The 72,089-nt window shown below is 37.8% G+C and overlaps 2 protein-coding genes across 2 annotated transcripts; one reads left to right on the top strand and one right to left on the bottom strand.

Moving 5' to 3' along the window:
- Positions 1-41,775: 41,775 nt before the first annotated feature.
- Positions 41,776-43,448, bottom strand: LOC145138458 (uncharacterized). Its single transcript, XM_079072540.1, has one exon. It carries the CDS (start codon positions 43,410-43,412, stop codon positions 41,892-41,894), a length of 1,521 nt encoding a protein of 506 aa, XP_078928666.1. The 5' UTR covers positions 43,413-43,448; the 3' UTR covers positions 41,776-41,891.
- Positions 43,449-44,654: 1,206 nt separating this feature from the next.
- Positions 44,655-45,272, top strand: LOC145139789 (uncharacterized). The gene has a single exon (XM_079073491.1). The coding sequence runs from the start codon at positions 44,655-44,657 to the stop codon at positions 45,270-45,272; it is 618 nt and encodes a 205-aa protein (XP_078929617.1).
- The last annotated feature ends 26,817 nt before the right edge of the window (positions 45,273-72,089 follow it).

The raw sequence follows: 72,089 nt of genomic DNA, 5'->3' as shown, positions 1-72,089 counted from the left end.
CACATTAAACAAAATCTAATAATGACCCCAATCAATAACTAGGGTTTAAACCCATAAACAATGGCTCAATCCATCCTTCATCATATTAATGGCAAAAGACCATTTTGCCCTTTCCATACATAAATCAACTAACCAAAGCCCAAAACCCCTAATGGCCCAAGGCCCAAAAATCAATCTAATTGGGCTGTTGAGAGAATGCCTGATGTTCCAACGCCTACCATTCTCAGGGTTACGCCTGGCGTAAACCCCATAATTCCAACTTCTAAACTAAGGTATTAATGGTGTAAGACCAAACGTCTAAACTTCAGATCTAAGACTAAATGAACATCTAAAGCCATAAAGTTGCAACCTTTATGCTTTTGCATGGCAACAAGGTGCCTAAAACCAAGATCCTAACCCATCAAGCCATCTAAAACTCCATAGCTCTTGCATGGAAAATTACCAAAGGTCCAAGCTTGCATTTTTATGAACCTAAACACTCTAAAATGCTTAAAAGGACAACTCAAAACTCTGGAGTATTCCAAACTCACAAAGATCAATATCTTGGGACCAAAAAGCGCATAAAACTAAGCTTGATCAAGATCTAACAAAGTAATCATCAAGATCTGAACTTTATACCTCCTAAAGATGCAATAAGATGCCAAGAGTCTAGATCCAAAGGCTTGAGAGCAACACCACAACTCCAAGGGTCTTCCTTCTTCACTAAGAACACTAAAATGCCACCAAAATGACACTCAAATGCTTCAAAACACACACACACACATACACTTAGGGTTTCGAAATGAAGGCTAAGGAAGATAGAGGCTAGCTTTAAGAAAGGGTGTGAGGCCATAATGATCCTTAAATAGGGTGCACAAATTCAGAAGTGGGATAATCCAGGAATAAAACCAATTCGAATTATAGGCCTAATTCGAATTGAGAAACACATAATACCTTTGCTTGATGTGTTATTGAGAGATAAATCAAATCTTAATGAACAGATTTCTAGTGTATGTTTTGTAACCCTTTTATTGGAACATGAAATATGTTCTTATACAAGAGGGAAAGGTAGTTAATAGTGGTTACATGTAGAATTGGCGCAAAAATAAGTGGTTATTGGACATAAACAACGCCTGCATCATCATGATGTCATCAAGTGAGTTTTTGGTTGGAAAATGCATGGTTGGAGTCATACCCGATATAGAAATCAATTTAGGTTTCGGGGATCTGCCTTGAGCCAGGGGATTTGCCCCTTGGACCCAGCTAGGGGCGTTACCCATTGGAATCCCGTACCCAGGGGAGTTTCCCCCGGACCCCCATATCACGAGCTCATATTTATCACTCCGAGTGTGTACCCTGCAACTCCAATCTTGATGAGTGAAATGGAAATCAACCCATCTCAATATTAATAACAACTACACCAAAACATGTTGATAATACTAAAATCACCAACAATGATCTCACAACTATTGTCGCCTAGTGGTAGCTACACAACCAAGGGCTTGTTGCAGCATGTTGACCGTTTACGACATTACTTACTACTATCACAATACATTCTATGAGTGTGAGTAATTCATATCCGTTTCATTTATTGCTCTCGGCCACCAACAATTGTTGAATGGTGTGTTTCATAGTAGGTGCTATAATTATACATAGACTATCTTCAAGGTGTCACGAATAGTGACATTATGAGATCTCGACATGAGGGCACATTTGTAGGGACCAAGACAACCAAATCGAAAATGGTCATTCTATACTGATTTCAACTTGAGATTTTACAATTTCATAACACATGACAATCATTGGTCTTTACATAAATGAACACAAAATAGTGTTGAAAACAACGAACAATGATAAAAGCAATAGATTATTGACTATGGATCATAACCAAACATGTTCACAATGGTTGAAATATTAAGTACATTTCAAAATAGCAAAGTGATGATAGTAGCCTCGATGACAAAATTATTTGGGGATACTCATGATGTTAGGTTGATAATCACTAAACACTCGTATTATGGTGTTATTCAAGAAATTTAGAAATTGAGATATGATCTTAGCATTGCACCTATGTTGAGTGCAAATGGTTGGACAAAACCAACAGGGTGTTAAAACTGATAAACGATTTTATAATCTTAAAAGTGCACATCTAATTTTCATAAATTAAAATTTTTTGTATTTACTCTTTAATAATATGAAGTTTTTTTTTTTTTTTTTTTTTTTTTTTTTTTTTTTTTGTATTACATGATTAAAAATTAAATTAGGTAATAATGTTTTTTATTTTCAAATCAAATAGCGATCAAACATATCAACCACATAAAAGCTTAAAAACGAAAGTCCTTCCCGAAAAACAATTAGTTAGTTGAACATAAATATAAAAATATTAATCGTATTATCAAAATTATATATTCTACCAATTGCATGAAATTTCAGTTATAGTAGTAAAGGAATTATAATTTTCGTGAGTGAGAAATATCCCATTAATTTACACCCTGCCTAATTTTCGTGAAATATATTGAAAAATAGCGCCCTTTACATATCTCCATTTCTCATCCCCATTTATCTCCCACAACACCGGAAACGGTGAGAAACCCTAGTCACGTCATCTCATCCTTCCCGGTTTCCACCACCAGTGGAGCAAAAGAATAGTCGTCTCACCGTTGCTGCACTCACACTTCATGCCTTCGTTTCTCTCGTACGTGACCAAAAACGACGAGAAAGCTCGTGTCACCATCATATCTCCTCCTTACCATCGCCATCGAAGCAAAAACACTACGTCCTCTCTTCTGTTGCACTTATACTTGCGTAAGTACCATCACTTCTCCTCGTTACCACCATGATATCTCTTTCTTACCACCTGCTCACCATAAATGGCATAACCAGAAGATCCACATGTAGTACATTCAGCAGTCTCTTGGCCAGGCTCCTATTAACACGAGTTGGATATTTGTGATTTATCTAATTTTAGGGAATACAGATAAACATTTAATCGATTCTGAACATACATTTACTAATAAAACCCTACATTTCAGTTAACAAACTCTGTTCTACTATGATATTCCTTAACTAATGGTTGATATGTTCACAACAACAATTGGGCATCAATACTAATTTAAAGACACCAGAGGTGTATATTGCTACAACTTCATTTAGAGACACCGAAGGTGTAGAGAAATTTAGGGTTTGTGGTGGAGATCTGGATACCAATTTGGATTGTGATATCACTTTCCGAACTGATATTTCTACCATATGCCTGGGTTACAAGAAATTCAGCCTAGGATAATCCAAGTGGACACTTACGATTCTAGGCACAGAAATCGTAAGCCAATATGCTAGAGGATTCTGTAAAAGTATGATAAAAACAAGAGCTTAAGATCGTGTCTATCTTCTGAAAAGAAGAGTCGTTTATATAATAAACGATATTAGGGTTTCATTAGGGTTGGGCCGCTATGGATTCCTTTGGAAGCAAATCAGGGTAATCTAGATTTTAATGAGGATTTAGGGTTACCAAAACTAACGAGTTTCGTTAGTTTTACCATAATCACCCTCAAGAACCGGGACCCCAGCCAGGGGCTCTGCCCCTTGGACCCCGCTAGGGGCGCTGCCCCTAGACCCCGCCAAAGGGGCGCTTCCCCTTTGGAAACGCCAGACCCAGGGGCGCTGCCCCTGGACCCCCGACTAATCGTCGAACCGACTATTAATTTGATCTTATACATGCGTGCACTCCGCACCAACCCGTACACATATTAGAAAACAAATTAAGAAGCCCCTTAACTCACATGCTAATTCCAGTTACATAAAATGACACGGTGACACTAAAATCACCAAAAATCCTCCCCCATTTTAGTGTAACCCTTGAATAGACATAACTTTATCAAACAATCCAAACTAGTACATAATGAAAATATCGAAACGATTGAATTTCCAATTAGTATCATACATTTGCAAATACTCGAGAATCAGGGTGTTCTAAGAATTGAACCCATTTACCCATTTGAATACCAGAAAGTAAAATACATACTAGTTTATTGAATTTCTAGCAAATTACAACTTGACACTGTTATAAATCCGTGTGTCCCAATCCTCTGAGGATCATATCAAGGTCAAGTCCACAACCTCTTGAAATGCGGCTACACTTCACAATCACGTAGGTAACTCCTTTCCATGTATCTGCACATACATTTATCAAAGGAATTATTAAGAAGTAGAACTTCAACCTGGCTAACATGCAGAACCGAACACATACCTGGGATGAATACTTCATGTGTTCCAATCTATAAGTATGAGCTTTCCACATTGAATTCAACTCCTAACATTATATTAAGAGGGAATTGGGTGTCTCATCATTACAGAATTAAATGGACTTCAATCCCATCCCGATTACAGACTTGTGCACTAAGTGTCTTGTCATACCTTTAGTTAAGTGATCTGCCAAATTTTGTTCCGATTTCACAAACTCAACCGAAATAACACCATTCATGATTAGTTCTTTAATCATACTATGTCTAACACCTAGGTGTCTAGACATGCCATTATAAACCTGGCTATATTCCTTAGCCAAAGCGGCTGCACTATCACAAAGGATAGAAATAGGTGCTATCAGTTTAGACCACAAAGAAATCTCATAGACGAAATTACTTAGCCACTCTGCTTCTTTACCAGCAGCTGCTAACGCAACAAACTCAGATTCTATTGTCGAGTTTGTAATGCAAGATTGCTTCTTGGAAGCCCAAGAAATGACACCTCCCCCAAGCAAGAATACCCAACCAGAAGTTGAGGAATGGTCCTCCATGTTGGTTATCCAACTTGCATCTGAATGACCTTCTAAAATCAAAGGACTACCCAAGTAACTCAAACCATAATTCATGGTTCCTTTGAGATAGTTAAACACTTTATTCACGGCTTGCCAATGTTGAGCACTAGGATTACTAGTGTACCTGCTCAACTTACCCACAACAAAATAATATCAGGTCTGGTACTTGTCATGGCATACATCAAGCTACCAATAGCCTTAGAGTATTCCAGTTGTGAAATGGGAAAACCATTATTTGGCATTAATTTCACACTTGGGTCCATAGGAGTACTCACATGAGAACAATCGGTAAAATTAAACCGCTTGAGAATTTTCTCAATATAATGGCTTTGAGTCATCACCAAACCTTTGTTCATCCTTTTAATTCTTATTCCAAGAATTACATCAGCCTCTCCCAAATCTTTCATGGAAAACTTAGATGATAACAATTTCTTTGTTTCATCTACTTGATTTTGGTCGGTACCAAAAATCAACATGTCATCTACATATAAGCAAATGATCACCCCAACTTTAGTACCATCATCAAATCTACTATAAACACATTTGTCACATTGGTTTGTCTTGAAACCAGAGGACAAAATAATTTCATCAAATTTCTGATGCCATTGTTTAGGCGCTTGTTTCAGCCCATACAAAGATTTGATAAGTTTACAAACCATATGCTCTTTATCGGGCATAATAAAACCTTCAGGTTGTTTCATGTAAACTTCCTCATCAATATCACCATTTAAAAAGGTTGTTTTCACATCCATTTGGTGAATAACCATATTGTGGATACTTGCCAAAGCAATCAACAATCTAATAGTTTCAATACGTGCAACCAGAGCATACGTATCAAAATAGTCAATACCGGGTTTTTGTCTAAAACCTTGAATGACTAACCGGGCTTTGAACTTGTCAATAGTCCCATTAACATTCATTTTCTTTTTGAAAATCCATTTGCAACCAGGTGGTTTAGAACCTGGAGGCAAATTAGACAACACCCATGTGTTGTTCTCAAGATTTGATGACATTTCATCATCAATTGCTTCCTTCCAAAAGCACTATCACGAGAATATATGGCCTCTTGATAAGTCTTAGGATCACCTTCAATACTATAGCAATAAGAGTATTCAAGATTAATTTCATCCCTTGATCCTTCTACCAAATACAGTTGGAAGTCGGATCCAAAAATTTTCGCAATATGGCCTCTTTTGCTTCTACGAAGCTCTTGTGGTTCTTGTACATTACCACCATCTTGACTTTCTTATTTTTGCTCTTTATGAGCACCAAAAGTCAGATCCTTAGGCCTTTGAATTGATGAAAACCACATCTCATCAAAAATTGCATCTCGTGATTCGATAACAATGTTAATCGAAACCGAATCATTAGGTTCTATTACATAAAACCTATATGCCTTGGAATGTTCAGCATATCCAATGAATACAATCAATTCCATGTTCTCCCAAATTCTTCTTTTTGGGCTCGGTGAGTTTTACAACTACCCGACATCCCTATACTCGAAAATAACTTAGATTCGACTTTTTCTTGAAGCAAAGTTCATATGGGACTGTTTTATTCCTTTTATTTGGAACCCTATTTAATAAATAGCAGGCCGTTAACATGGCCTCTCCCCATAATCCTTCACTCAATCCTGAGTAAGACAACATCGAGTTTACCATTTCCTTTAATACTCGATTTTTGCGTTCATCAATACCATTCTGTTGGGGCGTGTAAGATGTCGTGGTGTCATGAATGATGCCCACTGATTGGAAGTATATGGGATCAATATATTCACCTCCCCTATTAGTCCTGAGACATTTAACCGGAATGCCCAATTGTAATTCCACCTCGGTTCTGTATATTTTGAATTTATCTAAGGCTTCATCCTTGGAATGTAACAAATACACATAGCAAAAGCGAGTGCAGTCATCAATAAAAGTGACTACATACTTTTTATTTTCCAAAGAAGGAGTGGAGTGAAAATCACACATATCACTGTGTACAAGTTCCAAAACAGCTGAATTTCTAGTGACACTAGGAAATGGTTGTTTTGTTACTTTTGTAAGCATGCATGTTTTACATTTATCGGATGTCATATCAAAGGCTGGAATTAATCCATCTTTTGACATCTCATGCATCCTTCTAAAGTTGACATGACCTAATCTTACATGCCAAAGCATAGATTTATCAACATTAGAAGCAGAAGATACAAATGTAGAATTTTGAACAGGTAATGATTTGTCAACAAGATTTAAACGAAACATTCTATATTTAAATATACAAAGCCAATAAACATTCCACCCTTAGACAAAACAAACTTATCCGACTCAATAACTTGTTTAAAACCAGCAGAATTCAAACAACTAGAACTAACAAGATTCTTGCGAATCTTGGGAACAAACAAAACATGAAATAACTTAATTGTCTTTCCAGAAGTAAATTCAAGACACACGACACCTAAACCACAAATAGGAATAAAAGAATCTTCTCCCATTTTCAGCACCGACCCATCTTCAAGCGGAGTTAATGATTCAAACATCCGTTTATCCTTGCATACATGGTTCGTTGCTCCGGAGTCGATCCACCAAGCAACATCATCATCCTGCACATAGAATGATTCAGGGATAAATGAAACATAATAAACATAATTCTGATTAGAATTATCAAAGTTAGTCAAAAACTGACCTCCTTTAACTTGGGCCGAAGACCCGTTCACTTTCCCATTGGCTCTACTATTTCCAACACCATTGTTTCCTAAATTCACACGATAATCACACTTGCAATGCCCAACCTGAGTGCACCTCCAACAAACCAGATCCTTTTTCTTTTTGTTGGAGTTGCTTGGGACATGTTCTTGCTTACGTTTTCCATGTCCTTTGTGGTTCTGGTTCCTTGGTTTGTTTTCAACCATATGAACCGAGGGCTGTCCAGGTTCAACTTTTCCTTTGGGTTTTTCAGATTTGTCACTTTCCTTCGCACGAAGAGATTCTTCAATACGAATGTGACTAGTAAGTTGAACCAACGACAGTTCCTCCTTTTGATGTTTCAAGTTGTGTTTGAAGTCTTTCCAGGATGGAGGCAGTTTGTTAATGATGGTTGACACTGTTGGATTAGTGTCTAAGACCGTAACTATATTTGGTAAGTATTTGATCCGGTTGTGCATGGTCCTTTTGGGTTGCCTTCATCAAAGCAACTAGATAGGATGATTTATGAAGAAAGAGGTTAATTATGGTTTATTAATATATTATATGAATAATATATTAATAGAGAAATCATAGAGTTTAATTAATATTGGACAAAGAATTAATTAAGAAATTAATTCTGTGGCCAAAAGAGATTAATTAGAATTGGGGGACTAATATTGTAATTATAAGATAATTGCATTGTGGGCTATGGATTCCTAAAGGGAAGGAGGTTGGACGAAATCTATGGGAAGCCCATATGATTTTCGTCCAAGGGCCTTCTAGAAAGGTTCCATGGGTTGCTTAAGGCTTAAGCAGAGAATTAGGGTTTCTCCTGAAACCCTAGCAGCCCACACAAGTATAAATAAACCCATGGGGATCCCAAAAACATGGAAAAGATTTCTTGTAGAGATCTTGGACGGTTTTGGTGCTCCTTTCCTCTTTCCAATATCATCATCTTGCTTGTGGTGTTTGTAAACCATTAGAGGAGTGACATTTGTGACTCTAAGCTCCAAGGATACGAGATTCAAGCCATTCTATAAGAGGTATTCATCTAGATCTATTCTTACATGTTAATTTCGATATTCATATGCTAGATCTAGGTTTTATGAGCTTTGGATGATTATTGCATGTTCATTAGACAAACTAGATCCAAAGCTTTAGGGTTTGCATGTACACCATAGGACTGATGTAGTGCTCAAATCCTATCAGTGGTATCAGAGCCTAGGCTGTTTGTATAATGAATTGATGCTATTGTGAACTGTAAAAGATTAGGAAATCAAAAATTTTTGCTGTCTGGAGCATGAACTCGACGAGTCCAGAACCCAACTCGACGAGTTTGCTGTTCTGTTGCCGAGATTTTTGATTTTTCTACCAGATTTTGTTGAGGATAATTGCCAAAACTCGTTTTTCTTGCCTAAATCCGATTTTTTAAGTTTGGAATGATTATCTTCATCAAAATTGATGGATTTGGTTAAATATGGATAATATAGGATTATTATAAATCAAATATTTAACCTAGTTACATTGAAAAGTTTCAATTTACAGCCTTAAGTTTTATAGTTTAAATTTGAACTTAATAGTTTTAGTTTTGAAATTTAAATAGTTAAACCTAATTGTTTTGAAAGGTTTCAAAACTTGTCCTCAAGTTTTGGATATTTTAATTTTGATTAAAAGTTTAATTTTAAAATGTTAAACTCTAAAACCCTAATTCTTGAAAAGTTCAAATTGCACCCATATGGTTTTGTTAAATTAATTAAGTGTATAATTAAAAGAAATTTAATAAATCCATAGTGATATGGTTTACATTTAATTAAATTAAAAGTGTAATTAGACCACATAGTATTTTAAAAGTGTAAAATACACCCTTATACTATATATAAAATTAAAAGTCTAATATTATATATGTATAACTTAAATGTCAGTCTTACCGTTAGTAGGCCTTATTCACGAAGCTGGTATATAAGTGGTGTTTAAGGAAGCAGCCTATAAAATGACTGCCATTGGGTATCCACTCTTACCTACCGCACTCTTGACTAGTGGAGGGTCGTTAGCCGAATGGGTAGGATAGGGAAAACCCTTTCCATTAAAAGTATAATGCATTATAAAGTAACTAAATGTTTTTACAAAATTCCCAATCTTAGTTACTTTAGGCAAAGGTGAATTTGATGCAATTCCATGAAATTACACTTTGTACCCTTGCTAAGACGTTAGTGGAGCGTGTGTGGTTAACCAGCACACTAAATGGGTTCTAAGCAAAGGTAGCGAAGGGTGACTCGATGTTTGTCATAGTTCGGTGGAGCGTGTGTGGTTAACCGGCACATCGAATAGGTGACTGTAACATTGGGGGCACCATGTAAATTTGCATGGTTATTCACACCCTGTTTTGTGATCCTCGGCATCCCAGTCACAAATCGAGGGGCATATCGAGATTTAAACATGCCATTGAAAAGTTCAATGAATCTCAAAGGATATAGGAGTTTTCAATACATTTAAAACTTAATCTCTTTTTCATTTTTCATGGTGGAAAATTAGTGAATCGTCATTCACTTACCTTTAAATGTTCTGCAATTTGGGTTACGACATCCCTCTCCCAAGTTGTAGAATATTGTGTTGGGTCCTAGCCTTAATATCTCATTTGGGTGTTTTATTAAGGACTCAATCAATCAACTAACTTGAATTTTCTCCCGTTTTGTAGATGTCAAAGTATGACAACTATAGTCTTCCCAAATCCCTTGGAACTAGCTTTCCACATGAAGATGATATTCCACGATTCGATCGAGGAACAAGAGATCATACTTCACTTCCTTCAGCTCCTCCTATTGTTCTCCCTAGCCCCCAAGTTCAAAGGCTTGAAAAGTTCAAGCTCACTCAAGCCCTTTTGGCAAGTAAACATGAAGAAGGAAAGTCAGTGTGTGCACACGTCTTAGAGATGAAGTCGCACATTGATAGGTTAAGAATGTTGGGAGTCGTTGTCTGTGAGAAGCTAGCTGTTGACTGGGTTCTTCAATCGCTTCCTGACTCGTATAGTGAGTTCGTAAGAGAGTACTATATGATAGACCACGACGTGACCCTCATCGATCTCACCTATTTGCTTGTTGCTGCTGAATCAGAAATGATTTGGCGCACTGGAGAAGCAAAGTTGATTGGTGGATCTGACTTCTAAACCTCCATGGACATAGGCAATGGCAACGAAAGGCATGCCATGGTCGAAAATTTTGATCATAAGAGAAAGGCAAAGTCTGAGGTAGTTCCGTGTGCTGTTCCAAAAGAGTTAATTTGCTTTTATTGCCAAGAGAAGGGGCATTGGAGACGAAGCTGTCCTGTTTACCTGAGAGATCTAAGAGATGGGAGAGTCAAGACGTATGGCTCCACTTCAGGTAAAATCCATTAACTAATTCTATAAGTTCCTATTTTGATTCTTGATACATTATGTGATAAGATTACATTTTTGATGTTTTGTAGAATTGAAAAAAAGAGAGGAAGCTTAAAGGAAGAAGCATGCTGAATCTGATCGTGAAGAAATGGATTTCGATCGTATGGATTCGAAGATCGGATTTTTTGAGCTGCTACTTTAGAGTTAGGATAGATTGCTAAGAAATGTAATAGCATAGTTTTTCAATTGATTTGCGTTGTAAGGACAAACTTTTCCGCAATAAAATAAATTTTGATTTTGTCTTATTTATTTATCCTTGCAATGACATGTATGAAAAATTGATGTTTGTGTATTTCTATTATTAGCAATGTTGAAATGGATGTGATTCTTAGTTATGTTATTCATGGTTTTGTCATAATTTTCTAAGTAAGGAAATATTCCCATCGCCCAAGTTTCAATTGGACAGAAACTTGGAATCATACGACTTGTATTGTGTGATGTATGGAAATCTTGGTACTTAGGTAATTAAGACCAATTCTTTGTTCACATAAGTATGTGACTCAAGTGAAGGACTAAAGGAACTAGTACACAATGCTGTGCGCTAGTCAAGTCCACCATAAATAATAATAACATTATTCGTCATAATTTACTAAAAGTCTAGTAAATGTGGTTATACTTACAAGATTAAGTGTAATTCTGAATCATTGAAAAGTTTCAATGAATGGCAGAACGAATAAGTAGAATCAATGAAGGCAGAACGATAAAAGTTTCTCCAATCTAAGAAGAAAGGAGAGTAATTTTGTATCGTGTTTTATGATCGTCTTAATGATTAAGAGCCATATCACAATTGATCCTCTAAGGACATCTTAGTGAACTAGTATAGCTAAGAAGAGGAATCGGAAATTGTTGAAATGGTTAAATCAAAAGGATGAGTCGTACTTCGTTTTAAAATCAAGTCTTAGAGTCATACTACAAGATTGTGAATTGAGTGACACATCTTAAGAAGATCTAACACACTCATCAAATGTGAAGTAGAAAATTGTTTTCTTACTCTTGCGCATTTGAAATTGGTAAATTGTGATGTCTTGGATAAGACAAAGACCAACTAAGACCAATTGTGTGTAGTGGTTTGTCTTGATAAAGACACACACTAATTATTAGATATTTGTTTTATCAAGAAATGTTTCTTGATAAGAGAATCTAATATGTCAAGAGGTCAGTGGGAGTCTAAAGATCTTGAAAAGTTTCAAGAACTAATCAAGAGTAAATCTATTAAACACTAGCACACGACTAGAGGTTTGTAACGTATTGTGTTGACAAAATTTTATTTCTATGCCATTCCAGTAAAGTTACTTATGCATATGAGTTCTACGAGTTCTCAATTGACTGCATAAGGGAAAACACCTTGTTCAATGAAAGTACATTGACTGGCATAAGTGAGCTGCAAAATAACTTGGAAGCAACGGTGGGACCCTTGATGGCAAGAAATTAAGTATGAACAAGTTTTGTCCATAAGAGTTTGGATTTGTCACGAACATTATCTTATGATTATGGTTATGACAAATTCGCATGGATAGGAACTCATGCACCATAAGATCTAAGTGTCGTAAGGTTTCTCTCCTTCATGAAAATGATTGTGAGGAAACGCTTTCACTAAGAGAGATTTTAAGGAGATAGCGATTATGTAAATTGCATTCTCGAATTCGATTATGATTACGGCATCCCTCTTCATAGTTCGAATTGTGAGATTTGGCAATTAGTCTGAACATTTGGGACTTAGTAATATAAGTTCTGAATTAGTTTAGACACACATGTGAGCTATCTAAGGAAAGGTGTGTGAGTTTGAGAAGCTTAGATAAAGGTTTATCGAAGCACATCGTATTGGAAATATGAACTTTGGAAGCCAATAAGTATTGTCTTCTAGAAGTCCAACTGTTTTCTGAATACGTGTCAAAGCTACTGGGAGCATAAATGTTATGCTGGAATGGATATAATCATCATGTTAGTGGGAGAATGATTATTATTTTAAGTGTTGCAAGTTGGCAATATTAATTATAGAAAAACAAAAGTTTCACTTTGCAAAGTTGCAGGGGTTGAAAAATTATTTTTGCTATAATTAAGGGAGAGAATGTTATACTTCGTTTCCAATCTAAAAGCTTAGATCGAGAAATTTTAATTGAATTTAGTCAAGGATATATTTATTAATTGCATTCTGAAAGTCTGATTATGATTACGACATCCCTCTTCATAATTCGAATTTTGAGAACACGGCAAATAGAAATATTATGACAATATTATAGCAAGAAACTAGTAAAGTATCACGTTTTTCATTATGAATCGTATCCCATACGCTTAGGGTATAGGATCAATCGTATATGCTGTAATATTTGACCATTCTAAAATTTTCCAAATGCCTAGGGCATTAAGAGGGAAAAGGGACTAGAACCGGTTTGGCTAAAATAAATTGAACAACTGTCAACACCAATCTAAGGTTCGCTAAGGATTGGTCGCTTGTGAGCAATTGGAAGTATAGTAATGAATGGACCATATCGACATTATTATGAATAGATAAGACTCTATTCACAATGAGTTGTTACATGAAAAATATGGAAATGTTTCCATATTGGGAGTTGGACGTTAAGAATTTATATCTAGATTAGAAACTTCTATGCAAGAAGGATGTTCAAAGGAATGTACTTTGAATGTGAGACTTCATGACTATGGAATTGTCTTGTAAGAATCTCCAATAGAGCACTTTGTAATTTCATTGACAAAGTCTTGGTGACTTTGGCGCTGTGATATTACGAAACGACCGTTGCATAAAATGTTAGAATCTAACATATTCTAGTAGTGTCGAGAATTTTGTATTCTTACACTAATGATTAGGAATTGTGAAATGAGCATCATTGGAAATGTGTTCAATTGATCTATTTCAAAAAGTAAGGACCATAGGTAAACATAGTGTGCATGCTAAGAGCATGGGACAATTGTTGTTATAATTCAAGTAATAAGTTGATTACCCGAAACAACAAATAATGAGTAATCAATATGGTGATTAATAATAAAAATGTTTTATTTATACTCAAAAGTTTAAGGCCATATAGGATTAGTATTATTCATGTGTTTCACTTTGCATGTTTTGACTTCCCGGATAATAAGATTATTCAAACCCTCCACAGTCGCTCATACATTGGAAGTAGGTATGAAAGAAAACTGTCATGAATCCGTCTGTAGATTGACTAAAGCGTTTAGACATAGCACAAGTTTGCTGCAGAGTTCATGAGTGCTGCTATAAGATTAGAGTATTGAATTAAACCCATGCTCACTTGGATCACTTCATGGATTTTATCACGAGTGATTGGTGAGACGATAATATCTTATATTCTTGAAACCGAGATGTGTGAGTTGTATTCTGCAAGTCGGTTGCACATTGATAATATGTAAACGCACCAGTAATTTGGTGTTATAAAACATATTGTTGTGTATGATTTGATGAGTAGGTACAAGCAAGCATTCGAGTCGAAGTTTGCCCGTTCCTTTTACCCAAAGTGGGATAAAAGCGATATTTGTGGTCCCCTCGGATTTTTAGTGATGACACCCTAAGCGCTTGGCCAAGCCGGGACTGAGTTGATGTGTTCAATTGTAGTCTGTTGTCAGTCGTCATAAATCGGAAATCGGGAAACAACACGTGAACAAAGAGTATGATTGAAATCCATGTCTCAGTTCATACGATATCTAGAATGGAGGAATATATGATCCCTTATCTAAATGACAGGTTACTGATAAGATCAGAGTTCGACAGTGTCTTTGAGAGCTACGATTGCTAATCGGATAATACTTGCATTTATAGTTACTAGACTTATCCAAGTGGGAGACTGTTGGATTAGTGTCTAAGACCGTAACTATATTTGGTAAGTATTTGATCCGGTTGTGCATGGTCCTTTTGGGTTGCCTTCATCAAAGCAACTAGATAGGATGATTTATGAAGAAAGAGGTTAATTATGGTTTATTAATATATTAATAGAGAAATCACAGAGTTTAATTAATATTGGACAAAGAATTAATTAAGAAATTAATTATGTGGCCAAAAGAGATTAATTAGACTTGGGGGACTAATATTGTAATTATAAGATAATTGCATTGTGGGCTATGGATTCCTAAAGGGAAGAAGGTTGGACAAAATCTATGGGAAGCCCATATGATTTTCGTCCAAGGGCCTTCTAGAAAGGTTCCATGGGTTGCTTAAGGTATTCATGTAGATCTATTATTAAATGTTAATTTCGATATTCATATGCTAGATCTAGGGTTTATGAGCTTTGGATGATTATTGCATGTTCATTAGACAAACTAGATCCAAAGCTTTAGGGTTTGCATGTACACCATAGGACTGATGTAGTGCTCAAAACCCATCAGACACAGCAATGGACTCATCCATATTCATACGGTGCAGTTTAAACTGACCGTATATGCCAAGGAGTTCATTGAATTGTTCAGTTCCAGACCTTGAGTCGTCCATCTTATAATTGTTAAAGCCACTGACCAAAAACTTCTTGCTAGAAGCATCCTCGGTGTTATACTTCAACTCAAGGGTGTCCCACAACTCCTTGGCACACAAGGCTTCACTATGGATATCAAATAAAGCATCAGACATACCGTTCAAAATGTGACCTTTGCAGATGTAGTCATCATTGTCCCACTTCTGTCTCCTTCTTATCTCTTCAATAGTCTCAACAACTCCTTCCTCTGGCTCCGCTGGTCTTGGAGTAGTCAACTGTAAGTCCCTAAATTGCTTGTGTATCAATCAGATCCGTTTGATGGTGCAGAATCCCAATCAAACGGATGATGTCAGATCAAATAGAAGAGAAGGAGAAGAAGAATAATATGAATCTTGTATAGTATTGATTAGAATGAAGATCCGGATACAAGATTCACACACACTAACACACACTCTCTTCTCTCTCTCTTTTTCTCTCTAGAACACCTTCAAATACACACACTTAAGTTCCTCTAGTGTTCATCAATCTATTCCTCACACCCCTCACCCCTATATATACTCGACTGGGCCGGCCTTGGGTTTACGGCCGTAAACGGAGTTTACGGTCGTAAACACCCATTGGGCCGTAAACAGAGTTTACGGTCGTAAACCTGTTTACGACCGTAAACACTATCTGGCCGTAAACCTGACCGTAAACACATATAATATTACAGAAAATTACAATCAACTAGAAAAGCAAAGTATAAACTATATTTTTGACCCAACAATCTCCCCCTTGGTTTATAGTTTTCTTTTCTTTTCTCAAATGACCCAACAAGCTCCCCCTAAAAATTAGCTGGCTTTTCTTCATAATCTTCATTGGGAGCTTGGCTTCAGCTTTAATCTTCAAATTCTTCACGACTTCAAGATGAACTTGATGAATCTTCAATGACTTCATCTTGAGCAGTTAGGCTTTTCTTCAGAATTTGGCATTGAACGCACATTGGGTGAGGAGGCTTGACGTACTGATTCTTGAAAAATAGCGCTTTCAGCTTGAGAATCTTCAGAGAGAACATCAGAGAGAACAAATCTTTTGGATCACTTTAGCAGGTTTAAGATAGCAACAGACTGATTGAGGAGGCTTCAATGCAATCCGTCACATAATCTTTAATTGCAGCTTCACCTTGCTTCTGGGGTTGAAAGAATGAATGTCGAAAGAATAATCTTCATTTCTTGCTCCTTCGAATGAGAATTCTTCGATGCTAACGGACGAGGCTTTGGCTCAGAAATTTTCAACACAAACTCCATGAGTCTTATCTCTACCTGAAATCACTTTTCAAGACAAAACAAAACTAAAAGAAAATTTAGCACACAATATTTTTGGATTTTTCATATTTTCTGAAAAAAAAAATAAAACAAAAATAACACTATTTTTTTTAATTTTTTTTAATTTTTTATTTATTTTTTTAATTTTAATTTTTTTAAAATTTTTTAATTCTCCCTTAATATTTAAATTAGAAGAAAACTATGAACAAATTTAACAAAAATAAAATGATATCTAACTTTAAGAGTGATTTGGGATCAAAGTTGTTAGACAGCCCTAATCCACTTTTCGGTACCTTTTATCTTCACGTCTTTGTCTGGTCGATCGCCGGTATTGTTGTCCACTTAAACACGAAAAATTGTGACAGATTTAGGACATACTAATAATTGTAAGACAAAGTGATCATAAGTTCCTAGATACTATATCTTAAGGACCATTCAGCTGACGACGACCAGGGATATTGTTGTCCACCTAAATTGAGCAGCGAGATCTATAGACAATCTTTGAGTGTTCAATTTTAATTGTACTGGAACATGTTTCCCGCTTCCTGATATGCCCCAGTAATCAAGAACTTCCAGAGTACTCCTTACATCGGGTGAGCAGACAATCATTAAGAGAGAGAATGAATTCAGATTATTATTAATTATAGTTTTTAGAGGGATTGAGAAGAAGAATGGTGCATATACTGTGTACCAGGTCGGATTATGAGTCACGCAAAGGAGACAGTATATGTCTAACAGATAGGAAGAGTTTCACAGAAATAATATGCAGAGAAATAGATTTGCATATGTTGCTGTCCAGGTCGGATCTCTTCCAATCACGCAAAGGATGCAACATATGACTGACAGATAAGAAGAGAAAGAAAACAATTTTCTACAGACCTAACTCATCGGAATTTACCAGTCGCCCCATCAATACCGGAATTAAGGACAAAATCCGCACATCGAGGAAAAGTTAATCCACGGTTCCAAGTACGGGTTCATTTAATGTGACGAGTAGATTCCCATATATATCTCCCTGCTCAACCTATCCGAGCGTCGTACTGTCAGGCTAAACGGATCTAACTAGGTCAAGATTTGTCAAGACTATGAATTTCTTAAGTTCAACTCTGCCTAGTCAAGTCCATTTAGAATCTTTCGTGCCTACCGGTGCATGAAACCCAGAGCATAGACCCTTCAACTTTGGGTACGTTACGCAGACTCAGATTGCATGTTATCACTTGATAATATCACTTCCCAAAACATCTCACTCAAACTCATTTCATAACCAACATATTTTTGGATTTTCTGATTTTCTAATTTTTGTTTTGTTTTTATTCTCCCCCTAAATTTGTGCATAGGAGAGAAACGAAAGTAAATGCGCAAATTTAAACTATCCTAAAACAAAAATTAGTCTTTAAAGTGAATCAGCTTACGAAAAACTCAGGAGTATAGAGAAGAAAACTCAAACCGTAAGTCACCGATTGAATTTGCATCCAGAAGGTCTGAGAACAGCACGCATAATCTCAGAACAGATCCGAAAATTCTTCATGTCATTAAGCACTAACCCCATGAGTGATCCCTTCCTTTCTTCCCTTCCCACAAAAGACACATACTCTCAAACAATGTTCTGAGTGTTGTACAGTTGAGAAATGTCTCCTATCATGTGCCTGGAACAGCCACTACCAACAAACCGAAGTCTGATGATATGCCTCCATAGCTGCTCCGACACAGAGCGGGATCAGTTGGTCTTTGGAACCCAGTCCATTTTGAAACTGGGTCGACCTTTGTCATCCTTGCACGGTACTCTCTCCCATGACATATCCTGTTTATCACAAACAGAAGATGAAGAAATATTAGAGTCATTAGTTGATTTGGGAGAGTGAGCCTTTGGAACCCATTTGTAGTTGGATTTAACCCATTTCTTTTTCGATCTGATGGGTGGCTCAGTACTTGATTTGGAACTTGAAGCCGATCTTCGAGATGACTTTGATTTTGGCTTCACGGGAGCATCTCTTGGATTTGGCTTCTTGGCCGGCATTCCCTTCTTGTCCTTTGGATTTTGATTCTTGGCCTTCTGCGCGTTCCAGTCATCATGGTCTGAACGTGACCTTGAGGGGTTTCTTTTGAAGTATCTCCCTCTTGGCGCGTTCTGCCAGCCTTGTGCATAGTAGGGAACGTATGCGCGATTTGGACAATGTCTGGCAATGTGTCCAGGTGTTCCACAGTGAAAGCAAGTCCTTTTCTTCACTTTGAAGTTGTTTCTTCCTGCCCCTGGTGGCGTATCCTTGCCTTGTCTCTTGCTTTTCCCACACGCACAACTACATCAGGCACTCTGTTTCACTGGAATTGGTGGCCTGTATTTCTGAACAACAGGTTGATCAGAAGCAACTGAGTTCGAAGCAACCGATTCAGAGTTCAAGGAGATGTTGGTTTGTTCAATGGTGTTCTCCTTGTTCTCATCCTCTACTACTTTACCTGCACATGTAACAGAAACATCAGGAGCATCAGGATTATCAACATTAAAAATGCCTCCTGATACAAAACCAGCTGGTTTGCCATATTGAAGATGTGCCTCCCTGTCAATTTCTTCCTGTGTCGAAAGGATGGATGTGTAGTTATGATTGAAAGGTGGAGGAACACTATCATACCCTAGACCCTTGTTTTGATTATCTTTGAATTTTAATTGGGTTTCAAATAAGGAGTCAACTGTCTTACTTGACGCAGTATAATTTTTGAAACTAACATCAGTTTTTCCACACTTAATTTTCAAGGTGTCAAGTTCTTCGGTTACAACATCAAGTTGTCTCTTAATATAGTCATAATTTTCACACTTGTTGCTGAATTCTTCCTGAAGCTTCCTAAAGTCCTTTATTTTTGTTTCTAACTGGGCCTTTAGGGGTTTCTGTCCTTTCCTGAGTTGATAACCTTCATATCTCAGGTCCTCAACTTCTTTTTTTAATAAATCATTATGTTCACGAAGAAGTTTAATCGTGGCCTCACATGATTGAGAACATGAAACTTCACATGATTGAGAACAAGAAACTTCATTGACCGGAAGGTTTGTGGAACTCATTGTTTTTCGACAATTCAAAGCGTCAAGTTCTTCAATTACAGCAGCAAGACTAAGACGATTGAGATCTTTTGTCTTCTTGATGTCAGCCACGTTCATATCCCACGATTTCGGAAGTGCATTAAGCAGCCTTTTGTTTATCTCAGATTTAGTCAAGAAAATCCCAGCTATACTCATCTCAGAAGTAAGTGTAGTAAATCGCTGCAACTGAGCTTCCAGGGTTTCTCCAGGGATATAGTTGAACATGTTGAATTTTTGTCTTAACATATCCTGTCTCTCTTTCATGTCTTCGTAGACCTCAAAAGCCATTAAAACACAACTAGAAGCTAAAATCAAACTTAAAAGCCAAACTTAAAAAATCAAACCGAAAATCTAAATTTGAAAATTTAAAAATCAAAGTTTAAAGACAAAGGTTAAACTTGAAAAGTCAAAGTCAATTTAGAAATTTAAAGAAAAAAAATTAAAAGCTAATTAATAATAATAATAATTTATTTTTTTTTAGCCAAAAAAATAGCCTTAGAACTGAAAACGGGGTCTTTGGCCGAAAACGGGGTTTTATGGTCGGAAACGGGGTTTACGGCCGGAAACGGGGTTTACGGTCGTAAACGGGGTTTACGGCCGGAAAACAGGGTTTACTGTTTACGAAGGAAAAACACGATTTTTCACCTTTTTTCCTCCAAAACTCGATCAAAAACTCGTTTTTATCAAAAACGCGAAGAACAAACCCCCCTTATTTTGCCACGATCTATCCAAAAACGCAAGAATCCTTTAAAAATAAGATCAAATAAGCTCCAGATCTGACAAAATTGACTGATACAATCCAAGCTCTGATACCAATTGTAAGTCCCTAAATTGCCTGTGTATCAATCAGATCTGTTTGATGGTGCGGAATCCCAATCAAACGGATGATGTCAGATCAAATAGAAGAGAAGGAGAAGAAGAATAATATGAATCTTGTATAGTATTGATTAGAATGAAGATCCGGATACAAGATTCACACACACTAACACACACTCTCTTCTCTCTCTCTTTTTCTCTCTAGAACACCTTCAAATACACACACTTAAGTTCCTCTAGTGTTCATCAATCTATTCCTCACACCCCTCACCCCTATATATACTCGACTGGGCCGGCCTTGGGTTTACGGCCGTAAACGGAGTTTACGGTCGTAAACACCCATTGGGCCGTAAACAGAGTTTACGGTCGTAAACCTGTTTACGGCCGTAAACACTATCTGGCCGTAAACCTGACCGTAAACACATATAATATTACAGAAAATTACAATCAACTAGAAAAGCAAAGTATAAACCATATTTTTGACCCAACATCAACACGTATGCTGCTTTCAAAGTAGTCTGCATGAAGTGCATCTTCTTCTTCCAGCGCCTGAAGTCGACACCTTCGAACTTTTCCAACTTTGCAAACTTAGTGTTCATCTTGCGGATTGAGTCACCCATCTCCATAAATAGTAATATCAGTTCGATTGTAGGGAAATTTAGGGTTTGTGGTGGAGATCTGGATACCAACTTGGATTGTGATATCACTTTCCGAACTGATATTTCTACCCTATGCCTGGGTTACAAGAAATTCAGCCTAGGATAATCCAAGTGGACACTTACGATTCTAGGCACAGAAATCGTAAGCCAATATGCTAGAGGATTATGTGAAAGTATGATGAAAACGAGAGCTTAAGATCGTGTCTATCTTCTGAAAAGAAGAGCCGTTTATATAATAAACAATATTAGGGTTTCATTAGGGTTGGGCCGCTATGGATTCCTTTGGAAGCAAGTCAGGGTAATCCGGATTTTAATGAGGATTTAGGGTTACCAAAACTAATGAGTTTCGTTAGTTTTACCATAATCACCCTCAAGAATCGGGACCCCAGCCAGGGGCTCTGTCCTTTGGACCCCGCCAAAGGGGCGCTGCCCCTTTGGAAACCCCGGACCTTGGGACGCTGCCCCCGAACCCCCGACTAGTCGTCGAACCGACTACTAATTTGATCTTATACATGCGTGCACTCCGCACCAACCCGTTCACATATTAGAAAACAAATTAAGAAGCCCCTTAGCTCACATGCTAATTCCAGTTACATAAAATGACATGGTGACACTAAAATCACCAACAGGAGGCGTATCTTGCTACAAGATGATTTCCAACGTATAGCTCATTAAGCCAATTTTTATTAGTTTTGTCTATTTGATGAAAACATAGAAACCAAAATTAATAACTTTTTGATTATATGATTCGATATGATGTCAAAAATCTTTTTTTCCAAATGATTTAAACCAAAAAACACCTTACTCTAATTTTTTGTATACATATGGGACTATTATGATGTTCTATTATTATTGTTTATAAATGTCCTCTAGAATAAATATGATGGATGCTCAGTCGCAACAACAATCACTACCATAGCTTGTGTAGAACCTTCGAGAAGAGCCTTAAAAACACTTTATTGGAGAAGGAATGAGACCACATGATACCTACCTGCATCTGGATGGGGCTATATTGCAAAACTTCAAGGAGAGGGATAGGCAGAGGAGTTCCAGGCCTGTTAGACTTTAATGTCTCTTGAGAGTATTACTTATTTATGTTGCAATGGTTTAACTGTATTAGTTACTTCTATTTGAAGAGAAAGTCAGAAAGGGGCGAGCTTGAAGCTTCTTAAGAGTCCTTGCAAGAAACCTTAGTGGGAACAAGAGATAGCATCGGGTGATAACATCCTACTTTTAATGATATATGGTTAGTTATTAATATTTATAAGCTCATACTTTTAGTTTAATGATAGTTTGCTTAAGTTTTTTGTGTGTGTGTGTGTGTGCATCCACCACTTTGGCATTGCTCCAACAAGTCATTATGATGTAATTTCCTGTATTAGAAAAATACTATGTTCTTGAGTTTTGATTAAATTCAATTGTCATCTAATGATGGGAAAACTCATTGTTTGTTGTATTTGTTTTGCAGCGATAGGATAAGAACTGTTATGCTTGATGTTTGGGATAATCCCTCTATGATTGGATCGTGGATGTTCTTTCTTTTAATTATTTTAATACAAGTTTTTATAATGTAGTAGCAACTTACCAAATTAATGTTTTTTGTGTGTGAGACTTGATTTTTCTTTGATATTTTTTTATTGAAGCCTATTATGGTTGTGTACTTGTGTTATTTGGCATGTCCACATTTACAAAATATTTCATCCATCATTGGTAAGAACAGTGTGACAGTGGTGTTGGGTTTATAAAACTAATAAAAAATCATTTAAAAGAAAGAAATAGTAAAAGGACCCAGTTGCATATAACAGAACAAGGCTATGAAATGGAACAAGATCGGTATTTGGATTTTTGTAATAGGATACGGTTTATGTTTGAAGACCGGGTTGTATGGCCACATAAAATCTATACCGTTATGGAAAATAAAAACCGGTTTTATATTTAGGAACCCAGATTTATTACACTTATATGACCCGTTTGTTAAACCGGGTTCTATTAACTTTTCCGAATAAGACTCGCGTCACATTAGACCCAGTTGAAAACGGGGTTATATTAAGCTTTTAAGCGGGTTTTATGAGGTTTTTTGTAGTAGTGTTGTCACATCGTGACAATTGAAGACTTGCGACTATTTTGTCTTTTAGCTGGTCACGACGTGACCAAGAGATTGTCACATTGTGAAGAACATTTGACATGTTGACTAAATATCTACAAAATGTAGATATGTAATAAATAGCTGAAATGTAGCTAAATATACTTGAATATTGCATGAATATATGACTAAATATAGCAATATCATTAACATTAAAATAGTATCTTTAATAAATCCAATCATTATTTATATAACATATTGTATTATAAGATAAAACTATAGAACCTACCGTTTATGATAATATGATAAGTACTTGAACACATATAAATGATCATACGAAATGTATATAGTTAAAAAGAGTCATATGTCGTGACACAATTCATCTCCTTCTAGATAGACTTGGATATCTTGCAATTAGGGATGAGCATGGGACGGAATCGGTACCGACCGGAGAACTCCAAATACCAAAATGAATGAAAAAACAATACCGAATACCGAATTGAACTGACATTAGCGATATTGGTACTGGGAATTGTACCGGTTTTGGGTACTAGTACTGGTACTGGTACCGAATCCCAATTTCATGATTTTAGAGTACTGTGTATGTTCTTATATGTTTAAATTTGGCACCGGTATCGGTTTCGGTACGATACCGGTTCCGATATGGTATTGGTGGTATGGGATCAGAATTTGGTACTAATTGATAATGCCTACTTGTCACCATATTTCTTATCGCACTCATATGTAGATGAGTATTCCTATAATGTATACATGTCTTGGCGTGCTTCATTATTGCTACCACATTCTTCACTATCAAATAATATGCGAGTTTGTGAATTGTAAGATATCTTTGTCAAGACTATAGTCCTATCATAATATAATTATGAAATGATAGTCATCATAATATAATTATGAATCAACATTGAGGCTAGCACAACGTATTGTAAAAATCAACCAAGGTGTCCGCGCTAGGATGTGGTAAGTTGGTGAGTCTAATCGCTTTAGATTGGGCGTAGGTGGTAAATATCAGTCCTTGTCTATCATCATTGAATAAAAACCACAAAAACGATTCTCTTTAACCCTAAAATCCTAGAGTCTCGTCCCATTCTCCCTTTAACCATTGCAACCTCCTTTTTTTTCTCTCTTTTGTTCACCGAAATTATTAAGAAGCCATCCCCTCTCAAATCACGACTCTCATCTCTATCAACTCACTCTCTATCTTGTCGGATTCCAGATTTCCATTTGTGTTTGAAGCATTAGGAGGAATACTTGTTCCAAGATGAAGACACTATGAAGCTTCTAGAATTCAAGGAATCCTATAGGGGAAAGAGATCTCGGACGATAAAAATCTACAAAGAGAAATTAAATATATCCTTCTACTTTTCTTCTTAATTATCTTTCTACTCATTTGAAATGATGACAAGTGTCCTAAAATATATTTAATTTTGTCAAAATATGATACTTGCCTCAGTTTCACATGAGTAGGAAGAAAATGTAGAAATATATTTAATTTCTCATCTACAAAAATATACAAGGGTGTGAGCGTGTAGAGTTTGAAAGCAAAAACCTTTCTAAAAGGGGAAATTTGGACCAAGGATTCCAACCAACCATGTGTGATTGTCATATATTTGTATAATTAGTTATACATATTAAAGCACAAGAGGTTTAGGGAACAGTATACTTCTTTGCCTTCACAAATTTGCCACAAAAGTTTTAATTCCCAAAACCTCAGGACTAACTTTTTTGGGTCTTAGAGATTGGCCACAATATTTTGATTTTTTTGCCGCCGCCAGAAAAGGTTCTTCTACTTTCCGCACGTTTATCTATTCCTTCCACCGCTACCTTTCTCTTTTCTTTTCCTATCTTCCACCTCATACGCTTTCCACCGTCTATTTTTCTTCTATATCCAAGGAACATCCATGTTTACAGCATCGAACCTTCCGACGAAAATCACTTTCGGGCGTCTTCCTCACGCCTCTTTCCAACGTCATCGCTTTCTGGCTGGTTTGGGGCCGACATCGGCTTCTTTTCTCGCATGCTTCACCGCCCCTGTTGGCTGATCGGATGTTTACACAGGTATCTGTTTTCATCTTCCACTATGTTTGCCACGTTTTTATCTCTCCATCAATTCCAGACTATATGGGTTTATTTTCGGATCCAGTTTCCTTTTTTTTTGTTCGTTTCCGACTTCTTGGGTTTATGTTTGTATCTCAGACTGTAAATGACTTCATTTGAAGGTCACCGAGCTTAGGATTGCAGTTTTTTGATGGGGTGATACAGGTATTGGAACAGTTTGGAATAGTATGCTAACTTTGATTAGATGTTGAAACATTTGCCTACCAGCTGTTTGTTAAAAGTTTTTAGTGAATTTTCATATTTTTTTTTGTGGATTCTAACTGAAACTGATCATCTATTGGTTTATGAGATTTACTCAAACAAACAAATCAAAGAATGAAACATTGGTTTTTGTTTTTGAATCCCAGGTACAACTTTGGCAGTCGTTACTTTTTGGACCGACCTAACTGTTTCAAGTTGGGAAAACTTTAAGTAATAGGAGATGGAAGGCTACATTACAACAGGTAAGACACCTTTTGTATTCATTAGCTACAAATGATATAAAAAACTTATAGTTATTTGTTTTTAGGTACTCAAAGAGAGCTTTAAAATTTTGTTATGCAGTAATTGATGAAATTACCAACCTTATTGATAAGGTGATGCTTATTCATGTTGCATGTGGGTTGTCTACTTTTTTTATTGTGATAACCAATTAATGGTTAACTGATATTTATTTGTGTCGCCTCTTTTAGATTCCAAGACATGAACCCATTAAAGCATTGGATTTACATAAAAGAGTCGGGTAAACAAGTCACATCTATTTTATTTTTTATTTTTTATTTTTTTATTTTTTTGTTGAAAACAAATTTCATATGCAGGCCAGGACACTATGACATTTGCAGAGGACTGGAACTCGCTATAATTTTTTCTGAATTCTTAGAAAGGTAAATCGTGTGTTCCAATTTTTAATCATCTCTACTCTCACTCATCATTTCTAAACATTAATGAAACTTCATATATGGGTATATCAGTACTTTACCGGTTTTTACTTTTGCAGCCTCCATAATCCTTTCTTGCGACATTGGAGGAAAAGATACAAACTCACCCGTTTATGAAGCTATACACAAGTTGACATAAGATTTGTATGAGTCAAATGACAATACTGCCCTTGCCCCTTCACCTCCGCTTCCCCAACAACTTCCAACAAGACACATACACACACACAAATTTTGGTTTTTTTTTATTGTTAGTCCCATGGTTTATTACTTTTACAAGTATGACATTGACAAGGAAAAAAAATCAAACTTACTTTCAATTTTACACATGTTAGAGAAAAAGATGATTCTTTTTCTTTTCTTTATATTTTGTTTACTGGAAATCTTTGGAAGTAACGCAAGTACATTGCTATTTTCACACATTCTTTATTGATTATATTTTATTATTACTAATTAACTTCATATGTGTGTGTGAATGTTGCTTGAAGGGGGCATGTAAAAATGCACTAGAAAGAAGTGAGGTGAAGAATGGTTGTAGAATTATTATATGTAACAGGTTTGGTCTCTAGCGGATTTACTTTGACTTTTATTATTATTTTTTTTAAATGATTTTTCGTCTACATTGTACTGAAATTGTAAATTAAGTTTGCTTTATTAGAATGTTTATTTATAATAATAATAGTCTGATCTAGTTTGGAACCAATCCAGTAAGTTCAAAAAAAATTTGGATTATCCGATCTTCTTTAAAGGTGAATGCAGAAAAATCAAGAAAAGTATATTGCCATTTAGACCATTTTTCGACCCTGCGCCAACGGCGCGACGGGTTTTTTTCTAGTTTATATTATTACATAATAAACACGTATCTAAATATTTTAAATTTATTGTATTGTAAGTTTATAGATTATAATGATGAAATATTATTACATCAAACTATTAATATTAGGTTTTTTTTTAATGATTTTCAAAGTTTGATATGTAATTTTGTGTGGTTTATTGGTAGTTTTAAAATATTTTATGTTTTTTTGACATTTTATAATCCTAGATCTAATAGTTTTACGGTTTAGGTAACCAAACTATTCACTAGTACCTAGTGTATGACCGACTGATTAGCACCTTTTGCGACCTTGCCTTTCTAGCCTTCCATACTCCAAAAATTCGTTCATAATATAATATTTCTCAATGATGAGTGATATTAGGTAAATGTATATTTCGCGTCTTTGGGAGCATGTATAAGTGCAGTTTGTCCAAGATGAAAATCAAGGATATGATGATGAATGTTTGTTTGTTTGTATGAAGTAAGATAACCTCTAGTATTTCACCATCCAGTAGGAGCAACGTAATACATATCTTTAATGAAAAATAAAACATGTTATTTTATTTTTTTGAATGGTTAGAAACATAGAAGTTTATGTTCAAGTCTACGCTCATGTACCAAGTCATCAAGACGATCCTAACCAGCTCCTTAATAGATACGTATTATGTTGGCTACTTGGCTTTAACCCGTAACATGTAGCATGTAACAAGATTTGAACATAACATTTTAGATGCCGGGACGTGTAGTCTGAAATCTATGCAACATTTATCATGACAATAAAAGGTTACGAAATGGCATGCATGTGTTTTTAATTCTACAAGTTATTATTATTATCCAATGTTTAAGGTACTTATATGTTGATCCATATTTGGTGATAACTGATAGGAATTAGATAGTTAAATACTTAAAAGGGGTAAAAGGGTAATTCTTAAGAGAGGTTGGTAGAGGTTTGCTAATAAATAAAGAGTAGGATTGTATTGTGACACAGACATAAATATCGTTTTAATATTGTGAGAGATTATTGGCTATTCGCTTTTAGCTAGAGAGAGATGGAGATTTCCAGAGATTGTTTGAGGTTCTTACCGTTGGAATCTCAATTCCTTAATTCTCTCCATTATCTTCCACTCACCATATTTCCAGGAAAAGCAAAAGGAATACCATCAAGATGTTGGGTTTCTTTTTGTAGTTTAATATTATAAGCTTACTCCAGCTTATATATATATATATATATATATATATATATATATATATATATATACAGCATATATCGAGCTATGAATATGCAGTACAACACAAACACAGTGTAAACCAATTGGTTTTTGAGTGATATTTCCAATTATAAATCAAAGAGATATTTTGATATATTTGTCTGTGTTTATACAATTGCTATACTATAATTGTTTATACAATTACTATACTATACAATTGCTATACTTGAATTGGTATCAGAGCTCAAGAACAGGGGCTTTGAATTCATACCTGGTGATCAAGAAGGACACCAGTAAAAGAAGATGTCAGATGTCGATGATACTGGAGGTGCTACTCCTCAGGTGAGGGAGAAGTTGATCGGTTCATCCAATGTCACATGTCCGATGCTCACACCCACAAATTACACTGTATAGGCGATGAGAATGAAGGTTGTGCTTCGAATCCACAAGGTGTGGATCGTGATCGATCCAGGAACCGACCAAAATGAAGAAAAAGATTGCTTAGCCATGGGACTGCTATATCAATCCTTGCCAGAAAACCTGATAATGCAAACCGGTGAACAAGAATCAGCAAAGAAACTCTGGGATGCAATTAAATCAAGAAACGTGGGGGCTGAAAGAGTGAAAGAAGCAAGGCTACAAACCTTAATGACGGATTTTGATCGGCTCAAGATGACAGAGTCTGAATCGATAGATTCCTACGCCGGAAAGTTGTCCGGTATCGCCTCCAAATCAGCGGCCCTCGGAGAAACGATAGACGAGTCTAAACTCGTCAAGAAGTTCTTGAAAACACTGCCACGATCGAAGTTTATTCAGATCGTCGCCTCGTTGGAGCAGGTACTCGATCTGAAGACGATCAGATTTGAAGATGTTGTAGGTCGACTAAAGGCGTACGAAGAAAGGATAAGAGAAGATGATGGCGGAAACGAGCAGAGGGTTATGTTCACTCGAAGTGGTGAAGGTTCAAACCACGGTGGTGGCTGGAGCGGTGGAGGTGGTTCTGGTTCAGGAGGATCGTCGGGAGGGAAGAAGGAGTCGAATAAGGGAAGAAAAGGGGGTTCGGGGGGTTTTAATCGAACCGGGTCAGGTGGATCCGGTGGAGCCGGGTCTTCGAATGGATCCGGGTCAAAATCAACCCGACCCAATTCGGCCCAAAACAATAATAAGCCCAATAACCGGCCCAATTCTAATTCGGACTCGAACAGTAACCCGAAAAAAGATCTGTCAAAAATTATTTGTTACAGATGCGATAAATCGGGCCATTACGCATCCAAATGTCCGGACCGAACCCAAAAATTCCAAGAAAGTAATTTTACTGAACACGACGATGCCGATGAAACAGTATTTCTACACGAGTCCGTATTTTTGAACGAAGAGAAGGTGATACCGTCTCGATACAACTCACAAGAAAACGATGTGTGGTATTTGGACAACGGGGCAAGTAATCACATGACAGGAAATCGTTCATTTTTCTCCGAACTCGACGAAGGAATAACCGGAAAGGTCAAATTCGGTGATAATTCGTGTGTCGAAATAAAAGGGAAAGGCTCAATTGTTTTCCAAGGAAAATCGGGGCAACAACGATTGATAACGGAGATTTATTTCATTCCGGATTTGAAAAATAATATTTTCAGTCTCGGACAAGCAACCGAAGCCGGGTGCGATATTCGGATGAAAGACAACTATTTGACAATGCATGATGCCGACAACTACTTATTAATGAAGGTACAAAGAACTCCAAATCGCCTTTATAAAATACAGTTGCCGATTGGAGTACCTATTTGCCTTCATACAAGACTGAGTGAAGACACGTGGCGCTGGCATGCAAGACTTGGACACATCAATTTCGAGTCAATGAAAAAGATGTCCAAGAAAGGTCTAGTCAAAGGGTTACCCCATTTTGACAGTGAAAATCAATTGTGTGAATCTTGTTTGGTGGGCAAGCAAACAAGAAAGTCATTTCCATTAATGACGACGTACAAAGCAACACGGCCATTGGAGCTAGTTCACGGTGATTTATGTGGTCCGATAACACCGTCAACGAAGGGTCAAAATCGATACATTTTCACACTAATTGACGATTTTTCACGGTATATGTGGATTTTTCTCTTAAAAGAGAAAAATAAGGCGTTTTTACACTTCAAAAAATTTAAAGCTTTGGCGGAGAATGAGCTCGGAAAGTCTTTAAAGGTGTTTCGAAGTGATCGAGGAGGTGAGTTTACTTCGCTCGAGTTTAATTCCTTTTGTGATATGAATGGAATCAAACGCCATCTTACCGCCCCATATTCACCACAACAAAACGGTATTGTGGAACGAAGAAACAGAACACTTATGGACATGACACGAAGTATCATGAAGGCGATGCATGTTCCAAACTATCTATGGGGAGAAGCGGTAAAACATTCCACAAACCTGGTCAACCGTGTTTACACAAGAGTACTTGGTGATACAACTCCATACGAGAAGTTGTATAAAAGAAAACCTAATTTGGAGAACGTACGCATCTTTGGGTGTTTAGCGTATGCAAAAGTTGAACCGGTAAACGTGAAAAAATTGGATGCAAGATCAAGACCATTGGTTCATCTTGGTTCTGAACCGGGTACAAAAGCCTATCGGTTATTTAACCCGGTTACACAAAAAATAATCGTAAGTCGAGACGTTATTTTTAATGAAACCAAAGGATGGAATTGGGTTAACGAAGCTACACCTGACAATGAAGAACCAGGATCATTCATAGTACCATGGGATTTACCGGAAGATAAGGCAAACAACAACCAAGGAAACGAAGTAAACAACGAACCAAACGAATCGGATCACGAGATTGAAGACGGAGTGGAGGTACAAGAAAATGAGCAACCAAGTCCGATCAACAACAACGTGAACAATGTTCAAAACCAAAGGCCCACAAGACAAAAGGTGCTTCCAATTCGATTACGAGATTATGTACTTTATGTTGATGAAATTGAAGAACTTCTCCTAGCAACCAATGACGAGCCGGTATCGGTTGAAGAGGCGAAGAAAGAACCAGAATGGGTCAAAGCCATGAATACAGAGATCAATTCAATCAACAAGAACAATACTTGGTCTCTCGTAAACAAACCTATGGGGGTGAAGCCCATTGGACTCAAATGGGTGTTCAAGCTGAAGAAAAATGCAGATGGCACCATAAACAAACACAAGGCGAGGTTGGTTGCTAAAGGGTACGTACAACAACCTGGTATTGACTTTCAAGAAGTATTTGCTCTGGTAGCTCGCATCGAAACCATACGGTTTCTCATTGCCTTAGCCGCTACCAATGGATGGGAGCTTCACCACTTGGATGTCAAGACGGCTTTCTTACATGGAGAGTTGAAAGAAACCGTCTATGTGTATCAACCGGAAGGCTACATAAGGAAAGGCGACGAGCACAAGGTGTACCGTCTTTCAAAAGCACTATATGGTCTTAGACAAGCACCGAGAGCATGGAATACAAAACTTGATGGGATTTTGAAAGGAATGAAATTTCACAAGTGCATGAAAGAACCATCGGTGTACCGGAAGAACAAAGGATCCAACTTGCTAATTTTAGCAATCTATGTTGATGATTTGTTTGTCACAGGTACAAATTTGAGCATGATCAAAAGGTTCAAATTTGAAATGTCCAAGAACTTCGAGATTTCTGATCTTGGAAGATTAACTTACTACCTGGGCATTGAAGTCAAACAAGAAGAATCAGGGATTACTATAAACCAAGAAGCGTATGCTAGACGCATTCTAAAAGAAGCCGGTTTACACGATTGCAATCCGACCCACATTCCCATGGATCCAGGAACCAAAATGTCGAAGGCCGAAAATGAACCCGAAATCGACCCGACACAATACCGAAAGTTGGTAGGCTGCCTTAGATATCTCTTGCAGACAAGACCCGATATGGCATATACGGTTGGAGTTGTTAGTCGATACATGCAAGATCCAAGAGAATCACATGGTGTTGCAATCAAACACATCCTAAGGTACTTACGTGGAACAACGTCACATGGAATCAAGTACGAGAGGATGGGGCAAAACCGGATCATTGGTTACAGCGATAGTAGTCACAATGTCGACCCGGACGACGGAAGAAGCACAACCGGTCACATTTTCTACTATGGGTTGTCTCCAATAACATGGTGTTCTCAAAAGCAAGATACTGTTGCTTTATCATCTTGCGAGGCGGAGTTCATGGCTGCAACTGCGGCTGCATGTCAAGCAATATGGCTTCAAGATTTGCTAGGCGAAATCATGAACAAAGCACAAGAGAAGGTGGTCCTAAGAGTTGATAACAAGTCAGCTATCGAACTCACGAAGAATCCTGTTTTTCACGGAAGAAGCAAACACATTCACACGAGGTTTCACTTCATTCGTAAGTGTGTTGAAAAGGAACAAGTGGAGGTGAAGTACATTCCAGGTGAAGAACAAAAGGCAGACATTCTCACAAAACCATTGGCTCGAACGAAGTTCAAGACAATGCGGGACTTGATCGGGATTGAAGACATCTTTAGAAGGACTTAAAAATTGACGGTGATCGGGAATCTCTAGAAGGACTTAGAGATTCGGGGGTGATTGTTGGAATCTCAATTCCTTAATTCCCTCCATTATCTTCCACTCACCATATTTCCAGGAAAAGCAAAAGGAATACCATCAAGATGTTGGGTTTCTTTTTGTAGTTTAATATTATAAGCTTACTCTAGCTTATATATATATACAGCATATATCGAGCTATGAATATGCAGTACAACACAAACACAGTGTAAACCAATTGGTTTTTGAGTGATATTTCCAATTATAAATCAAAGAGATATTTTGATATATTTGTCTGTGTTTATACAATTGCTATACTATAATTGTTTATACAATTACTATACTATACAATTGCTATACTTGACTTACTTCATTCAATATAGTAGTTTGTAATTCATTTCATTAAATTCAGTGATATCATCTTCTTCTCCCCTAATTCTTCCCGTTTTCCTTTAATTTCATTATCTGTTGATTTCCGTTTCTCATCAATAACCCTATAATAGATGATAAATTATGTTATTTATTTATTTATTATTATTATTATTATTATTATTATTATTATTATTTAATATAATGTAGGATTGTACTTGCAATATCGATGGGACACATGTGAATATTGATGGGACACATGTGAGAGCATGATGAAGCGAAATTTAGTGGTAGAAAATAATACGCGACTCATAACATTATTATAACATGTGCTTTTTCATTTGCATGGGTTGGATCATGGATGGAGGGGACCATACATCCCAATTCACACAAGAATATTATATGAAGCCTTATGTAGACCTGAACTTGTTAGTATCATTTTGTGTTATGGAAACTTCTATGTTTTTCAACCTTTATTTGAGACGAATGACAGTAATTTGCTTTATTTTTCATTACTGATAAACATTACGTTGTTGAATGTTGATATCCTCAAGGTTATCTTATTGTGTACAAAGGAAGAAACATTTGTTATCATACACCGGTTTGACAAATTGCATTTATACATGCTCATAAAGGTGCAAAATAGACATTTAACTACTACCACTTGTTGTAGGGTGAACTTTTTGAATATTAAAGGTTAGATAAACAATAATAAAATATATGCATGCCGCTCACAAATAAATATTGTAGTAATGTTAATGACGATTCTTAATTGTATTAGAATGAAATGAAGTTTTGACGAAGCATTTGACAAGACAACAAGAATCATACATTTCTCACATTAGGGGTTAGTTTGTGTAATCCTAACACACAAATTGGCTTATTTGTACTAAATTGCAAAGCTAATAAACACCTTAAAAATAAGCAATCTTAAATGGCCATTTTTACATATGTGTTTGATTCGTAGATTGTTTTGGAATGATTTGAAATCTGTTTAAGGAATTAGAATGTCTAAAGAATTGGAATGTTAACAAATTTAATTCGTTGACACATTTGGTTGACAGAAAATGAAAATGAAATTTAATTGAATTCTCATCATCTTATGGATAATTCCGTTTGGTTTGTAATTTTGACAAAAGATTTGGAGTGTATTTAGTGACAAATGACAAAACTACCCTTATTCATTAAAAAAATTGTTCTCAAATGACACCATTTGAATGAGTTGCCAGTCTTTTGTAGATTCCCGAGTCTCTCGATATTTTGTATTAGGTAAATTCTCTTTATGCTTCAGACCTTCGATTTATTTCAAAACTTGTGTATATAATTAAAAATATTGAAGCTTAATACGTTTGTAAATATATTGTCTTGTCCGGTTGTCGTTTTGGTAATGTTGGTGAATGAGAAAATTACCATTTACCCTTAAAGAATTTTTTCACCAATTAAACAAAAACCCATATAATAATGTTGTTAAATATACAGATAAAATGTACCAAAAATATCACACTCAATAAGTTTTACAACTACTTTCAGTCATTCACAATTAGAGACAAGTAAAACCAAGTGCTAATCAAGAAAGATAAAGTAATTACAGCAACTAGGGTTTCAATACTTGAGTTAATTTTAAGGTATTCAAAAAAAAAAAAAATTACACTAGCAAGAGGAAACAAAGTATTTATACCAACAGTACATTTGTCTACAACTTTTTCTTCGATCCAAGTGACTATAATTTCTGATTATGGAACTATTAAGAGGTTTACCAAACAATCTTTTAATCATACAACCATAAGGAGTTGTATATTAATAATTTATTTTTTTACGTAACACAAGTACTTTTGTTCCATATACCATAAGTACTTTCTTTTCATGCAACCCTCTTTCTTTTCTTTGGTTTTTATTTGATATTGTATTGAATGTATGCAACATTAGGGAGGGTGAGCCACTATACAAACTATGAGAAACTATGAGGATGGTTAGATACTAATTACTCAAAACGTGTAGATGCTTTAGTGAATATGGCGAAGTATGGACGGTTTAAAGCGGATAACGACTTTAAATTTGGCTATTTAAACCCTCTTCAACATGTATGGTGATTATGACTAGACTATCTTAATTTCATCATCTTATTGTAACATACAATCTACACCCAAAGTGTTGTGTTTGTTTTTCTATGTTTGTGTTTCTTTTTATCTAAACAAAATCTCCTATTGTGGATGCTTGAGAGTTTTTTATTTTGTTTGATCGTGACAGCAAAATCAGATATTAAACAAAATCTCCTATTATGTTTTTAATTTTTGGTAAAATGTTTATTAGTTTATGCGGTACTAAAACGAAAATTAAGAAAAAAATTGTTTGAATTAAGTTATGTAGCAACAAAACTCAATATGGATTCTGTTTATATATATAAAATGAACAAAAAAATATAGGGTAAAAGGGTAAATTGATTTTGGCGTAACTAGTCATGAAATAAGTAAAATTAAAAATTAGACTATGATCCATATAGTTTTTAGAGTTAAAACAATGGTAAAATAATAAATTCATTTTTACAGAAGTTGGAACGAAACAAATTATCAAAAATTATTAATTTGAATTGATATGCATAATTTTATATTTTATCTTTTTAGGTTTGTATTGTATGTTAAGAAAATATTGTTTGAAGATGGAGAGGGATAGAGTTGATGATAAGGCAAGGCATGGTGATTGATTGGGCTTGCAATGAACAGATATTATAGACAGGTTCATTGCATCTTAAGGCTTGAGGCATATGAGCCACTAGCCTACCAAGAGTGGGCATTCCTCACCCATGACCACCATTATCATAAACCCAAGTTGACATTGCTAATGCCTAGTGGTGGCCATATGGTAATTTGTTCCAATTTTTCACCTACACAAAACAATAAGGGTGTAAGTTATGTATGCTTTGAGTGTGTAAAAAATATTTAAATTTATGAACAATATTGTTATTCTTATCAAAAGCTACAAATTCATGATAGTTTGTCGAAACACGTGACTTTAAGTAATTGTGTTAAGGCTATTTGATTGTTTTAAGTAGAGAGGTAAAACATACATTCAATCCGTCAATTCAATCCAATAATTAACGAGTTGGGTTGAAGTTTTCAATCCGTTTAATCAAATAGGTTACCTGTTTGATTAAATAGATTGACTTACGGTTGAAATTTTCAATATGATTTTAACTTGCAAACGCGTTTAAAAGTTATATTTATATGTATTTGTATTTATTAAATATTAATATTTTTAATGTTAGACATTTCTAGTATTATTTAAACATTTGATTTTATTTATGTTTGTATCTTTTTTTTTTCAAAGTTAGAACAATTTATAGAGTTTGTAATTTTTTCAAAATTTTATCTGAATAATGGTTGGAATATGTCACATATTTAATTAGATATAAGACGATCCTTGCAATGACATTGATATTTCAAACGTACCATATAGTTTTTGCAATAATCCCCACATAAGTGCAATAATAACTTTCTTTCAAAAATAGACCCACTAACACATTCATAACTAATTTATATATATTTAAAGTATCTTAATTATATATAACAAAATATTCCTCAATAAAATATTAGCAGGAATATAATTTTTTATAATTAACTAGTTAATAATCATATTATATATATATATATATATATATATATAAAAGTAGGTTCATGCGAAAACATAAATATCTTGTGAAAACGAGAAAACAAATTTTATCTTATAAAAATCAAACACATGTACTATAAAAAAAATAAATTTATTAGCAATAAATTAAAGATAGTAAGTTTACATTGGATGGTTTTATGGTAATAAAGATTTAAAGACGGTTTTAATAAAAAAAAATTCACGTCCTTAATCATTTTTAAATTCATGTTTTCATAATAAAAATGTTAAAAATCATACTTTGCTAATATGAAACAATTTGTCATCTATCATCGATTATCATCATGTATTTCAAAGTTTGGATGAGTTATTTTCCAAAATATAATGTAGATGTGACACAATATCATAGGTTTTTCTTGTTTTCGCGTTTTCGCAAATCATTTGCATTTTCGCATGAACCCTCCCCTATATATATATATATATATATATATATATATATATATATATATATATATATATATATATATATATATCAAACATAGATGTAATTATATTTATATATTATATCAATTGTTTGTACTATATATATATATATATATATATATATATATATATATATATATATATATTATTTATTTTTGTATTAATATAGATGTCTACATTTTAAAGCATGTCAAATTAATATTATTTAATTTCTATTATTTTGTTTTATAATATATAAGATATTTAAATATAGTAACAAAATATAATTTTAATAATTTATAATATATAAATATATACACATATAAAAACAAATTAATATAAGTTAAACTACATAATAAGATTATCACAAAAAGATTTTGGAGATTGTGGCCCACTAAAAAATGATGTGTCATTGCAACTTAACTTTAAGTATTGAAAGAACATTGAAACGTTGCATAGTATATCACATAGCATTCACTATTTAACCATATTACTGTCTATCAATCAAAGTCATTAACCCAACTTGACCAATTTAATTTTCAATAAATATATAAATAAAGTTAGAGGTTTTTTTGATAATGGAATTTGGGAGAAGTTGTGATGATGTGGAGAATGGAAATCAATTCTTATCAAGGATATAAGGAAGAATCCCATAGTTTACGGGGGTGCATTTTATTTTTAGTACAACTATGTCATCACTCATGGGACAAACTTCGCTTCAAACACCACTTTATTCTCCACCATTTGCAACTCTATTTCTCGAACTTTAGCTCAATAATCCATTCTAGACTTCCTTTTTGTTCAAAGCTCATTTCAATCCAAACACTGTTTACCAAAAGTAGTTATTTTCAATTAGAGAGTCAATCTCCCTCTATATGCGTTCAAAATCAAAACTTTAGGGTAGAACCAACTTTTACTGAGATTGAAACATCGATACACTTGTAGCTACTTACCATGGCATTAGGGTAGTTGTGAAGCCCTCTCTTTTGCTTGGAAAAGACAATCATACAGAGGAAGGACAATGTTAGAGGTGTTTTAGTTGCTATTGTTAGAGTATTGTGAGGACGAATACATGTTGGATGTTCCGATTTGGGTTATGATCGAAGGAGTGTATGCTCTAGGATAATCATATTAGAGAATATGGTTCAATTTAGGATTTTGGAGAGTTATTAAATAAGCTTCTAATGTTTTTCGTTCGCCATGACATTACATGCCTTCAAGTTGTCATGTCAATGCTTACATGTCTACCTCCATTAAGTAGCAATCTGTAACATCCCGTTTAAAATAAGATAATTAAGTAATAATTAGCTGGGAGTTGGTTTCGGGAAGCCAAATGACAAGACTTGAATCTCCAGGGGTTAAAGTGTAATTTTGGACTTAATATGAAAGGATTTATGGAAGTAGGGACTAAAGAGTAAATTATGTACCTAAGTTGAAATTAAATTTGTCAAGGAGGGGCCATTTGGTAAAATATTGGATCAAAGTTGAAAGGATTTTAAGGAATCAGGGTTTAAATGGTAAATATTGGACTTTGTTTGAAGAGATTGGAATGGGAGGGACCAGTTCTGCCATTTTCGCTATAAGTTTGCATGGAAACGGGATTTAAGGTCCGATGCCCCCATGTTACCCTAACCCTAATCTCTTCTTTGGCCGCCACTCTTATGCCTCCCATCTTCCAGCCGCCATCCTCACCTCCCCATCTTTTATTTCCGGCGTCGCCACCTCCTAGCCTCGCCAGAACCGGCGAACAGCGCCACTCTCGTAGACCAGTCGAAGTCGTGAGCCACCGGATATGTTCCCCCAACAAGTGCCGACGAACCCGAGACATGCTGAGACCGACACTGCTTTTGGGAAGGACTGATCGAAGGGCTGCGGTTGGGTCTCGGCGTTGTAACCGCCGTCATGCGACTGTTTCATCAAGGGTGCCGTCGCCACCTCCGTTTCTTCGATCCCCGGATACCGCCACTCCACCGCCAACGTCAAAGCTGAGGACCAACGTGCGCTCACTCCGTTGAAGGTGAGGGCTGTTTCTGGACATCGGGGTTGTGGGCGTGTGGAGGGACACGATGTGCCGCTGCTGCCGCCTCTCTGGGGGTTCTGCCGCCGCCAACGCCATAGGTGGGTGGCTGTGTTGCTATTATGGGCAAAGGGTGTAGTGTATGTTTATTGTAGTGTGTGTGTGTGGCTGTATTTCTTTTGTTAGAGTGTTTTTGTCTAGCCGGAAAATCAAGATCAGCCGCCACCACCACCGTGAGGTGGTGGCTTCCGCCACGTGCCACTGTCGGCCACCACTAGGGTGGTTGTGTGTGTGTGTGTTTATGTTAGTTAGTGTGTGTGTGTGTTTAGTTTGGATTAAAGCATTGTAATTGTAATTAGCAAAAAGAATAATGAAAAGAACCAAACCACCACCGTGAGGTGGTGGCCGCCGCCGTGAGCCGCCATTGACCACCACTGCCCGAGGTGGTAGTAGGTGGTGCCCCACTAGCAAAACCCTAATTGACCAAATGAAACCCTAATGGGCTTAAAGATCCAGTTTTGGGCCTATTGGGCCATGATTGGATGGGAAACCCTAATTAGGGTTTAGAAAACCCTAATATTGGACTATGGGCCTTGGACTTATTGGGATCCACATTTGGGCCATTGGAATTGGACTATGTATTAAGCCCGATTACACCATATAATGTATCTAGTAGATTAGTGGACCTAATGGATTAAGTCCTTAATGGGTTAAGTGAGAAACACTTAACCCTAATTGTCATTTTATGTGAAACCCTAGTTTCACTTGGGCCTTAAGTTGGGCCTTTATATTGGGCTTTGGTGACTAGGCCAATAATGGGCCATTCAAGAACAATCATATGGACTAGAATAATTTAATGTGCTTAAGGGTAAGGCTCATGTAAGGAGTTTGGGCCCAATTTGGAAAATTGGGTCATAGATGGGCCGTGGTTGGGCCTTGGTTCATTATTAGACTTTTGGGCCATTGGATTGGGCCTTGGGCTTGAATCAAGCTAAGATAGGAGTAAAGCAGTCTTTTACCCCAAGCATAGACTTATGGGTATATGTGATGGAACCCAATTATTAATTGGGTGTTATTTTGATGTTGACAGATTCGGGAATTCTGTCATCCAACAGCTAGAGTTTTGTCAGCAGGACTTCAGCAATGTGAGGTGAGTTTTCCTCCAGTAGGAACGGGTCTAAGGCACCAATACCGGCCCGTTTATGTAGTTGCAGTATGTCAGGGTAAGCCCGATGCCGAGGTTAGCCCGATGCAGTTTATATGTTTCCGGACTTCGGTCCGATGTCGTGGTGGTCCCGAGAAGTAGTTATGTATGCTTGATGTCTTTGTGATTCATGCATGTTTATGTTATGTGTTATATGTTCCGGACTTCGGTCCGATGTCGGGCAAGCCCGAAGCAATATATGTGATCATGTTATATGTTTATGTTATGCTTAGTTTATACCGGACTTCGGTCCTATGCCGGACGGGGCCCGATGCAGTGGGCGGGGCCCAAGTTATTCCGGACTTCGGTCCGATGCCGGGCGGGGCCCGATGCAGTGGGCAAGGCCCAGTATGTGTTATATGTGTTAATGTATGTATGTGATAGTTTAGGGGGAGCTTACTAAGCTTCGTGCTTACAGTTTTCAGTTTTGGTTTCAGGTACTTCTACTAGCAAATGGAAGGGCTCAGGATGATCACATAACACACACCACAGCTTTCAGCCTGCGATTGATTGAGACTCTGATATTTTCTCATTTGGTTTTGATACAATATTTGATATGAGATTTTGAGATATATGATACACAATTTTTTTATTGATTATGGATGATTATAGTTTTGATAATGTTTTTCAAACGAAATTTTTGGCTGGTATTTTTGGGATGTTTCACAATCGATGGAACCAAGTAAAATTGGGTTTCTTTCTTTTTCTAGTAGGTAATTTGCAAGTTTAGGTATCGGGACTAAAAAAAATAACATAGAAACCTTTTAAAATAAAAACCGACAAATCGGTTGGGTCTTAATGACATTAACCCTACCAAAAACAAACATGTGGAGGTTACCAAAATCCAAATATTGGTATTCAAAAAGTTACTTGTACTTCTTATGTTGAAAAGCTCCTTTATGAATTTATGTTATGTGGTCGGAATGTAATGTGTGGTTAGGATGTGAGACTCCGTGGTTGATTATCGTTCGCCCAAATTTGTTGAATATTTGCTTATAATTTAAAATAAAACATGGCAAACACTCGGTCCAAAAATAGTACGTCACTCATATACTAGAAGCCAAAAATAAAACAACATCATCTAACAATAATCATCGGACTTTTTTATCGTTTATAGGACGAGATATTTCAGATTTTTTTTTTGGGTTGCTATCATTTTTCAACTTTTTATAATAATTAACGTTGATTTTTCTATACTTTTATGCAACTTGTTATATAATCTTACAAATTTAAATTGGTAAAATCTTGAATAGTACGGAAATACAAAAAGGAAGCTAAAAATTAATTTAAAATTTAGGATTTCCACAACTAGAACTTACTAAATTACAAAAGTACAACAACAGTACTTCACATACTGACAAATTTATCAACAACTACCAGAAACATATTGCATGAACTCGGGGTCTGATTCAATACCCGCCATTGTTTCTGGCGATAGCACCACCTCAAGGTCAACGCTACCACCGCCTTCCCTCCCCGGAAACGCTGAAATTTTACCGTCAAATTTATTAGCTCTCCCGCTCCGAACTGCCACCGGCTTCCCCCACCCAAAATCGTTATCGAACATCGGAAACCTCGGCGAACTCCCCATCGTCAGCATTGCTCCGTCGAAGTTCCCCAACGGAAAACACCGCGGGTCGCTCTCCCAGTTCTTCACAAAACGACAGACCATCGTGTCGTCGTGGGACAACACGTTTTTGTTCAGCTGCTCGGCGCACCATTTCAGATCATGCGATAATACGTCGCCGGCGGTGGCGTATGTCGGAATGCTCTGAATTGCATTCCCGAAGTAAAACGATTCCAGTTCCGGCTTCAGTCTGTGGCGGCAGTTCACCGCCATTCGGAACGTTGTCGTTTTGGAATTCGGGAATTTCCGTGCACGTGTCACTGCCCGCCATAGCAATGCGCATAGCGATTGGAAGGAAGATATCTCCGGCTCCGCTACCGTTTCCTCCTTCAAAACGACAGCGTTTCGTAACAATTTACCAAATAATGCTGTTACTCTCTCGTCGGAGATTTTAATTTGCTTGACGTTAATTTCACAATCACCATAAAAATTCAACCTTTTCCGATTATTCGTCCTGCTTTTCAATTTCAAAATTGACTCCCTGCTGAAACTAAAAATCCTCTCACTCAGCGGCGCGTGTTCGTCAAACGTCACTTTTGGACCACCGGCGGGGAGTTTCAGACATGCAGACGAGATCAAGGCGGAGTCACGGACGAATGACGGGGGTTTCGAGACAAGTTTTACTCCTCTGCAAACCTCCGCGAAAGTATTGATAAAATTCCACAACGAAGTGCCATCAACGACGGCGTGGTTGACGGAAAACCCGATGAAAACACCGTCTTTAAGCTCAGTCACCTGAACAGCCAAATTGGACTTAAAATGACCGTCGTAGCTCACCGTTCTGTCGAAGGTGAAAAACCCCTTGACGCAATCAGGAACATGAACAGGAGAAGTAACATCAGAGATAGATAAATGAGAGGCATTGGCATGGACGAATTTAACGCCGGCGTCGTTACAGGTGATGTAGACGTAGCCGTGGGAGTCGGTGGTGAGACGGCCCGCGAGAGGAGGGAAATGGGTGAGGACACGAGAAAGACCGCATTTGAGAAGAAAGAGAAGGTCGGGAATGGAGATCGGAGGGCGAGTGAAGAGGTTGCCTTTCTGAATGTAGTGGCAGGAGAGCATTGGGAGGTCGGAGACGGAGAGTTTGAGGTCCGGGAGGGTGGATTTTGTGGCGGGGAAGACGGTGGTTTTGGAGAGGATTTGAATTGAAGAAGCCATTGTTGATTGATCACAAGGCATTGTGAATTTGTGAAGGATTATGAGTGTGTGGCGGAGTGTGGTGGTGATTAGTGGTTTATATAAGGGATTTGGGTTCATGCATTTGTTTGTTTTTGTCTGTGTGTGTAATGAAGAACAGAGTTGACAATGGTGACTGGTGAGATACGTTGAAGGAGAATGAATATGACTGGCTGGCACGTGCCAATCCACACGAATTCTAGCTGTTAATTTTTTATGTTACTCCATCATAAATAATTCTAATATAATTTACTTATTATTTAGTTACAACACGTTTTATACAGCTATTTGATTTAAACACTGCCTGGTAACATATAATATTTTATTTTAGCTTTTTAAGACGGTGTTTACAAATATTTTATAAAAGGCTAATCTTTTTTAAAGTAATGACATACTCGAATTTATTTGGATAAACTTAGATATGATGTGTTGAATAAAATCATTTAATTATGATGCAAAGAATCAAGGTTCAGAGGTGTTGGTTGTTGACAAACCTTGTACATCTACTTGTAGGAATAATCATGGTATCAAAATTTGTATTTCCTTTGTAGAGTAGGTATAATATCTTATCATTTCATGTTTTTATTTATATAAGGAAAATATTATAAGATTATCCTTCCTAATAAATGAAATAATTTTGTCACATGTTACTCTCTCGTTAACTTGGACACATGTCATTTTTTGTTATTTTTGAATAAATATTTTTTCCATTTGCCATTTTCTCATTTTTTTTTATCTTTTTTTAATTAACACATCATATTTACACCTCAATTAATAATTGTCTTAATTGAAAATAACTAATAAATTACAATATTAGTACTCATATAGTTTTTAATATTTTGCTTTTAAATTCAAATTTTAAATTTTAAATTTCAAATCTAAAATTTCAAATTTAAATAAATTTTTGTTTAAACTTTTATATTTAATTTTTTTGTTTTATTAAACCCGTATAACATACGGGTCTCACACCTAGTGAGAAATGTATAAAAATAAGGTCGGACGGAATGGGTAGCGGGGAGGGGTGCAGGATGCGTCCCGCATGCGTGAACACCGCCCCGTCACTGTGGGAAGAGACGCGCGGGAAAGGGGTGGGGGTGGGGATGCCGCATTCTCACTCTTCATCCTATTTGTCCGTTTATTTATTTTTCTTTTTTTGCTTCAAACGGCTATATATATATATATATATATATATATATATATATATATATATATATATATATATATATATATATATATTCCTTTTATTAAACTATAAATACCACAACATCCAACCATTTTTCTAATCCATACCTTATAATTCTCTCCTAAAAAATATTAATCAAAATGTCATCATCTTCATCATCCGATTCGACGGCTCTAGAGGATGCTAAGTTTATCGGTTCCGTCATGGCGAAAACGGTTACATACTATCAAAACCGACTAGGCGAAACATCACGTGCACGATCTAAACCAAGAAAGTCGTGGTTGCGTAGAAATTACGAAGTCGGAAACGATCGTCTTATAGAAGATTACTTTGCAGATGACGCCATCTACGCTGTAAAGTTTCGACGTCGATTCCGGATGAGGAAGGAACTATTCTTACGTATTGTTGGTGATTTGGAAGATCGCTTTCCATATTTCCAATGGAAAATGGATGCGAGGCGGATAAAAGGTTTCTCTCCCATTCAAAAATGCACGGCTGCAATTCGTCAGTTAGCATATGACATGGGCGCAGACAAATGGGACGAGTATTTTAGGATGTCAGAGCGTACCGTGCGGGAGTGTGTGTACAAGTTCTGCAAAACGATCTGTTTGGTTTACAGGCAACGATATTTGCGCAAACCAACTATCAACGATATCCACCAATTGTACACGGTGCATGAAGGCAAGCATGGATTCCCTGGAATGCTTGGTAGTATCGATTGCATGCATTGGAGTTGGTCATTATGCCCCAACGCATGACGTGGTCAGTACATGAGAGGCGACCACAAAGAGCAGACGATCGTTCTAGAGGCTATTGCATCACATGATCTTTGGATATGACATGCATTCTTTAGTCTAGTTGGTGCAAACAATGACATCAATGTGCTAGACCAGTCGCCGGTATTCAATGATATCTAGCTTGGAAAGTCGCACAATGTACCTTTTCAAGCAAATTAGGTAGCATATAAGCGTGGCTACTATCTTACTGTCTGTATATATCCTCTCTTGTCTGTTTTTGTGAAATCGTTTACATATCCTATGTAACATCCAAAATTCTGGTATGTCCTGAAACCCTAAGAAATGATAAGTTTGCATAATTAGTCCCTTAAGTACGTTGGGCGTACTTAAGTATACGCTTAGCGTACCGCATAAAAATGGTCGCGGGGAATTCAGGGTACGCCAGGCGTACCTTGAGTTACGCGGGGCGTACGCGCCAGGGACGCAAACCCTAATTTTTTCCGGACTTGAGGCCTATTTAAACAACTTTAAGTCCCTTGGACTAAACCCTAGAGAGCCTCCACAGCCCTAGAACGTCCATATACTCCTGGGAACGTCCATATACTCCTGGGAACCTTGTGAGATCATTCTTAGGCCTTAAAGAGTGCATTTGTGGCCTTTTTGTGTGTATTTCAAGAAGAAGGGGTGGTCAAGCAAGCTTGGATCAAGAGGGTGCTTCAAGATCCTGCACCAAAAGCATCTTGCAAAGCTTCTGGAGGTAAAAAGCTTGCATCTTTCCTTTCTAATCTTTAGATCTAGCTAGGGTTTTGGTGGTTTGTCCCTTTTATGAACTTTGGACCTCTTTTGTTGAGTTAAGCCTTCCCTTTTGATATGAAAGTCAGATCTGAGGTCCCCTGGTCATTTAGAAGTATAAAAATGGAAGCTTGATGAGAGTTGTGACCTCATGCTTGGGTAAAAGACCTTAAAAAGGTCTTAATTGGGTGGTTGGGAGTGTATGAGACATGCAAGGGCATAAAGTTGCCAACTTTATGCCTTGGGACATCTTTTCAATCTTAGATCTAGCTTTTGGACGTGAGAGATTCGAGCATTAAGCACTTAATGGGAAAAGTGCTTAATACGATTGTACGCTGGGCGTAACTGTCTGTACGCAGCGCGTAGTCACTAGACCCTCAGTACGCTGCTCGTACCAGGGAGGTACGCTGGGCGTACGCAGCTCAGATGGGCCCTAATCTGTTTTGGGCCTTTGGGCCTTTGGTCCTCATTTGGCTGATGAGCTTGTTTGGACTCTGTAAGATTGAGGCCTTTTCATCTGTTTGGGCCAAGGACTTATTGGTTGGGCCTTATTGGGCCAAGGGGACCATTAAGGATATTGGACTTGGATTTTGGGGTCCAATTTGCAAGAAAGGGGTAATTGGGCCTTGGGGGTAGAGTTTGAAGGTTGGGCCTTTCCTTGGGTAATTTAAGGTCTTGTCATTGATTATATATTATTGTTATTATTCAGCTTGGTAGGTTACGGATTATTAGGAGGGCAGTAATTGTATTCATTGGACGGAGGTGAGTCTTCTCACCATACCTATGGGTCTACGGCACCAAGGCCGGCCCATTATGTGATCATGTTATGTGTGTGTTATTAATTTATGAATTGATATGTTGTGTGATATTATGTTGGTATGGAAGACCCCGGGGGGAGCCCGTGACATTGGATATAAGACCATGTGGGGTAGCCCATGGCAGTCCTAGGTAAAGACCATGTGGGGTAGCCCATGGCATTGGATGTAAGACCATGTGGGGTAGCCCATGGCGGTCCTAGGTAAAGACCATGTGGGGTAGCCCATGGCACTCTTGTTGAATCGTATTGCATAGTTTCTGTGGCATGTTTATAGCTTATTTTTAGCTATCAGGATATATGTATGCGAATGTGTGTGGTATGCTCTGGGAAACTCACTAAGCATTTCGCTTACAGGTTGTTGATTTGTTTCAGGTACTTCTGAGCCTAAGGGCAAGGGCAAGGCGTGATGACGTGGCGTGCACTCTATCTCTCTTTTGATGTGTTTGGGACCCTCTGATGTTTTAAAAAGGAAAACAATGAAGTAATGAATGTTGATTTGAAAATAAATGTTTTGGGATTTTATGGTTTAGGGGATTGGCTTTGGTTTTAAAAGGAAACCAGTATGAAAGAACCTTCGTTATAGATATCCTGATCATTATGTTTTGATATTTCAGTTCAGCATGGTGATGACGCGGTTTGGAGCAGGGGGATCAGGATCGGGATCTGGGTCCGGGGCTGGGTCAGGCGGCCCTACTGATGGTATTGACGAGAGGCTGCGTGAGTTGATTGCGGACGAGGTTACGAAGGGCATCCTTGACGCTACCCCAGTCATCTTTGGGACGATCAAGGAGGGCATGATGGAGATCATGGAAGAGAGGCTTAGGGCATTCAGGGCTGATGTTTCTACGGGTCAGGGTGGAGCCAAAACTCCCTCGTTTCGGGAGTTCAAGGCATGTGGAGCTCCAGAGTTCTCGGGGGTCAGGGATCCCATTGTGAGCAGACGCTGGGTAGCGGACATTGAGAATGCCCAGCGCACAAGTTCTTGCCTGGAGGAGGCAAAGGTTGGATTTGCCTCCTGTATGCTGAGGGACAGGGCCCGAGATTGGTGGGGTGAGGTTACTAGCCAGGTGGGGCCAGCCGGAGTGGCTGAGATGGCGTGGGCTGAGTTTGTTCGGCGATTTGATTTGGAGTTTGCACCACCTATCGAGGTGCAACGACTTGTGAGGGAGTTTCATGACCTTCAGCAGACCACCGAGACCGTGGTGGAGATCACCGCCAAGTTTCGGGAGCGAGCGTTGTTGATCCCAAAGTACGCTACGGATGAGGATATGAGGCGGACGAGATATCATTCCATGCTGAGGGATGATATTCTGGAGTTTGTGAGCTTTACAGGGTGCAAAACCCTGAATGAGATGGTGGAGAAGGCCCGTGAGAGGGAGATGGAGTTGGAGTCCCGCACGAAGCGGAAGACTGAGCAGGTACAGGCAGCAGGGGCTCAGGCTAAGAAGCCTAAGACCTCCGATTCTTCGGGTAGGGGCCAGCAGGGTCGGGGCCGGTGTGCCAAGTGCGGGAGGTTTCATAGTGGGACTTGTCGGACAGCTGGGATATCAGGATGTTACTCTTGTGGCCAGCAGGGCCACATGAGTAAGGATTGCCCCAAGAAGGGCTTGATATGTTTTCACTGCAACCAGACAGGCCATAAAAAGGCCGATTGTCCGAAGTTGCAAGGAGGAGGAGGAGGATCAGTGGCGGCGCCCGCGCCCGCCACTATGAGGATTACTGACGGTCGCCCTGTCAGGGCGGAAGCTCCATCGGTGAAAAGCCGCGCTTTTCAGCTGACTACCGAGGAGGCTCGGGCAGCGCCAGACGTTGTGGCTGGTATGTGTCTACTCTTCTCTACCTTGTATTGTTAAATGCTTATATGTATGTATTATGTTTTTTTATAGGGACCTTTTTGGTCAATGGTATGTCGGCTCATGTTTTATTTGATTCGGGTGCTACCCGATCGTTCGTGTCTCTTGCGCTTAGCAAGAAGTTCCGAGATGCGCTGGGGACTCTGGATACCTCGCTCGAGGTGGAGATTGCAGATGATCGCACTGTGAGTGCTGCGAGAGTATACCAGGACTGTATCCTGAATGTGCATGGCGAGAGGTTTCGCGTTGATTTAGTTCCCATACCGTTGCGAGGATTGAAGGTGATCATTGGGATGGACTGGTTGGGGGCCAACGGGGCCATGATCGATTGTGGGCGACAGTTGGTCAGGGTTCGAACCCCAAAGGGGGGAGAGCTGGTCATTCAGGGCGAGAGGGCCTCGCAGGGCCCGACCCTCTGTTCAGCCGCGAGGGCAAGGAGGTTTTTGCAGCAGGGTTGCACGGGATTTTTGGCTTATGTTACGGACAAGCGAATAGAGGAGGTAGCAGATATTGACAGTGTGCCGATAGTGCAAGACTTTCAGGACATTTTTCCCGAAGAGTTTCCTGGGGTGCCTCCGGAGAGGCAGATGGAGTTTCGCATCGAATTGGTGTCGGGTGCCGCTCCGATAGCCAAGGCACCGTATTGGTTGGCACCACCTGAGATGCAGGAGTTATCTACGCAGCTTCAAGAGCTGCTAGACCGAGGGTTCATCCGTCCGAGTAGTTCTCCATGGGGAGCACCGATCCTTTTCGTGAAAAAGAAGGACGGATCGCACAGGATGTGCATTGATTATAGGGAGCTGAACAAGTTGACAGTGAAAAACCGTTATCCTTTGCCAAGGATCGACGACTTATTTGATCAACTTCAGGGTGCATCTTGGTTTTCCAAGATTGATCTTCGGTCTGGGTATCATCAGATGAGGATTACGGACGAGGATATACCGAAGACAGCTTTCAGGACTCGTTATGGGCATTATGAGTTTGTGGTGATGCTATTTGGGCTCACCAATTCCCCGACATCATTCATGGACCTCATGAACCGGGTGTGCAGGCCGATGTTGGATCAGTCAGTGATCGTTTTTATTGATGATATCCTGGTTTACTCCAAAACCAGGGAGCAGCACGAGCAGCACTTGAAAGAGGTACTGGAGACTTTGAGGGCGGAGAAGCTTTATGCAAAGTTCTCCAAATGTGATTTCTGGTTGCGGGAAGTGCAGTTTTTGGGGCATGTCATCAATCAAGAGGGTATTTCGGTCGACCCAGCTAAGGTGGAGGCTGTGATGCGATGGGAGGTACCGAGGAATGCCTCAGAGATTCGTAGCTTCTTGGGTTTAGCGGGTTACTATCGGAGGTTTATCCAGGATTTCTCCAAGATTGCTGTGCCATTGACCCGTTTGACCAAGAAGAATGTGACTTTCCGGTGGGATAAGGATCAGCAGAGGGCTTTTGAGACCCTGAGGCGGAGATTATGTGAGGCTCCAGTCCTGGTACTGCCTGAGGGGTTGGATGATCTAGTGGTATACTGTGATGCATCGATATCAGGGTTGGGTGCAGTGTTGATGCAGAGAGGGCATGTGATTGCTTATGCCTCGAGGCAGTTGAAGCCTCACGAGGCAAATTACCCCACGCATGACTTGGAACTGGGGGCGGTGGTGTTTGCCCTCAAGATTTGGAGACACTATTTGTATGGGGTGCGGTTTATTATTTATACCGATCACAAGAGTCGAAAGTATTTGATGGATCAGCAGAACCTCAACATACGACAGAGGAGATGGTTGGATGTACTAAAGGATTATGATTGCGAGATCCTATACCATCCAGGGAAGGCCAACGTGGTGGCCGATGCTTTGAGTCGCAAGGTGACGGGGTCCTCGATTAGGGACATTTGTATGAGGATGACAGTGATTTCGCCTTTGTTAGAAATGATCAAGGGGGCTCAGGTTGAGGGGGTGAAAAAGGAGAATTGGAAAACAGAGAAAATTCGGGGTCAGTATCCCTTGTTTGTCAAGGATAGCCGCGGTCTTTTGACTTAGTGTGGCCGAGTGTGGGTACCATTGGCAGGGGGCGTGAGGCAGAGACTGTTAGAGGAGCCGCATAAGTCCAAGTTTTCTATACATCCAGGTGCAACAAAAATGTATATGGACTTGAGACTGAGTTATTGGTGGCCCTGCATGAAGCGGGAGATCGCCGGGTTTGTGGAACGGTGCTTGACCTGCAGAAAGGTCAAGGCCGAGCACCAGCGGCCTCATGGCAAGGTTCAACAGTTACCCATTCCCATGTGGAAGTGGGAAGAGATCACTATGGACTTCATTACGAAGCTACCGAGGACGGCGAGGGGAGTGGATGCCATATGGGTTATTGTGGACAGACTAACGAAGAGTACCCATTTCATTCCGATCTCTGAGAGTATATCCGCAGAAATGTTGGCAGATATCTACGTTCGAGAAGTGGTGGCTAGGCATGGGGTGCCGGTGTCAGTGGTTTCAGATAGGGATGTTCGGTTTACATCCAGGTTTTGGAAAAAGTTCCATGAGGAACTGGGGACTCAGCTACACTTCAGTACAACATATCACCCTCAGACTGACGGTCAGAGTGAGAGGACGATCCAGACATTGGAGGACATGCTGCGAGCGTGCGTGCTGGATTTTGGAGGAAGTTGGGATACGTACCTCCCACTGGCAGAGTTCTCATACAATAACAGTTATCATGCCAGTATCGATCGAGCTCCATTCGAGATGTTATATGGTCGGAGGTTCAGGACCCCAGTGTGCTGGGACGAGGTTGGTCATCGTGTGATGGGAAGCACGGAGGTGGTACTCTAGACCACCGGGTTGATTCAGCAGGTGCGCGACCGGTTACAGATCGCGCAGAGCCGTCAAAAGAGTTATGCTGATCGACGACGATCAGATCTGGAGTTTCAGGTGGGGGATTTTGTTTTGCTGAAGGTGTCACCCTGGAAGGGGATTATCAGGTTTCGTAAGAGAGGCAAGTTGGGGCCTCGATTTATAGGCCCGTTCAGGATCATAGCCCGAGTAGGCAAGGTAGACTATCGCTTAGAGCTTCCAGAGGAGCTTAGTTAGATTCACAACACCTTCCACGTGTCTCAGCTTCGGAAGTGTGTTGCTGATGAGTCCGCGGTTATATCCTTGGACGATATTCAGGTGGATGGGGGCCTGAATTATGCCGAGAGGCCGGTTGCCATTCTAGACAGGAAGACGAAGGGACTTCGGAATAAGAAAGTAAAGTTGGTAAAAGTGCAATGGCAGCACCGAAAGGGCTCCGAATGGACCTGGGAGCCAGAAGTGGAAATGCGGGAGCATTACCCCGAACTGTTTTCAGCTGCAGACTTCGGGGACGAAGTCTAGTTCAAGTGGGGGAGAGTTGTAACATCCAAAATTCTGTTATGTCCTGAAACCCTAAGAAATGATAAGTTTTCATAATTGGTCCCTTAAGTACGCTGGGCGTACTTAAGTGTACGCTTAGCATACCGCATAAAAATGGTCGCGGGGAATTCAGGGTACGCCGGGCGTACCTTGAGTTACGCGGGGCGTACGCGCCAGGGACGCAAACCCTAATTTTTTCCGGACTTGAGGCCTATTTAAACAACTTTAAGTCCCTTAGACTAAACCCTAGAGAGCCTCCACAGCCCTAGAACGTCCGTATACTCCTGAGAACCTTGTGAGATCATTCTTAGGCCTTAAAGAGTGCATTTGTGGCCTTTTTGTGTGTATTTCAAGAAGAAGGGGTGGTCAAGCAAGCTTGGATCAAGAGGGTGCTTCAAGATCCTGCACCAAAAGCATCTTGCAAAGCTTCTGGAGGTAAAAAGCTTGCATCTTTCCTTTCTAATCTTTAGATCTAGCTAGGGTTTTGGTGGTTTGTTCCTTTTATGAACTTTGGACCTCTTTTGTTGAGTTAAGCCTTCCCTTTTGATATGAAAGTCAGATATGAGGTCCCCTGGTCATTTAGAAGTATAAAAATGGAAGCTTGATGAGAGTTGTGACCTCATGCTTGGGTAAAAGACCTTGAAAAGGTCTTAATGGGGTGGTTGGGAGTGTATGAGACATGCAAGGGCATAAAGGTGCCAACTTTATGCCTTGGGACATCTTTTCAATCTTAGATCTAGCTTTTGGATGTGAGAGATTCGAGCATTAAGCACTTAATGGGAAAAGTGCTTAATACGATTGTACGCTGGGCGTAACTGTCTGTACGCAGCGCGTAGTCACTATACCCTCAGTACACTCTGCGTACCAGGGAGGTACGCTGGGCGTACGCAGCTCAGATGGGCCCTAATCTGTTTTGGGCCTTTGGGCCTCATTTGGGTGATGAGCTTGTTTGGACTGTGTAAGATTGAGGCCTTTTCATCTGTTTGGGCCAAGGACTTATTGGTTGGGCTTTATTGGGCCAAGGGGCCCATTAAGGATATTGGACTTGGATTTTGGGGTCCAATTTGCAAGAAAGGGGTAATTGGGCCTTGGGGGTAGAGTTTGAAGGTTGGGCCTTTCCTTGGGTAATTTAAGGTCTTATCATTGATTATATATTATTGTTATTATTCAGCTTTGTAGGTTGCGGATTATTGGGAGGGCAGTAATTGTATTCATTGGACGGAGGTGAGTCTTCTCACCATACCTATGGGTCTACGGCACCAAGGCCGGCCCATTATGTGATCATGTTATGTGTGTGTTATTCATTTATGAATTGATATGTTGTGTGATATTATGTTGGTATGGAAGACCCCGGGGGGAGCCCGTGACATTGGATATAAGACCATGTGGGGTAGCCCATGGCAGTCCTAGGTAAAGACCATGTGGAGTAGCCCATGACATTGGATGTAAGACCATGTGGGGTAGCCCATGGCGGTCCTAGGTAAAGACCATGTGGGGTAGCCCATGGCACTCTTGTTGAATCGTATTGCATAGTTTCTGTGGCATGTTTATAGCTTATTTTTAGCTATCAGGATATATGTATGCGAATGTGTGTGGTATGCTCTGGGAAACTCACTAAGCATTTCGCTTACAGGTTGTTGATTTGTTTCAGGTACTTCTGAGCCTAAGGGCAAGGGCAAGGCGTGATGACGTGGCGTGCACTCTATCTCTCTTTTGATGTGTTTGGGACCCTCTGATGTTTTAAAAAGGAAAACAATGAAGTAATGAATGTTGATTTGAAAATAAATGTTTTGGGATTTTATGGTTTAGGGGATTGGCTTTGGTTTTAAAAGGAAAAATAATATAATGAAAATTTTCTTTGTAAAATTGGGTCGTTACATCCTAACGACCCGAAAAGGGAAAAAGTTTAAAGAGACGCAAGAGTCAGCTAGGAAGGATGTGGAGCGAACATTTGGTGTACTTAAGAGACGTTGGCAAGTACTAGCAATCGGCGCAAGGTCATATGAAGTGAAAAGGTTACAGCACGTAATGTATGCATGTATCATATTGCATAATATGATTCTTGAAGACGAAGGAAAAGCGATATGTCAGTACAACGAAAATGAAGTTTTACCAAATGTCGAAGGAGTAGCTGTTGGTACACAAGAGTATAGGGCGAATAGAAGAGAAGTACACAATCGCGACATTCATCACGCCCTTCGTGCTGATTTGGTGGAGCATATTTATAGGGCTCATATTCAGCCCCCGATAGAGTACTCTCGCGATAATTTGTTTGACGAATCAGACGAGGATTCTGATATGTTCTTCGAGAGCGAATATTCCGATGATGAGAGTGACGTTCGGGAGAATGATGAAGAATATGAGGTCGATGACGAGGACGATGATTTCGAGTGACGTATTTTGATTTTTTGTTTGTGTGTTTTTTTTTAATTTTCTACTTATTTAAATATTAGGTATAATGTAATTTTTATTTTAATTAATGAAATGCTTTTTATTTTTAATTAAATTCTATGTTTAGTATTAATTTAAAAATTATAAATCATAAAAAAAATTAATTTTATTTAAAAAAAATAGTGAGGGAAACCCTTCTCACCCATTCCTTGGGTTTTAGGTGAAGGAAAGGAAAGTGAGGGAAATGGTGGTATGACCCACAAAAAGTGAGGGAAGCTTCCCTCCCACTCCCTCCAGTCTAACTTAATTTTGTAATTATTTAGTAAACATTAGGGTTTATCCAAAAATGGCCAACGAGACTTCAGATGACGTAAACACACATGTTGTTTTGTCAGCTTGTCTGTGGAATTGTCATCTCACCTACGATTTTTAAAAACACGGCATTTCAAATGGCATATACGAATGTACAAGTTGTTGATGCACCAAATATTAGGATTTATTCAAGTTGTCTGTGTTTTCCTCCTACCATTTCTTCCTACTTATCTTGCTACCCATTTGAAATGGTGATATGTGTCATATTTTGATAAAATTAATTATAATTTAAGACACTTGTCATAATTTAAAGTGGGTAGGAAGATAATTAGGAGGAAAAGTAAGAGGATATTTAATTTCTCTTTTATTTATGAGAAAATTAAATATACTCTTACCATTTCTTCCTACCCATTTGAAATTGTGACATGTGTCATATTTTGATAAAATTAATTATATTTTAAGACACTTGTCATCATTTAAAGTGGATAGGAAGATAATTAGGAGAAAAAGTAGGAGAATATTTAATTTCTCTTTATTTATAACCAATAAACAATGGTTTAAGAGGCTTTAAGCTAAGATAAGCGAATTTTGTAAATTTCTCATATTATTTATAGCGAAAAAATAGTTTATTCAACTTAAGAGTAAGTTTAAAAAAAATGTTTGTTGTTTATTGGTTGGGTACTTGTCTACTTGGTATTATCAAACGTCTTTAAGGGTATAAAAATGGTCGGTGAGGTTAAGGTTAGGAATGTAAGCAACGCCTTTTATGTGATTAGTCGGCGGCAACTATTTTTTTTTTAAATGGCAAGTGGCGAGGTTGCTTGGTTTTAGAAAGTAATTTAGTATATATTGTATTTCCTTCTTATGTTTCTTCCCACCTCGACATTCCTCTAAGAGGGGTATTATTCACTTATTTTTTTTTTGGTTTTGGTTACATCGAATTGAATTAATAGAGTATTTTGTTTCTGAAAATATAAACGACTTCTGAACTAAATTACAATTCAGATATTCGACTTTCAATAGAGGATTTTGGCTCTGGCGATTTCGGTTTCGGATTTTTGAACGTCGTCGTCGTGTGATCTCGGCCCTTCTTCTCCGGCGGGTGTAAACGCCGACAGGGCTGAGGAGTCTAATTTCTCGTTCTATTCTTCTTTCTTGATTGGCAGGCGTTGTCCCATATTACGCTTCTTCCGGTTATTTCGTGATTAATTCTATGGGGTATCAAAATTATAGGATGTCGACTCGTGATGGTTGGGATAAAGATCGATTTCTTGAGGGGAAAAAAGTTGCTATACAGACCTCAACCCAAGCGTGAAGATCATCTTGACAAGTCTGATGTACATTCTTTCTATGTAACGAACTTTCCTGAAACCATTCTTCCTTCTGATATGTGGTATGCTTGTTCTCGTTTCGGTAGAGTGGTTGATATATTTATTTCAAATAAGAAATTGTGTATGGGAAAAAGATTTGGATTTGTTAGATTTTCATGAATCCATAACATTGATCTTACGATCAAAAGGTTATGTGATGTTTGGTTTGGATTTTACAAATTGTTTGCCTCAGTCCCACGTAATCGCAAGAAGGATCTTCCTAATCATAAGATCCCTTCTATGGTTGAAAAGCATGTTCCCTCAAACACTTCATATGCAAGTGTATTTAGAGGGCATCATGCTGAGAAATTCAGTAAAGATAGTGGCGAGGCTATTATTGTTGTTGAATCGGGAGATTTGATTATTGATAATAAGAAGCTAGCTTTCTTGGTTAAGGCTAGAGATTTTAATACCCTGCCTAACTTGGGGATGTTGTATCATGATGAGGGATTTGAGAATTTTCATATCCCGAATGTTGGTGTAACGCCCTGTTTCGAATCGTTTCCTATTTCGGGGTGGTGATCAAGGATTGGGTATTACCGGACTTACGATCCTTGAAGAATTGAGATCATGACTCATTTGGAGGTGGATGATGTAATTTAGATGATCTGGGTGTTCGGTTTGTGTTTTGGAGCCAAAGGGTATTTTGGTAATATGTCAGCTTGGGCCTTTATGGAAATTGGGTGTTTGTTCAGGGAATTGTAAGGCAAATATGAGTTGATTAAAGCGTAGAGATTATTGTTACATTTTCATGGATATAAGGATCGTCGGAATCGGATTTATAACGAAGTAGTTATAGCCTTCGGAGTGCGTTAGGGGTTAAGAGGAAACCCTAGTACGCGGGCGTACCTAGGGAGTACGTGGGGCGTACTGGTGCGAAGACTAGTACGCGAGGCGTAATGTGGTGTACGCTTAGCGTACTACGAAGGAAGGATCAGGAGTGCGAGGCCTCGTCACTGGGCATACGAGGAATACGTGGGGCGTATGAGGAGTAAGTGAAAACCCTAATTTAGGATGTTGTATAAGCACTTTAAATCTTTAGGGCTGGCCTCTTTACCAGCCTCCAAGCCCCCAAAACCCTAGAAATCGTCCCTTAGCCTCCCCGGTGGTGTTTTTGAGCTCATTGTGTGCATCTTGGTGTGTTTTGGTTCATATTCAAGAGGATGGAGTTTGGTATAAGGTTGTGGATCAAGGAAGAGCTTGTGGATCCTGATTCTCTACTTCATTTTCTAGCTTGTTTGAGATAACAAGCTATGACCTTGCTCATTAGAAGCTTAGATATAGTCTATATGGGTTTTGGGCCCTTTTTTGGCCCCATGAATGAGATCTAGTGGTTGGGCACCACTCCAGGAGCTATGAGTTGCCACTCTTGGTGTTTCTGAGGTTCAAAGTTCATAAAGTTGGCACCTTTAAGATTTAGAATCACCCATGCATGAGATTATGTCCATTTAATGAAAGTGAAGTGCTAAATCTTGAAGTTGGATCCTTTTGGGGCATGCAAAGTCACCAAGTTAGTGAATTTATGGTTATGGACGTTTATTTAGAAGTAGATATGTGGTTTGGACTTCTGGTCTTAAGCATTAAGTGCTTAAGGAAGGTTTTGGCTTATTGGGTGAGTACGTTGGGCGTACAAGTCTGTACACATGGCGTACAAGCCATTTAGCGTGTACGCTTAGCGTACAGCTGATTACGCCCCGCGTACTCAGCATGATTGGATTTCGATGTTGGGCTTCATTTTGGGCCATCTTTTGGGCTTTGTTGTCTTGGGCCCTGTTGGGCCATCAGGTTTTGGGCTGATAATTATTTGTGAAGGACTACAATGGGATTTGGGCCCAATTTGGAAAATTGGGCCATGAATTGGGCCTTGGATGGCTAATTTGGTATTTGGGCCTTTTTGAATTTTTAGGTTTGGGCTTAAGTCTTGGTCCAAACTAGGTAAGGGATAAATTGGTCATTTACCCTAGTATTGGTCTGATGGTTTGGATGGGAATCCAATTATTAATTGAATGTTGTTTGATATTGATAGTTCGGGGATCTATCAGCCAGCAGCCATGGATTATCTGTGGGATTCGGCAGTACGAGGTAAGTCTCCTCACTGTGTTTAGCGGGTCGAAGGTACCAATAATGGCTCATGGTTTATTATATTAGAATGCTAGATGTTTGTGCGGCTCTTACATGTGTATGTATTAGTATGTATGCCGAGCGGGGCTCGATGTCGGGCAGAGCCCGACGACTGTATTGTATGCTGTTATCTTTGTGATTATCGCATGTGTTAGTAGGATTATGTGTTTGTATGCTGGGCGGGGCCCGTTATGTGAGTGTGAGCGGGGCCCGTTATGCGAGTGTGGTCGTAGCCCATTATGTGCTTAATTATGTATGGTATGAGGTATCTTGGGGAACTCACTAAGCTTTGTGCTTACGGTTTTCAGTTTATGTTTCAGGTACTTCGGTTTTCAAATGGAAGAGCTCAGGATGATTGCAGAGCACACACCACATGTTTTCGCATTCTGTGATTTACTCTGATTTGATTATGTTTTGATAAATCTTGACTACCTTGGTTTTATGAAAATGTTATGTATTAACGATTTATTAATCTAAAAACAAAAATTTTATATCATTATTTTTTTGGGACGTTTCAAGTTGGTATCAGAGCCTTGGTTTGAGGGATTCGGACTTACTCTCGGGTGTGTCTGAACTCAAACTGAGGATTTGGTAAAGTTTTCAAAAATGAAAGAAAATGATTTAAAAAGGGAAAAACAAGTTTTCTAATACGAGAAAGGGTATGGTGCATGCAATCGATCGAGCTCAAGTAAGTTTCTCCTAAAATACCCACATGTTATTGTTGGGTTTTTGAGCACTATAACACTCTTATGGTGCACATACAACCCTAATGCCTTGGATCTAAATTTTCTCTAATTACACATGCAATTTCATATTATCCAAAGGATATATCGTAACTAGCATGCAATTGGAGATATACAACATAAAAACTAGTTAAATGAATACCTCTTTTATATAGCTTGTAAAACTTGGTCTTTCAAGAGCTTAGCACCTTAAGTGTGATGCGTCAAATATTTCACAAAACACCAAGAACAAATGGAGGACAATGAGAAAGAGTTTGGAGGCACCAACATCGGCTAGCTTCTACTTAGAATACTAGTGTGTCGATTTTGGAGCTAAGGGATTACATTTATAGTGTAGAATTCCAAGGGTCACTTGTAAACCCTAATTCATACACTTAGGCTTTTGACCCAATAACACTTCATGGACTCTCATATAAACTTAGTCCATTACTAATCAATTATGGATCATTAGCCCACACTATATGTATCATTGATTTACATAATCAGCCCCTGCTAATTTAATCAGTCTCTTTTGATCACTAAATTAATTCCAAATTATTTCTTGATCAATACCAATTAAATAATATGATTTCTCAACTAATATATTATTCTTATAATATATCAATAAATCACAAATAACCTCTTTCTCAAATATCCTTCCTATCAAATTGCTCCGGTGAATGCAACCCAAAATGGACCATGCTACTATCGGGTCAAGTACATACTAATTATAGTTATGAGCTTTAGACTCCTAATCCAACAGTTATATGGTATGATTTCATTTATGAATCTGTGAATCGCATGCTAGTTAGACTAAGGATCTGCTTAGTCTTTGCATGATAGAATGCTAGGAGAGATGTCTTGTATGCCTATTGTATGAGCTTGTAGACTTGCACGCTAGTTCTGATTGTCCTGTGATAGGTTGGCCTGATATGTGATGCCTTGTATCCTAGGAAGCATGGGATGCTAGATTGGGTATAATTGGTATGCGTAAGGCAATCAGTAGCAGGAGTGGGAGCTCCTAGTATGAGTTGTAGTATGTGGGATTGGATGCTCGTGATTATTCTATGGATTGGAGTGTTACTGCACGAATGCTGCTTGCTTTGTGCTTTATGGAACTCATAAGTGATGTGAGTTAGATATTGAGTGAATATGTCAAGTCACATGTGGCAAAGGTTGGATAATCTTAGAGTGACGGATTTGACCCTATTGCGCAACTCTTGTCTGAGTCTAACCATTGTAGGGATGAGTTTGTTACTCGTAGGATCATCTAAGATTTGTTGCATGTGATTGTGTTCATGAGGTAGCTAACTGAAATTATGAGGAGTTCTTCAGCATCTGATGGCAGGGTAAGGCCGGGAACCTAGGAAAGCCTAGGGGGTTACTTCAGTGGGTTTTGTTGTGCTGGTTAGCGAGTGTTGGTGTATGGATTTGAGAAAGTGACTTAGAGGATTTGGGAGGATTCTTGAGGAGAGTATGGATAAGTGTGGAAGGTAGTATTGGGCCCATACTACTGAAAGCACATTATCCATACTCGAATTGGGTGAGTCTTGGAGAATCTAGGAAGCCTGGGCGATGAGGATTCTTGGGTATATTTGGATCTTTTGCATGATGTTTTCGGTATGGTGTTGAGCACTTAGGAATGGGGTTCAGGTTCCGGTTCCGGCTCAGGTGTAGGTATTGAGCCGATCAATGCGTGGATGCGGGAGTTCATCTCATCGGAGATTACTCGTGGTATTTTAGAATGGACCCCGGTGGTCTTTGATTCAGTCAAGGAAGGGATTTTGGAGCTCTTGGATGGTCATCTTGGGGCCTTTTGGGCCGAGATTGTAGCAGGGCAGTTGCGGGCTCATCTGGAGCTGAAAGCTTGTGGATCCCTAGAATCCTTCAGGAAGGAGGATCCTATTGTTAGTTCTTGTCATTGGGATCAGAGGGGAGTTTTGCACCATGTCCTCGGGAGGAGGAGGTCATGATTCCTTCAGATGCTTTTGCGGGTATGTTATCTTCTGCTTTCTTCTGGGTTGTTATCAGGATTTTTGTATTGCGTTGGAATTTTGCTTGAGTTGGGTAAGCAATATCTCGGGTTGATTTTCTTCAATTGTCTGGGTTATATTATCAAGGATTGTGTTATGTCATTCTGCATGCCGAGAGTCTTCAATGAATCATTAGTGGGTCGTATCTTGTTGAGCGGGTGTCAGTTTTTTCAGTTGTTAATCCAGATCTTGATAGGATCCATTTAGGGGTATTGTTTGGAGGATCCTTGGTCAGGGTTTAGTTGTTTTATCTTTTGATCTGGTGGGACCGACAGTCAACTATGGAAGAACTTTTAGGGTTCAAACACTACCGTTGCTAGGAGAGGAGCGGTAGCAGGAATATGGTGGTGTCAGTTGCATGAGTTGTTTGGTCATTGGAAATGTCAGGGGAGTTTTATATTCGCATAGGTTGTAGTCGGTTAGAATTCAGTGATTCTTTGAGAATGGAAGTGATGGGTTTTAGTATACTACAACATCCTATGTGCACATACAACCCTAAAAGCTTTGGATCTATGTTTTCTCTAATTATACATGGAATATTGTTTCCAAAGCTTTAAGCCTACAACTAGCATACAAATGATATAAACTACATAAAATACTAGTTAGAAGTTTACCTCTTTGTGTAGCTTGCAAAACTTGATGAATTTGGCCTTAAAGAGCTTAGCCCCAATAGTGTGGAAGCCTCAAATGGAATCACAACACACCTAGGACAAAGGTGGCTCTTGAGAGAGAATCTCCATGCACCAAAAACTTCCATGAACTCCAAGAACATGCTAAATCACGTTTTTAGGTTATGGAGCTTGTATTTATATGTGGGATTTCAAGGGTCATGGGTATAAACCAAATCCATACCCATGGGTATTGTGATCCATGGTTCATGTGGCCCAACTCTTTATGTATCCATACATAAACTTGGTCCAACATGGATCATAAGCCCAACACATATAAATATAACTAATTACCATAATTAATCCCCATAGATTTAATTAGTCTCTTTTGATCACAAAACTAATTATTTATCAATACTAATTAAACCATATGATGTCATATTAATATATTAGAACTTATAATATATTAATAAATCATATATAACCTTCTCTCAAGAATCCATCCTAACAAATTATCCTGATGATATGCAACCCAAATGGACCATGCTACTCTCGGGACAAGTACATACCAATAATAGTTATGAGATTAGACATCTAATCCAACAGTCTCCCACTTGGATAAGTCTAAAACTATTATTGCAAGTACGACTCCAAAACCCGACTAGCAATCGTAGCTCTTAAAAGCCGCTGTCGAACTCTCACCTATTCAATGACATCTCCATTAGATAAGGGATCATATATTCCTCCATTCTAAATACCACATGGACTGAGACATGGATTATAATCATACTCTCTGTCCATCTGTTGTTTCCCGATTTCCGATTTATGACGACTGACTAATTGAACAAATCAAATTAGTCTAGGCCCGGCCGAGCACTTACGGTTGTCATCACCAAATCATTGAGGGGCCCACAGATATCGCTTTTATCCCTCCATGGGTAAAAGGAATGGATAAACTTTGACTCATATGCTTGCTCTATTTACTCATCAAATCACACACAACAATGCGTTTTATAACACCAAGTTACTGGTGTGTTTTCACATTATCAATGTGCAACCGACTTGTAGACTGCAACTCATATCTCTCTGTTTGAAGAATATAAGATATTATCGTCTCATGATCACTCGTGATAAAATCCATGAAGTGATTCAAATGAGTGTGGGTTTAATCCAATACTCGAATCTTATTCCAGGAGCACTCATAAATACTGCAACTATGTCTAAAACACCTAGACATACTACAGACCCATTCATGACAGTCTTGCCTCAATACCTACTTCCAAAGTATGATCGACTGTGGACGGTTTGAATAACCTAGTTATTCGGGAAGTCAAAACATGCAAAGTGAAACACAAGAATAATACTAATCCTATATGGCCCAAACACCTTTGAGTCATATTGATTACTCATTATTTATTGTATAATGTTTCAAATAATCAACTTAATACTTGAACTAAAACAATAGTTGTCCCATGCTACAAGAATGCACACTATGTTTACCTATGGTCCTTTCTTTGTGGAATAGATCAATTGAAAACATTTCAATGATACTCATTTCACAATTCCAAATCCTTATCGTAAATGTAAGAACACCAAATTCTTGTCATTTACTATAATCTGTTAGATTCTAAACTTATATGCAATGATCTTCTTGTAACGACCATGCACAGAAAACACAAAGACTTGGCAATAGACATTACAAAGTATTCCAATGGAGAACAATTCCATGGAAACGAAATCTCACATTCAAAGTACATTCCTTTGAACATCCTTCTTGCATTAATTTTTCTAATCTTACACAGATTTAACGAACAACTTCCACCTACGAAAACATTTCCATATTCCCATTTTGACTATCACTTCTTAACAAGAGTTGCCTCTTTTCAGAATATGTCTATATGGTCCTTCCAAAATTTACACCATACTTCCTACTGTCCATGAGCAACCAATCTTTGGTAAACCTCAGATTGTCCTCGACAATTGCCTAATCATTTTAGTCATATCCAGTTCTATTCCTTTTTCCCTCTTAATACCCTAGGCATTTGGAAAAATTAGAACACATAGAAATATTATAGCATACGTAATCGATCCTATACCCGAAGATATGAGATACGATTCATAATGTCTCACATAAAGACATGATCCTAGACCAGTCTTTTGCTAAAAATTTGTTATATTAGCCATGTTCTCAAAATTCAGATTATGAAAAGGGATGTCGTAATCATAACCGAATATTGAGAACGCAATTAATATTTCCATATATAGAATTTCCTTATGTTGAACAATTCCAACATAACATTCATATATATTTGACTAAATTTGATTAAAATCTCAATCTAAGCTTTTAGAATTGGGATGAAGTATAATTTCCTCTCCCTTAATTATAGAAAAACAAATTTTCAAACCCTGCAACTTTGCAAATTGAAACTTTTGTTTTCTATAATTGACATTGCTAACTTGCAATACTTAACATAATAATCATGCTCCCACTAACATGATAATTATTAGCATAACACTTATGCTCCCACTAGCTTTGACATGTATCCAGAAATCAGCTGGACTTTTAGAAATCAATACTTATTGACTTTCTTACCAAAGTTCATATTTATGATACGAGATGCTTCGATAAAACTTTATCTAAGCTTCCCAAAATCATACGCCTTTCCTTAGATAGCTCACATGTGTGTCTAAACAATTATGAAGAAGGATGTCGTAATCATAATGTTTAGACCTTTGCCATTGCTCACAATTCGAATTATGAAAAGGGATGTCGTAATCATAATTGAATTTGAGAAATGCAAATATCATAATTGCTAACTATTTAAAATCTACTTAGTGAAAGCGTTTCCTCACCATCATTTTCATGAATCGGAATGAAACCTTATGACACTTAGATTTTATGGTGTATGTGTTCCTATCCATGTGAATTTGTCAAAACCATAATCACAAGACAAGGTTAGTGACAAATCCAAGCTCATATGGACTGAACTTGTTCAATCTTGACTTCTTGCCACCTGGCAGCACAAGGGCCTACCATTGCTTCCAAGTAGTTATGCAAACAACTGAGAACTCATAGAACTCACATGCATAGCTAACTTTAACTGGAATGGGCAAAGAAATAAGAATATGTCAACACAATAGGTTATAAACCTCAAGTCGTGTGCTAGTGATAAACAATACCCTTGATTAGTTCTTGAAACTTTTCAAGATCTTTAAGACTCCCACTGACCTCTTGACATATAAGATTCACTTGTCAAGAACCATTCCTTGACAAACAAATATTCAAGATTTAGTGCGGATTCTTATCAAGACAAACACTTCACACAATTAGCCTTCGTTGGTCTTTGTTTTATCCAAAACATCACAACTCACCATTTTCAAATGTTCAAGAGTAGAAAACATTTTACTCTACATTTGATAAGTGTTTTAAACCTTTTTAACATTATGTCATTCGAGTTACAATCTTGGAGTATGACTCTAAGACTTGTTTTGGAACGAAGTATTACTCATCTTCTTGATATAACCATTTCAACAATTCATGATTCCTCTTCTTAACCAAACAAAAGCACTAAGATGTCCTTAGAGGATCAATTGTGATATGGTTTTCATAATCATTAAGATGATCATAAAACACGATACTGAAGTACTCTCCCATATTTTCATATTGGAGAAACTTTTATCTTTCTGCCTAATTTGATTCTTCTCATTCGTCCTGCCATACATTGAAGCTTTTCCAATGTTTCAAAATTATACTTAAACTTGTAAGCATAACCAAATTTACTAAACTTTAGTAAATCATGACGAATAGCCTTATCGTTCTTTGTGATGGACCTGATCAGCGCACAACCAAGTGTACCCGATCTCCTAGTCCTTCACTTGAATCACATATACATGTGAACAAGGAATTAGTCTTAATTTCCCAAATATGAAAATTCTCATTCATCATACAATACAGGTTGCATGATTCCAAGTTTCTATCCAACTGAAACTTGGGTGATGAGAATCTTTCCTTATTTGGTAAATTATGACACTACCACAAACGAAAGAATCAAATCCATTTTCCAATATTGATATCAATGGAATCATATAAGCAACAATTTTTCACAAAAATGCCATTGTAAGGATACTTAAAATAAATAAAATCAAAATTTTCCTTTTATTTTAAAATTGCGGAAAAACTTAAATGCAAACACATATGAAAACTATGTTGTTATCTATTACTTTGCAATCTATCATAACTCTCAGCAACAACTCAAAATTCTGATCTTCAGATCATACGATCGAAATCCATCTCTTCACGATCAGAATTAGCTTATTCTTCCTTTAAGCTTCCTTTCTTTTCTTCGATTCTACAAAACATCAAAATGCGACCTAGTCACATCATGTAATAAGAATCTCCAAATAGCAACTTAATAGAATTAGATAGTGAACTTTACGTGAAGCATAGTCAAATTTTTGACTTTTACCATCCTAGTGAACTTTCAGGTGAATAGGGTAGCTTCGTAACCAATGCTCCTTCTTTTGGCAATAGAAACATATGGGCTCTTTAGTAATGGTACATGAGACTATCTCAGACTTGGCCTTTCTCTTTACCATTTGGTCAACCGGGTTGACTATGGCCGATCCCTTTCCATTGGGAAGATAAGACTTTTCTGGACTTCCAATGTTTCCATTGTCAATATCCATGCAAGTTTGAGAAGTAGATCTTTCAATCAAATTTGCCTTACCAGTGCTCCAAATCATTGCTGATTCAGCAGCAACAAGCAAATAGGTAAAAGATCATTTAGGGTCATGTCGTGGTCTGTCACATAGTAGTCCTTTAAAGAACCCACTATATGACTTAGGAAGTGACTGAAGAACCCAGTCAACAGCCAACTTCCTTGAGACTTCGACACCCAACTCTCCCATCTTGTCAATATGAGACTTCATCTCCAAGATGTGAGTACATATAGACACTGCTTGCCAATAGGGATTGAGTGACCTTGAACTATTCAAGAACTTGTGAGTTAGGGAGAATAATTGGAGGAGGAGGAGGAAGTGAAGTATGATTTCCAGTCCCATTAATGCACAACAAAGGGATTAATCTTTCACCTTGATTGCCATTTGGGATATCATCTTCATTAGGAAAGCTTTATCCAAAAGGATAAGGAAGACCATAGTTGTCATAACTAGACATCTATGAGGGAGAAATTCAAGTTTAGTTGATTTAAGTCCTTAATATAACACCCAATATGAAATATTAAGGCTAGGACCCAACACAATATTTTATAACTTGGAAGAGGGATGTCGTAATCCAAGCTACAAAATATCTGAAGGTAGGTAAATGACGATTTACCAATTTCCACTATGAAAAACGAAAAGGAATTTTAGGTCTTAAATGGATTGAAACTCCTAGATCTTTTGAGATTCACTGAACTATTCAATGGCATGTTTAAATCTCGATTATGCCCTTCAAGTTTGTGACTGGGATGCCGAGGATCACAAACAAGATGTGGATAACCCTGTAAATTAGCTTGGTACACTCAATGTTACAACCACCTAATCAATGTGCCGGTTAACCACACACGCTTCATTGATCTATGATTAACATCAAGCTACCCTTTGCCACACATTATCAGTCCCAGGTTAGTGTGCCGGTTAACCATACACACTCCACTAACGACTTAACAAGGTGCAAAGTGCAATTTCATGGCTTAGCACCAAATTCATATTTTCCTAAAGTGACTAAGATTGGGAATTTAATAAAGTTTAGTTAATTTATATTTATCATTATACTTTTAATGAATGGAGAATTAATGTCCTGTCCTACCCGTTCGGCTAACGACCCTCCACCAGTCAAGGAAGCGGTGGGTGAGAGTGGACACCCATTAAACTGCAATTTTCAAGAACTTAGCTAATCACATAAACTAAGACAAATCTTGAAACTTTGACAATTATCCTTTATTTGGATGAGAATAAACATTACCATAACACCAAAATCAAATTTTATGAACAAAAACACTTTGTGGTAATGATCCAAATCCAATACAGGCCAAAAAACTCGAAAATCTGCTGTCAGGGGCTCCAACTCGTCGAGTGCAAGAACAAACTCGGCGAGTTGGATGATTTTGTTCTTGGACTCGGCGAGTCCCTCAGTGGACTCGGCGAGTCCACTGTCCAGAACAACAGAAAATTAATTTTTTGCTCCGAAAACCAGTAATAACATCAAATATAATAGAAAACAACCCATGGCTCTGATACCACTGATGGGTTTTAGTATAATACAACATCCTATGGTTCCATTTACAACCCTAAAAGCTTTGGATCTATGTTTTCTCTAATTATACATGCATTATTGTTTCCAAAGTTTTAATCCTACAACTAGCATACAAATGATATAAACTACATAAAATATTAGTTAGAAGTTTACCTCTTTGTGTAGCTTATAGAACTTGATGAATTTGGCCTTAAAGAGCTTAGCCCCAATAGTGTGGAAGCCTCAAATGGAATCACAACACACCTAGGACAAAGGTGGCTCTTGAGAGAGAATCTCCATGCACCAAAAACTTCCATGAACTCCAAGAACATGCTAAATCACGTTTTTAGGTTATGGAGCTTGTATTTATATGTGGGATTTCAAGGGTCATGGGTATAACCCAAATCCATACCCATGGGTATTGTAATCCATGGTTCATGTGGCCCAACTCTTTATGTATCCATACATAAACTTGGTCCAACATGGATCATAAGCCCAACACATATAAATATAACTAATTACCATAATTAGTCCTCATAGATTTAATTAGTCTCTTTTGATCACAAAATTAATTATTGATCAATACTAATTAAACCATATGATTTCATATTAATATATTAGAACTTATAATATATTAATAAATCATATATAACCTTCTCTCAAGAATCCATCCTAACAAATTATCCTGATGATATGCAACCCAAATGGACCATGCTACTCTCGGGTCAAGTACATACCAATAATAGTTATGGGCTTAGACATCTAATCCAACAAGAAGTTGGGGTGAAGATTTGCCAGTTCAGGGCAAGGGTTATGGTTTTTAGTCGCCAACATAAGTACTCATGGAATTGGTATGGTATCATGGGAGGTGATTTAGATTATCAGACTGGTTCATATTTCAAGAGTATTCTTCAGGATTTCAGGAGTTGGGCGATCATTGAGCTTGGCTAGTAATGGAACGTTAGTATTGATTAATGCAGGCCATAGGCGGTGCATGCTATATGAGGTTTATGGGTTGGGAATCCATCGGATTTAAGAGATGAGAGATCTTCGTCTAATCCAAGTGGGGGAGAATTGATCAGGATTTCTTGGAGTTAGGAAGGGTGTGGAACTAGGGCAAGTTTCACGTCCTGGCCAGGAGGAGAGACGACCCAAGTGGCCGTTTAGATTGAGGTTGTGTAAGTTGGGGTGAAGATTTGCCAGTTCAGGGCAAGGGTTATGGTTTTTAGTCGCCAACATAAGTACTCAAGGAATTGGTATGGTATCATGGCAGGTGATTTAGATTATCAGACTGGTTAATATTTCAAGAGTATTCTTCAGGATTTCAGGAGTTGGGCGATCATTGAGCTTGGCTAGTAATGGAACGTTAGTATTGATTAATGCAGGCCATAGGCGGTGCATGCTATATGAGGTTTATGGGTTGGGAATCCATCAGATTTAAGAGATGAGAGATCTTCGTCTAATCCAAGTAGGGGAGAATTGATCAGGATTTCTTGGAGTTAGGAAGGGTGTGGAACTAGAGCAAGTTTCACGTCCTGGCCAGGAGGAGAGACGACCCAAGTGGCCGTTTAGATTGAGGTTGTGTAAGTGGGAGTTCATGAAATAAGAAACATCTGGAAACTGGATGTTTCAATTATGAACTCCGTTACATAAATATAACAAAATCAACATTAATACACATGAGTCTTTAATCAAGCATCACATGATAGATTAAACATATATAAAAAATCCTTTGATTGAATTAAAACATAACTATCATAAATCATCTACATCTAAACAAAAGTACTTGGGACTTAGCCTATAAACTAACTAAAAACGAAATTAACTAAAGTAAAACAAACCAATACTCAAAGGAATGTTTATACTAGTATTCAATTTAAAAAGGAGTGGAAACATGGATTTCTAGGCATCCATTTCGTTCGTTCTAGTGAAAAACTCTAGAAATCTAAATTATTTCCCTTCTCTTATGGCCTATCTCTTTCTTGGACAAAATCTGAGTTTAATTTATATGGTTTTGTAACCGACTTATTTCGGGGCAAAACAAATGTGTTGCGGCGAGATCTGCGTATTTCAACAAAAATTTTCAAAAACTTCTATTTCTTTGGAATTATCTTCAATTAAACTATCAACAACTTTGCTTAGTCTTCAAGCTATAAAAATATGCCCAAAATATGCCTTTTTTAGCCTTCAATTTATCACATGATCCTTTTAATCTGCAAAAATATAAATTTATAACAATTTGGCATCATTTTATCCTTAAAGTATGCAAAAAAGTACTAAATATATCCCTTAAATATATGTATAATTTAGGACAAATCAAAATTTCCCACACTTGCTCATTGGTTGCCCTCAAGCAAATAATGTTCAATTAATTCCTAAACATTCAAGATAACTCTTAATTTAAAATTTCTAGTTATACAAAGCTTCAATGCGCATATCTATATCTAATCTTAAAAACTTTCCCAACTTAAAATACCCACAATCTCATAAATGCATCACCTCTTAATATGAACAATACACACTTTTGCATTCCTTCGAATATAGTCTTATTGAAAATTCCCCAATCTCAATGTGTTTTATAAAGTTCCCATACTATAGATAGTATCCCAGAATAATATTTCTATTTGAGATACAACTTTCCATACTTCCTTAGTACATTACGTTCTCCTTGATTAGACTTTATTGCTTATGGTACCAAATTTACTAGATTTAGATCATGACTTTCTATCGGATATTTTTGGATACGTGTAAATTCTCTTCCTAAAGGCACTAAAAGAAGTCCATGACTTTCGATACAATCCATGTAACGAGAATTCTACCCGATGATCCTTTACCAAATGGCTCATGGTCACCAGACATTAAGTTTCCTTAAGAGTTTACTATCTGAGATTGTAAAGACCACATATTGACTTCTCACCTTGAGCTCAACTAGAAATTTTTAATTTTTCCACTATATTTCATATTTGGAACTTTTCTTTTCTTCCTTTCTAACTTAATTAGAAACTTGATATTAATCTTTATTTGTTAAAATATTTTTTGTAGGTGGGGGCACATTTCAATAAACAATGCAAAATATATAATATCCTTCATATCACACAAGTTTATATTTTTGTTTCATGATTTCACTATAGTTAGAAAGTCACATTTATACGATAACATATCTACTAAATGTAGCCTTCAATTTTATTTCACATTATCCTTCATATGTTTTATTTCCATATTAAAATTTTAAGTTTAAGCAATCTAAGTGCTCTAAACAATACTACGATGATTTGGCATTCAACTAGATCTCTTATCCCACACATAAGTTATGCAACGTCCTGATTGTATATAAGAATTTAAAAAGTAAAAATTAGAATAAACTAGCATGGGATAGAGTGGCAAGATCGGTTGCTCAAATGTCTTCTTCTTAATTCTGAATGAGATGTTCATTGATAATTGTTGAAACCAATGATATGTTATTGAAATTCATGCGTTTCATTCTCAAATAAAAATGTCGACGAGATATGTGATTCACGACGCTAAAAGTGGTCATTAACCTAACATCTACACAGTGACATCTTTTCTCGGTGATATTTGGTCGTATTGGTGCGATTATAATACAGTGAACATTCTTACTTCTCAAAAGTTGATGGAAAGATTTGTGTTGATCAGGCACCTAAGTCCCTTGTCTTTTAAACATATTTTGCTGCTTCTTGTAGTGGGTTAACCCCTCACTTAGCTTTTTTTAGCTTCTTCTTTTTTCATACTTGACCATGGATGAGTAAAATATGGATATAAATTCTTTTAATCCTAAAAAAGAAAATTGAAAACACACAAATAAAAATTGGTTTGCATTAATTATTAGTAAACTTAAAATAAACTAAAACACACTTAAAATTAAAACCTAATAACTAATAATTAATAACAAATTCCTAATTCTTATTTTTGCTCTTAGTCTTCATTGTCGGTGATATCATAAACAATCCGTTGGATCCTCCTTATGGAGATAATCTGAAGGTTCTACATCTGATAATTCTTTTTCAAATTTGTCATTGCTCCAATCCTTATACCTATCTCCTTTATCATCTTCATCATTCTCTTCATCTTCACTTGGATCTTCTTCCGACTCATATTCACTATCTTCTTTTTCTTCATCCATACTTGAAGTTTTTGGTAAGGGCTTGTCATCCTTTTCTTTTAACATCAAATTTCAGATATT

The sequence above is a fragment of the Lactuca virosa genome, chromosome 9 (genome assembly GCF_052849685.1).
Source record: "Lactuca virosa cultivar CGN04683 chromosome 9, Lactuca_virosa_CGN04683_v6, whole genome shotgun sequence".
NCBI classification, from domain to species: domain Eukaryota; kingdom Viridiplantae; phylum Streptophyta; class Magnoliopsida; order Asterales; family Asteraceae; genus Lactuca; species Lactuca virosa.
This window is presented reverse-complemented; position numbering and strand designations above follow the sequence as displayed.

What these genes read in the sequence shown, in the direction of transcription:
- LOC145138458 (XM_079072540.1), bottom strand. Translation starts at nt 43,412, where the DNA reads ATGAACCCAAATCCCTTATATAAACCACTAATCACCACCACACTCCGC.
- LOC145139789 (XM_079073491.1), top strand. Translation starts at nt 44,655, where the DNA reads ATGTCATCATCTTCATCATCCGATTCGACGGCTCTAGAGGATGCTAAG.